At 47.8% G+C, this 71,746-nt stretch overlaps 1 protein-coding gene across 1 annotated transcript; it reads right to left on the reverse strand.

Annotated features, from left to right (window-relative positions):
• Positions 1-4,844: 4,844 nt before the first annotated feature.
• TGM3 (transglutaminase 3) lies at positions 4,845-42,535 on the reverse strand. Its single transcript, XM_028144673.2, has 13 exons — positions 42,409-42,535; positions 33,242-33,415; positions 32,637-32,879; positions 31,623-31,741; positions 30,814-30,942; positions 28,021-28,198; positions 27,779-27,914; positions 17,565-17,668; positions 15,452-15,697; positions 11,628-11,936; positions 9,219-9,376; positions 5,873-6,006; positions 4,845-5,455 (listed from the first exon to the last, which is right to left on the reverse strand). The coding sequence occupies exons 1-13, from the start codon at positions 42,413-42,415 to the stop codon at positions 5,308-5,310; spliced, it is 2,085 nt and encodes a 694-aa protein (XP_028000474.1). The 5' UTR covers positions 42,416-42,535; the 3' UTR covers positions 4,845-5,307.
• Between the last annotated feature and the right edge of the window lie 29,211 nt (positions 42,536-71,746).

Below are 71,746 nucleotides of genomic sequence, written 5' to 3' on the forward strand. Positions count from 1 at the left end.
GTGGGGGGGAGATATGTGGGGAAAAAGGAGAAACAATTGTAATCTGAACAATAAAGATTCATTAAAAAAAAAAATAAAAAAAAAATAAAAAAAATTAAACCAAAAAAAAAAAAAAAATTAAACATGCTCCCCCTTACCATGTAATCCAGTACTCACCCTCCTTGGTATTTGCTTCCAAAGAAATCACTGGCAAAAGGGGAAAATATTATCAGGATGGGTTTAGACCAGTGATTTCCAACTGGTGTGCCACAAGAATTTTTAAAACGTGCAATACCTGACTATTTAGTCAGGGGCACTGATCTCTTTTTGTTTAAATTGTCAAATAAAATAATAACACTCAACACAACAATCGTTTTCCCATGTGAATGAATCAAAATCGTAACTACTTGTTTTTTTTTTTTTTTTTTTTTTTTTTTGTCAGATCGGCAAAAAACATATATTTTTTTTGGTGTCTCACAGAACTTTAGTCATTAGTTGATGTGTGCCATGAGATGAAAAAGGTTGAAAATTGCTGGTTTAGACCAATTGGTATTGAACAACAGATGAAACCAGGACTCAATTAGCAAGGAAGAAGGAGAAATGGCTGTAGGCCACCAAAAGCATCTGACACATTATCATAGTGGCTTTGGCTCTGAAGGTTTTGAACCTTCAGAGAAGGGTTTGAACCCAAGTTTCTCCACTTCATGGCTCTGTGGTCTTGCACAAATAACATGTCAGAGCCTCAATGGTAACAGGGGTGACATTAATATCTATCCCTTAGGTTTGTTGGGAGGATTAAATCAGGTATTGCATGTAAATGCTTGGTCTAGGGCCTGGCACATAGTAAATATTCTCAAGTGGCAGTGTTTAACTGTATATTGAATTGCATTGTCTCTTCAAATGTGTAAGGGTGGGACCCAACAAGATGGACAGTTAAATAGAAGGGGTTCCCATGAATCACCTTGTCCTTTCAAAGGAGTCATGGATATAAGAGCACGCTTGAACACACACACTCATTCATGCATCAGGCCTTCCGTGTGCACCGGGTAAATACTCTTTTCCTGGTTAAAGAGGGCAGGAATGAAGTGCCTGGCCTCTGTCCTTGAGGAGTTCCCAAACTGCTCAGGATCGCCTTCAGGGTCCATGCGTCAGCGGCGAAGGTGTGCTGCTCGGCGCTGCCTTCAACGAAAGGAACGTGCCGATTAGCGGCACGGAGGGCACCGGCAGCACATCCAAGACCTGACTCAGCTTCCGAGCCGAGGCCATGATGGTCCAGGGCAGCCCCGGCCGTTGCTGCCCAGGGTGACCTGGGTGGGAACCTTTGCACCGCAGGCCCCAGCTTCTCAGAGCGGCCCCTGGGCTCTTCCTCCCAAACCCCCTGCCTTCTGTTTTGCCTCTCCTTCCACAGGTGGCAGACCTGCGTCGTGGTCTGACGGCTTACACACTATTCCTGCTCCCACTTATTTTTTCATAGGCACCCCCCCCCAATAACTCTCTTGTACTTCTAACTCCATCTTGACACTCCCAAGGATCTAACTGATGCATTCTATTTTTTGCCTCATTTGATTCTCATTTTGAGCTCCCGCCAGGCTGGGATCCAGGGAACATCTGCCTGGTTCCAAACACGAGTGCATTTTCCAAGGGCAGACTCCTGCCGAGTGAGGATATTTTCGCAAGAGCACACCTGAGGCTCCGGAGATTGTCCCTGAGGCAGGAGCAGAGTGGGTTAAGGATGCCAAGAGCAGTTCTGGGAAAAGGCTTTTTCCCATTTCTGATTACTACAAGGAACAGTTCCCCACTAGGCATGGCCCCAGCTTCTCTCTGCCCCTACACAGGTGGTGGGGCTTACCTTATGGAATAATTTGGGAAGAATAACTAGGTGTGTGTGTGTGTGTGTGTGTGTGTGTGTGTGACTCAACTTCCCTTTGCTGCTCTTGGCTCAGGGGTCCTCCAAGTTCCTGTTGGTGTGTTTGCCGCCATGCAGGAGAGTGCCGCCCTAGGCCTGCATGGCCCATGTCTTGGTGGGTCAGGGTAATGCAGACTGCTGGTTACCCCGACTCCCAGGTCCCCTGTTTCTATAGTGACCGAAACCCTGACTATTGGCTGGATAAACGTCCTCCGAGCTAATGACCACATTCCCCAACTTCCCCTGCAGGTGTGGCCACGCCACTAAGTTCCAGCCAATGGGATGTGAGCAGAAGTGAAATGTATCATTTCAACTTTCAACTCTCAGACTGTTCCCTTAGTGCAGTGGTTCTCAACTCTTCTAATGCCGCGTCCCTTTAATACAGTTCCTCATGTTGTGGTGACCCCCAACCATAAAATTATTTTCGTTGCTACTTCATAACTGTAATTTTGCTACCGTTAATGAATCGTAATGTAAATATCTGTGCTTTCCGATGGTCTCAGGCTCTACAGCAGCAGTTCTCAACCTGTGGGTCGCGACTCTCCGCCACGGAGGAGTAACCCGGCATTCTCCTCCATGGGTCACCACAACATGAGGAGCTGTATTACAGGGTCGTGGCATTAGAAAGGGTGAGAACCACTGCCTTAGTGGGAAAGAGGGAGCCCATCTATCCTTCTTGCTGGGTTGACTGGGGACATTTTGCCTGAGCTGGAATAGCCGCCTGGAACCACAAGGTGGAAATGACAAGCGGAGGATGACAGACGCTTACGACAAAGCAGCCTGGGTTCCCGAACGGCCTCCTCTGGCTTTTACACAGAAAGAGGCAAGTGCCTACCTTGGTTAGGACCCTGGCGTGTTGGGGTTCCCTGTGATGACATCCCCTAACCCCAGGGTCGGCAAACCGCGGCTCGCGAGCCACATGCGGCTCTTTGGCCCCTTGAGTGTGGCTCTTCCACAAAATACCACGGCCTGGGCGAGTCTCTTTTGAAGAAGTGGCGTTAGAAGAAGGTTAAGTTTAAAAAATTGGGCTCTCAAAAGAAATTTCAATCGTTGTCCTGTTGATAGTTGGCTCTGCTGACTAATGAGTTTGCCGACCACTGCCCTAACCAAAACCTCCTGTTCTGGGGTTCAGCTAGCAGGCCCCCTTGCATCTCACACTACGCTGCAGCCTCCAAGTTCAATTCTACTAGAAATAAATGCAGTGTTGGGCCTCTGTCTGCTGTTTCTTTGTTTTATTGCTGAAATTCTTCAGAACCCAAGCCGGGTGGAAGAGTGCTATTAGATATAAGACACGTGTGCCTGGGGTTGATTAAAAACTCCACATGCATTTTTAATGTCACACCTTAGGAATCGCTCTCGAGAGTAGAAACCCGTAGGCAGGGATCATGCCGTTGCTGATTTCTAATCTCTTTGGAGCCGGTGCCCAGCCCAGAGCCTGGCACTAAGGAAGCATTCGGGAAGTGCTTGCTGACAAGGTGGAGGAAGCCTGAGAGAATGAAGGTCCCGGGCAGGCCTCACAGGGATGGGAGGAAATGGAAACCTCTGGATTTCTTTCTTTCTCTCAGAAACCAGAGCAGAAGTCTGTCTATGTCACCCTCACCCTCCTCACTGGGGACTGGTGCAGGGTGTCTGAGGGAGAGTGGAGCACCCCACCTCCAGGCCAAGTCAAGCAGCAAGGGAGGCCCCACGAACACTGCAGAGAGCGGCGAAGCTTCGAGGTGAGAGACAAGACTGCCACTCGCAGAGACTGGGCGCCCAGCTGCGTGCAGACACCAGAGCTGCTGGGAGAGCCTTGACCTTGGGAGCAGGGCAGGTGATGGGCTCAGGTTCTTGTGCTGGCTGCCCCCAGGGACATCCCGGAGGTGGGAAGCTGGGGCTGGAGCACCTCAAGATGCAGGAGGAGGAGAGGGGGGCCACTGGGGCAGCTGCTCGTCCATTGTTTGGCGAGGCGAGGAGGTATGAGCTCCCATGGGCAGCGGACCCCAGGCAAGGTAAACGGGCTCAAGCATCAGGAAAGCACCGCGACTTCCAGTGCAGTGGGAGGTGATGGGTGAACCTCTGGGGGCCGACACTGAGGGGCATACTGCCCGCATCAGGGAACCTGTGGTGCAGAAAGCCTGCTTTTCCACGCCGGCCACACAGAAGGCATCGCTGGCCATGCTGCATGAGCACCGGTGAAACAGACCTCGGTCGTTTTTCTCCTAATCCCCTCTCTCCCTGCTCTGACTCTGAAGGAGCCGGCGGCACAGGGGAGGAAGGGAAGGAAGCGGAGGAATGGGACAGAGCCTTCTGCAAGCCAGAGTCAGGCCCCAGCTGAGCAGGGGGCAGGAGCTTGGAGCTGGACATGAGGTTGGACTGGCCCCTTAAATTCAGAAAGTGAGGTCTGATTGCCAAAATGGGATCCGTCAGCACCATCTGCAGGAAAGCTATGGGGTCTGCTTGGAGTTATTTCAAGGGGCAAAGACTGAGGAACCATCAGAGCGTGTGTGAAGGCAGGGAATGCTCCGCTGTGTTAGCCATGCTGAGGCCACCCCAAGGGGCACCTTCTCTCCTGGGGGCCAGAGGAGGAGTGTGGCACCGGGAGGAAAGAGCCCACGTGCGCCGAGGCCAGGCCACCACGGGACCTGCTCTGCTAAAGCGTTCCCGTGAAGACAGAAGTCTTCTCACTGCGACACCTGTGCGGGCCCTGGGCTCTGGAAGCCTGCGTGACCAGGAGCCCCCTCCCAAGGCGGCCTACCCTCGTTGTGGACGTCATATTAGAAAGTTTTCCTAAACTGACTTGAAACATCTCCCTAGTTTTGCATCTGGAGCCACACAGAACAAGCCCACGCCCTCTGGACGGTGGGACTTGGAGAGCAAGGCTTCCCAAGGTCATCTCTTCTCAGGAAGGACCCGGCCCCAGCCCCTCTCTCCTTCCCCAACACCGTAGGCGAAGCAGCGGTCTCTGGAGTCGGTGCAGTGCGATCGTGCTCTTTTTAACATTTATTTTGAGTATAAGGGTGTGAGTTGCCGTGACAGATGGCTAACCATCCCCTCCCCTCCACAGTGGCCTGAGGGAGGAGCAGGAATGTCCCAACTGCAGGCTAGGGATCAGCAAACAGTCCAGACCGGCTTCTTCCCTGGATCCATCCAGAGTCGCTGGGCCAGGTGCCACTCATCCGGCGGCACTGAAGGATGAGAGGGCTGAGCAGGACCATGGGGCTCACAAGGCAGGCGGCCCCAGAGAGAGCCAGGGGACGTGCAAAGCGGTCACGTCTCAGGCCGGGTGGAGCCAGCCCAGCCTGGGAGTAAGGGAGGGGGTGTGCTGAGGCTGGAGCTCCCCATCCAGGCAGCCTTGGGGGACAGAGTGGGTTTCCCAGGCTGGACAGGCGAGCCCTGCCTGCTCCATGGTACCCAAGTTTGTATGGGGCCTCGTGGGCCCTTCACTCGGCCACGTCGACAGACAGCATGGCCTTGATCGCAGGGAACTTGTTGCAGGAGAAGTCAGCGACCAGCTGCTTGGTGCCACTCCGGGTGGGCATGATCTCAAATCGTACCCGGGACCGCTCCTTGGGGCGCAGGGTCGGCACGCTGGTGGGAAAGGGCATGGATCAGTGTTGATGGTGACATTCACAGACCGCAAGCTGGACAGGCCTCTGTGGCCTCAAGTCCTGCTCTGGTGGGGGCTGGACAAGGTCACTGCTTCTTTAGCTCCTTCTAGCTGCTGCCTGGGTCCGGGGCCCCTCCAGCCCCGAGACCCATCGGCAGGGGTGGCGGGGGTCCTCTGCTCTCCCAAATATGCTAAGCCCTCAGGACCAGCTCCAAGCTCTGGTGACCTGGACTTTCCAGGAGTTTAGGTTTGGCGAACCCCAAACCAAATGCAAATGTGTGTGCCTACGGGCAGATTCTCCAGTTCTGATGCTAGAGAATCTCTGTGCGCCCTGCCTGGGAGGCCCCCCTCTGGCCCCCTCCCGCCATCCCACATGGGCCCCCAGGCCTGAGACTCACTCGATCTTGAGGCTGCCCAGCAGCAGGCCGCTTCCCTCCACCATCAGCACGCAGTTCTTCACCGGCTCCTCCAGCGGGTTGGAGAAGAGCATCTGCACGTTCACGGGCTTCCGCAGATGGGCCTGGTCCAGCAACTGCAGGGAGAGAGGACGTGGAGTGAGTCACCTGCCACTCACCGAGAGCTGACGGGCTGGGCGGGCGACTTGGTGATGGAGAAGATGTCACTGAGGACGAAGGCACAGAGGACTGTCTGTTTAGTCCTCCTAAGTGCCAGCGACATCCATGCAGGGGTTTCTAGGAGATTGCTAGGACCCCTCCCCCCCCCCACCCCAACCCCCATGCTACAGACAGGACACCCAGGCTTAGGGGAGAAGCGGAGTGCACTTTAACCTCCCTGCCGGGTTCACAGGCCCCATTTTCCAGTTCACCCTGGGAAGAGCAACCACGTCTTCCCAGGACGACAGGCTGGCTCCTCTGTGGGCCGCTCTGAGGGTTGGGAAAGGTTTCATTCTGAACTTAATCATAGTGTTTTTCTTGAACCTCCGCTCACTGGCTCTCTTCCTTCCCTTCCAGCCTGCCTAGGAGGCTGCAGCTGGCTCAGGTCTGCTCCCCTCTCATGGAGGGGCCCCCACCACCTTTCAGGCCATTCTCCCCTGATGACATCCCATCTAGTAACGCCCTTCTAAACGTCCGGGGCCCGGAATTTCCCCATATGTCATGTTGTGGCCTGGACAGGGCTCCAACATTGTACCGTCTTTGGTCAGAGAAGCCTGGGTTTCCAGTCAGAAAAGCAACCTGGACGGTGTGTTTGCTCCCAAAGCTGAGATCTGTGGTTCTGCCAAGGAGCAGACACAACTGGGCCTCAGCTTCCTCATCTGATGAAACTAGTCCTTCCTTCCTGCCTTCCTGTCCGGGCCTGGAGGGACCAGATGAGATCATGGATGGGAAGAAAGCGTTTTGGAAATAGAAGCTAACTGCCAATCAGCATCAGAGAAGACAAGGGGTTTTACCCAAATTATTACCTTTTCGTATAGATCACCCCTCAAGAGTTTAAAAATCTGTGCCCTGCTCTCAGTGAGCTGTGCATTGATTCATTCAACAGAGACAAGAATGTCTTGATTCTCTGGAGGCCAAAGTAGAGGAGAGAATGGACTGAGAGGAAATTCAGACAAAGATGCCCAAAGAAGAAAGAGCAGATGCCTTTTAACAAGATTCAATAAGAAAGCTCTCGATGGCACATTTCCGGCCTGATTTCCTTTCTAAAGATTTTATGGACTCTTTAAAGACTTGATATGGAAATCCCAAAGATATAGCACAAAAGTGTTGAATAAAAGATAACGCTATAAGAAAGGATGAGGATATTGAGTAAGGGAATATAATGGGGGAAACGTAACTTCATTTAAACACTGATCCTGTTAACGCAGAAAGTTTTCATAACTGAACTGGCTGCTCCCCAGCCTCGCCTCCCAGCCTCTGGAGCAGGAACCAGCACTCAGCTGTCCATCACGGGTACAGGGACCGTGCTTCCCTTACAAGTGCCCTGGGAAGTAGGAGGGGCCTTCGCAAGCAGGGGACAAGCCTGGACTGACCACGAAAATTCTGTGGGTGGCGAAGAATGCAAGCCAGGAGCCAAGCGTCCCTGTGTCAGTGGAGAGGGGTGTTTCTGTTTTACAGACGCTGATTATCGGCTAAGATAATGATTATCGGCTAAGATAGCATGCTGGGGGAGAAGATAGTATGCGAGGGGCCCTGAGCAGGGGGAGGGCCTCTTCTCAGGGAGGTGATGTCTGGGAGGAGACTCCCACCAAGCAATTGCACAAATAAAGGGATAACTTCAACTCTGACAAATGCGGTGTAGCAAGAGCTCACAGGCTCTGAGGGAGTTTAACTAGAGGCCTGGCCTAATTTGGGGAGAGGGTGGGATGCCAGGAACGTCTTCCCTGAGGAAAGGATACCCTGCAAGGGAAGTATTGTATTATCCCCATGACACAGTTGGAGCAACTGAGACGCTGGGATGAAGGGACTTCCTCAGGGTCGCTGCTGCTAAGTGGTGAGGCCTGGATGCAAGGTTACAGGCCCTGCTCGGCTTCCCCCACTAGTAACTGGCCACCCAGCCACTGGCTCCTTAGTGCCTGAGGTGGGGGACCGCCCCGCTCATTCTGAAGCACAGCTCAGACAGTGAAAGGGTCCCCTGACCTCTGGCTGAGGTCAGGAACCCCTTCAGCTAGGGTGCAGCTCAGGCAGGGGTGGGACCAGGGCAGCCACAGCTATCCAGCTCTCAGAAATCTGTGGCTTGGGCGGCTGATGGCATTGGGAGAGAACAGGAAAAGGCCTAACTGTCCAGACAGGTGCGGCAGATGGCAGATATCGCAGGCGCCCGATCCATGCGGCTCGCTGGGGGACCTCACAGCAAGACCCCAACCCCTCTGCCTGTCCTGTCCTGCCAGTCCTTACCCCTCAGCTGTCTGGCTATGGTGGCCTCCAGCCTGGGCTGCGGGGTGGATAGGGGCCCGGGGCTGGGGGAGCAGGGAGAGGCTTGGAGTCAGCACAAGTGCTTTAGGGTTTGGTTCTGAGGAAGAGACCGAGTGGTCCCATGCGCCTCCCGCAGACCTGCAAGCCCCACAGCCTGGGCCCCTGGGAGCAGGGCTTGTCACGGAAACAAAGACAGAGGCAGCCTCGTTCTCAACCGCCGCGAAGCTGCTGCTGCGGCTGCCGGCGTGCCGGGGTGCTCTGAAAGGGCCCTGGGCTGGGAGTCCCGGCGCCTGAGGTCTAGCCCTGGGCTGGCAGTAACTGCCTCTTTCCTTCTCCTGCCTGGGCTTTGGTTCACTCTGTGGGAAATGGCAGAGTCTGGGAGCACGAGAATTGGCTGCTAAGCGTCTGCCAGTGGTAACTCCGGGGTCTGGAGAGTGAGTGGAGAGATGCCCGTGAGTTGTGCCCATGTCTGATCTGCTTCACCAACGTGTCTGAGACCGGGCTGGGGGCCCCTCAGGCAGGACCTGCCCCTTGCGCCCTCTGGGTCCTGAGCCTGGCACGGCCCAGGACCCAGCAGGTGCTCAGGGCTGGGTGGGTGTGTGAGTGAGCTGAAGAGTCCCTCCAGCCACTCCTCAGCTGGTACCCCCAGTGGGTCTGGAACGGGAACCAGGAAGCCACGGGGCCATGTGCCTGTTTATCTCACCCCTCAGGGCAAGGATATTGGTCTGAGCGAGATCTCTTGGCTGTTCCATTTGGCAGAGGCTGGACCCCAGTCCTCTGCCCCTTCCCCAGGGAAGGGCCTTCCTTGTGGTCTGGGAGGGCTGTGGCTCATGGGGTTGGCTGGCGGGGGAGGCACCCCTTCCCCACCCCTTACCTCCAGGGTCAGGGTGGGGTTGTCCAGGATGACGTCCCTCTCCACCACCACCTCGGCCTCATCGGAGGCCTGGCACACGGCTGTGGTCCGGATCATGTTGTCCGCCTTCAGGTACTTCTCATACTGAGCGTATGTGATCTTCACAGGATGCTGGACTTCTGGAAGGCGAAGTCAGGGGAGCAGAGTGAGAGGGAGTGGAACCTTCTTCAGAGCTGATGCCAGCCAAGTCAGTGGGAGCGGGCCAGGAATATCTGTAGCCCCGAGCTTGACCGAGCCCTCCCTGGGCCGGGCCCTGGAGGAAACTCCCCACCCTGTCCTGGGCAGGCTCCAGGCAGGGTCCAGGCAGGGCCCAGGGCTCGGGCTGGCAGGGCAGATTCCCAGGAGGATGGGCTCACAGGGACTGAAGCGGCATCCACACCCAGAAAACGTCGTGGGAGCGAGTTTCCTTCCAAGGGGCAGGGGAAGAATAGGAATGTTAACTTACTGTCTAGTGATGATAACAATAATGATGACAACACAGCAATAATGAGGAAGGGAAGCCAGGGATTGACCAACTGAGTGCCTCCAGCCTCCAGCTCCTCTAATAGCCTGGGATTCTATTGCCACAGAACCCGAACCACCGCCCCACCGCCCCACCTCCTCACCTCCCCACCTCCCCACTCTCCTTCACAGGGTCACGCTGGGTGGCCTCCCCCCTTTACCCCTCCCCCTCTCCCCCCCCCCCTTCTAGCAGCCACAGTGTCCTGTACCCTCTGAGGTGAGACTGTGAGGAGGAAGCGGCCTCTGCTTTGGCCCGGGGGAACATGCCCAGTCTGCCCACCCAGTGGGGACACAACAGGCCCTTGCACCACTGGTCCTACCCTCTCAGACAGTGAGTGCTGGGGCTCCCTTCTGAAAAGGGGGCCTAAAAGAGTCACCCAGAAAGCAGTGAAGCGGCAGGCCTCCAAGAGGGCTCCATCTGCCTCCTTCCCTTCCCCATTTCACCGCTGCCTCCTGTGCAGGATTTTCGGCCCTCACAACTAGCTCCCCCCCTGAGCCTGAAAGTGAGCAGCAGCCAGGCGGCTGCTTCTGGTGCGGAGGCTTTCTGCTAAAATTCTGCGGGAAGTCAGCTTGCCGGGAATGGGAAATGCTGCCCTCGGACAGGTGTGGCGCGTCTGGGGTTCTCTGCAGACTGAATTCTTTCACGATGGGCTGTGTCATTAACCAGCCTTTGTTCGTTCCTGCTGTGAAGCAAGTAGCCACCCCACCCTTGTTAATCTGCTTTGTAAGTCCCAAATTTTCATCACAGCTTGAGAGATTCTGCCAATGCGGGCACACCTGCATTCTGAGCCTTCCCGGCACCGGGCTTTCTCCACTCCACCTGCCCCCTTTCTGTCTGTGCTACCCGGGAGCAAGGAGTCACCATTCCTCCCAAATCCTCGGACCTCCCAGAAAACCCACCACGCATCAGGCAATCCACTCACCCCCTGGCAGCTGGGCCAGGGTTCAAGACCACACCGCGTGCTGCCACCTTTCTAGGGTCAAACCTGAAAAGGGGCTCATTGTGGGGCAGGGTGGGGGTGGCATGCGGGTGTGTGTGGCAGCTGTATACACACATCCTAGATGATGAGGGTAGCCCTGGATTTTAGCATCAGGAAACCTAGGACGGAGGCCCTGGAATTGCCACTTACTAGCTATGACACTTCATTTCTTAAGCAAGTCACAATCTCTCTAAGCATCAGTTTTGGCCTCTGTGAAATGGGGGTATTGGAATCTATTATTTTTTAGAAGATCAAGTGAGGCAGTATACAAGGACGTGCTCTGCACACTGTGGGAAGTGGTCTAGACCTAAAGGCAGCAATTTTCAACTCAGGGCACACGTAAACTAATCAGTAAAATTCTGCAGCACACACACACACACACACACACACACACACACACACACACACACAGGTATTTTTTTTGCCAATATGACACACAAAAAAGGTATAATTTTGATTCATCCACACCAGATGGCTAATGTGTGTTGGCTGTTGTCATTTTTAAAAAAAATATTTGACAGTGTAAGGGAAAAGAGGTCAGTGTCCCTGACTAAATAGTCAGGTATTGCATGTTTTAAAAATTCCTGCGGCATACCAGTGTGTCGAGGCACACCAGTTGAAAATCGCTGCTGTAAGGGATAATGCGGTATGTCTGTTATTTCCCCAGCCTCCCTCCTTCCTTCCTCGCCCAGGGCATGAAAGAATTTGGGTTGGCACCACCCTGACTTGCACTGTTCGCCATGACAGCAATTTCCCCAACCTCACAACCCAAGGCTTAACCAGCTCCTTCCTTAGACAACTGAGTCAGTTCCAATTCGAACTCTCCAACCCCAACTGAATGTCAGCGACCTTGGCTACACTGTGCCTCACAACCTGCAGGGTGAGTTACCTTCCTCAGGGTCCAGAGAGATGGTGACCGAGTCCTTCCACACCTCGTGGACAAGGGTGCCATTGTAGACGATGGTCCAGGCCGTCATGTTCACCGTCACTGTCTTCATGTCACTCGTCAGGTTTTTGAGCGTCAGGGCCAGGTTGACTTCTTTGCCCACTGCCAATATGCCCATGACCTTGAACACCCCAGAGATGCTGGGCTCCCGTTCGTCTCTTTCGACCTCTGTTGCAGACGTTGGGCCAAATGTTCTATTGGGTTTAAGTTTCCCCATTGCCTTGTCAAACACTTGCCTTTCCTGGCTGGAACCTGTGTAGGGGGAAAGAGAGAAGCATCTCAGGGATACGGTGGCAACCCGGACAAAGGAGAGCGCCCTGCCTGGGAAGGTGGCCTGGGACTAACACCGGTTCTGCTGCCGCACAAGGATTCTGATCCAAGCAAGTGGCCGACCTCTCCAGGTCTCCGTTCGCCCTCCTTAACGTGAGGCTCACAGGCCAGCGGGTCTGTGGTGCTTTTCCTATCAGCTCTAAGTTTCCGGGGAACTGCAGGGGAAGCTCTATCAGCAACTGTGTAAGATTACTATATGACTTGATATTTTGTGTAGGTCAATTAAGTTAGATTTATTTATTCATACTTTGGATAGAAAGTCCCTTGTAAGACTTAAAGAACAAACAGATAATTTGAAAATAAATAAAAACTGAGCTGAGGCTTGGCCAGTGTGGCTCAGTGGTTGCGCATTGATCTATGAACCAGGAGGTCACGGTTCCATTCCTAGTCTGGGCACATACTCAGGTTATGAGCTTGATCCACAGTGGGAGGTGTGCAGGAGGCCGCCCATCAATGGATTCTCATCACTGATGTTTCTGTTTCTCTCTCCCTCTCCCTTCCTCTCTGAAGTCAATAAAAAAATATTTTTTTAAAAAAACTGAGCTGAAAAGGTTAGAGTGAGTTCATAAGCAGGAAAAAAGGTTATGATTTAGAATTGACTTTCAACCATTAAACCAAGTTGTTCTGCTTTGTTTCTAAGGATGCTTTACGAGTTGAAGAGTGGTTCTTTTGTCCATGACGGTTGACAAGAATTTCCCATGGTTGGTATGGTTCCAAGTTGTGAGTGGTTGTTGAGAGAGTTCAAGTTTCAAAAACACGAAGGACAGGTTTTCTGACTCTACGTCCAATTGTGGGTCCTGCTGAATGTGATGGTATAGGTGGCCCCAGGGCAATGGCCATGGTGTGCAAGAGCTGAGTAACTGGCTCTACGCATCTGAGCCAGTGTTGATCACTCAGCTCACATTAGGCTCCCTGCCTTGATCTGAAGATAGACGCACTACCAATGAGAAGGTGTGGACCTTGCAGGAACACGAAACACGAACAGAGGTCCACAAGGAATTACCATGTTTGTATCTGCAGACCATACTCATGGTCCCAACTTCCCCAACCAACCTGTGAAATGTTTAAGATGCCAAAATGACTTATTATAAGCGTTTTACAACTTAGCAAGGCCTTTCCCATAAGTTACATGTAACTGGCTGGGACCTCAGAGGTCCACTCATTTAAACCCATCACATTAGAATAAAGGCTCTAAGTGGGGAAGCAACTGGCCCAAGAGATAGTCTAATCTGGGGATTAGAGGCAGAGAGAGGGCCAGTCCTCAGGACCCATTGTCCTAGGTTCCTCCCATACACCCTACTGAAAAGGAGGCAGAGAGAGGGCCAGTTCTCAGGACCCATCGTCCCAGGTTCCTCCCATACACCCTACTGAAGAGGAGGCAGGTGCCAGGTTACCCAAGCTGATAGCTCCTGGTGGGCTGGGTTCCTTTTGGTGCTTTCCCATTCTCTAGCCGAGTGGGACATCCACCTCCAGGGCTGATGTCTATGCAGGGAGCTGAGCCATCTGCGTCCAGGACCTCGAAGCAGGCATGTTTGTACAATGAGGCTCAGAGCCTAGATACCTATATAGGTCACCTGCTGGGCTTACTCAAGACTCAGCTTCCTGCTACTGTTTTCGCCCTTGTGTTGCTATTGTGCAAATGCTTAGCAACCCATTTTATGAGCTTTTCCTCCCCGGGGCCCTCAGAGACAAACTGGCATCATTAAGTAAGGAGACCCGGGCAACAACAGGCAGGTGATGAGCCCTGCTGTCACGAAAGGGGCTAGGACCTTGCCAGGAGTCCTGCAAGGATTCCCCCATCCTAGCTACAGCCTGGCCCCGTTCCATTGCTTAGGTTTGACTGAGACAGCCAGAGCTCCCAAGATGTGACAGTAAAATAAGGCACCCCACAGAATCATATATCCAAGTGTAGTGCACTTCAAAAGTCCCCTTGGGAGGTTGTTATTCCAAAGAGGCTGCAGACATTTACGTTGGTAAAAATCACCACTGTTTATTAAGTCCTCACTCTGTGGCAGGCACTGCACTTGGCACTTTATGGGCACACGCTCATTGGTACTGAAGACAGGCATTGCTACTCATTTCACAAGTGAGGGAGGGAGGGATCAGGGGTCCTAAGAACCCTGCACAGTTCTAAGTAGTAGGGCTGGGGTTCAATTCCTGACCCGGGTGATTTGTTCCCTGGCCTCTACACTGGTTTCGACACCATGACATTGCTGAAAACGCTCGCCCTGCACCCGCCTCCTCCTGCCTGTGAAGCTCTACAAGGGCAGGGGCCCCGTGTGAGTGATCTTTGTTGCCTCCCTAGAGCTGACATAGAGCAGGCGCTTGGGGAGGTCTCAGTCCATGTTTATTGACTGAGAGAAGGGCCATCTGACCCCAACAGTGGGAATGGCCAGCAGAGACAGATGGGGCCAAATTGAGGCCACTGATCTCATTGCCCTCGAGTTGTGCCTCAAAATGTCCACAAATACCACTGCCCAGAAGGGTCATCTACTTGACCTTGGAGTCAGACCCCATCTCCTGTGCTCAGCTTTCCTCCTGTGTAAACCGCAGCCGTCACCAACAGTCAGCAGCTGCTCAGAGTTTTCAGGTTTACTTCGGGGTGTATGGTGGGCATCTTTACGACATCACCTTTCTTAATTCTCAGAACCAACTGTGAGGATCCACTGAAGCAACTATTTCACAGCATTTGCTGGTCCCATTGAGGAGGGGCTGTGGCTGCTAGAGCAAGCATTGATTTACTTTAGGCTATTTCTGGACATGAATATCACCTTCAAATGTAGAACTTTTGTCACTATTGAGACTCCTCAAAGAGATAGGCTGTTGACTCCGATAGCAATTTCCAAAATAGAGCAACAAATGTCATTTGAGTTAAGGGTGGCCTCACAACAACTAGTCTTCCTGGTGACTTGGGGGGGGGGGGGGGGGGGCCGTAAGCATGTAAATGCTGATTTCAGGGACCCAGGTGTTCGCCTCACTTCCTCTAGCATCTTGGGAGTTGGAAGTGTATACAGCACAGCCCCATGTCTTTGGGGTCCGGTCTTTGTCCATTTCTTTGTTCAGATCATGCTTCCTGCCTGTTACTTGGAGGCTAGGGGAGTGGGAGGACTGACCAATGTCTCCTAAAGCACTTGGGGGTCCCCCCTGGGGCCAGGTTTCCCCTGTGTGCTCAGTCACAGTGCTGCCACCCCATTTGTGCCATTGGCAATAGGACACAGCTGGAGACGAGCTGGAGTGAGAGCCGCCTGTGCCCCATGGCAAACGTCTGCTGGCGCCAGTCTGGGGAACTGGGTGTTAGGTGCCAGGGAGCAGTCCTACCATTCAGGCAGAACTGGCTGAGAACGAGGGAGGAGCATGTGGATTTTGCCTTCCCCACCCTAAAGCTGTCTTCTACCATCAAACCCCAAGTGGCATAGCCCCACCAGCGTCCCTCCTACCTTCTGGGTACTTGTACTTTTCAGTGACATCCATGCGAGAGTAGCTGCCCACCGCCTTCGTGCTGATGTATCTGCCAATGGTGTTTGTGTCTGAGGAATTCTGCTTCTGGGAGTTGCGGCGGGCATCGTAGATCCAGGTGATGCGGTCGGCATTAACCTCCGCAAAGATGAAGGGCATGTCGAAGTCCAGGTTCACATCGCCCTCTCGGATAGCCGCCACCGAAGCGGGGCCGCACTGGAACACCCCTAGTGGCCAGGGTGCAGAGGTTGGGTGCATGCCAAAGCCAGGCCCATCTGCAACAGCCCACCCAGGACCTGTGCTGCTGGAGACCATCCATAACCACCCAAGTCTCCTGCCTCTACCTGCCAAACTCCTGTAGCCCCAACAGCCCGCCCCCCTCATTGGCACTCAAGACAGACTATCATTATCTTCTGCAATGGCACCCTGGTCAGACGCCACCTCTTTAGGAGACTAGCCCAGTCCTGAATCCTGTGGGTGCTGACCCACTGCCCTGGGTCATACTGTCTTGCGCTCAGGGTGGCCTCTTTTCTTCATCTGCAAATTGTTCTTCCCAAATCATCGCACCTCTATTCCTGGAAGACTTACCCGAACACCCAGCCCACAGGAGTGTCTTGCTCCTCTGAGCTCCCAAGCCCTGACTGTCACCTCCCTTCTCTAGCACTCTGTATAGGTAGCACTGATAGATAGATAGGTAGAAGATAGATAGATAGATAGATAGATAGATAGATAGATAGATAGATAGATAGAGATAGGTAGATGGATAAGTAGGTGGACAAATAGATAATAGATAGATGAATAGATGGATGAATGTAAATTAGATCTAGATATATAGATATAGATATAGGTATATATATAGGTATAGATACAGATATAGTTTCATTCATGAAATACCCAGCTGGAAAAAAAGGTGCAGCAGAATAGAAAGAAGAGTATTTTCCAATTTGCATTTACAAAACAAATGAACAAAAAGGTACACACACACTTTTATGTGCCTAGAACAGTCACTGTCAACTGTTTTTGTTTTTTTAAACCATGACCTCTAGAAATAGATTTTACATCTTGCATATATATGATCCTGAAACAGAAGTTTCACAGGGCAGTGCTTACTCTTACTATGTCCAATGCATCCGGCTATTTTCTTTCCTCCACCCCTCCCCCCCACTTTTGCATGCCATCTTATTTCATTTCTTAAATTGATGGTCACATTATTATTTTTTTGTTAATCCTCACCTGAAGATATTTTTTCCCATTAATTTTTAGAGAGTGGAAGGGAGGAAGGTGGGTGAAGAGAGAGAGAGAGAGAGAGAGAGAGAGAGAGAGAGAGAGAGAGACATTGATGTGAGAAAGACACATCGGTTGGTTGCCTGACTGGGGCTGGGGATCAAACCCGCTGCAATCCAGGCACATGCCTTTGATCAGGAATTGAAACCAAAACCCTTCAGTGCTTGGGCCGATGCTCTAACCACTTAGCACACTGACCAGGGCCCACTAACTTGATTTTATAATCACTAATGGGTTGCAGTGAAAAGTTTGAAAAACAGAGGTCCAAAACATATCTGGAGGGTTACTATCCTATCCCTAACCTCCCTCCGCAAATCTGGTCACATTTGTTGCTTCTGATAGAGAGGCTGCATTGGGGGACTTAATGTTCATCGCATGGTTTGAAAAAAAATTTAGGCATGCGCACATATTACTTGTATAATTAACTTTTTTTAAGTTTGAAAGAAATAACAAAAAATGAAGGTAAGAGACAATCCTGTGCTAGGAGGAGCAGGCTACTAGAGGAAAATCACTGTTGACAGAGGACGGCTTCTTTTCCTTGTTGCCTGGCACATGCCAGGGCCTCCGCAGCAGCGATGGCAGCCATATAGGCACAGGGAAGGTACTCAGTTAAATAGCAGCTGGAGCCAAGCAAAATTAGTAGGAAATGTACTTTGGAAATACATTGTTTTAATCCCTCTGTGACTTCCAGAGATGGAAAGGACTCAGGTGACTTTCCTGTGCCACTGTCCACTACTGTAAAGAACTGAGAGGCTGTGACTTAGAACCAAACCCAGATCAGGGGCCATCAGTGGGCCAGCAGGGGGTTACCTTGACTCCTCTCCTGGGGGGTAGCATCCAGAACCTGCCATCCATTGTATGAGGGGCCCAGGTCATTCCGCACAAACCAGGCTTCATTCCAGACGTGGAAATTCCTGCAGATAGAAACAGAGACTGAAGAGCTTGCCCAAGGCCACACAGCTGGTGAATGGCAAGACCATATCTCTGATCTGACAGTGCAGGGCTCTGATAATGGTCAAATGAGTTTACTCCATGTCAGCTATTGTGCTAAACATTGGCGAGCATTGTCTCACTCAAATTCTCACAGCACTACCTGAAGACATGTTTATTGATGAGAGAGAGAGAGAGAGAGAGAGAGAGAGAGAGAGAGAAGAGAGAGAGAGAGAGAGAGAGAGAGAGAGAGAGAGAGAGAGAGAGAGAGAAGAGAGAGAGAGAGAGAGAGAGAGAGAGAGACAGAGAGAGAGACATTGATGTGATAGAGAAACATTAATTGGTTGGCTTCTGACTAGGGATTGAACCCACAACCTAGGTATGTGCCCTGACTGGGAATCAAACTTACAACCTTTTGGTCTAAGGATGATGGTCCAGCCAACTGAGCCACCTGGCCAGGGCTGAAATGGGTACTATTTCTATGCCCAACTCATAAAAGGGAAAACTGGGCTCAGAGAAGTTAGCAGCTAACAATGACAGAATCAGTGTGGACCCAAGTATGCCTAACTCCAAAATCTAGGTCCTTGACCACCATGTTCTACTGCCCTTCTGAGGAGCAGAACAGAACCAGGTTAGAGCCCGTGAACCAGCTGGTAAACCCATACAGTTTACTCTTGTGTGCCCTATACTTACATTTTGTGTGGGCTGAAAGTGAACAGGACTGCAGTGAGAATGCTAGGAGCCACAAAGCCTTTGGGCTGAGATCTGGATTGAAGAATGACCAGTCCTAAAATGTCCTTTATCAGTGACATTCCCTTGCCTCCCAATTGCTATGTCTCAGTCACCAGTCCCCCTCCCTCACCAGGTACTGCCAATTAGCCAAAGTCTTATTCATTCTTGATTCTGCACTCTTCTTTCCTCTCCAATCCTACAACAATGACTTAACATTGGCTTGGCTCTCTGAGGTTCAACTAGAAGAAAATATAAGTCTGACATAAATCCAACTTGAAAAAACAATTAAAAAAAAAAACTCACAAGGTGGGGAAGATAGTTTTAGGCAGAGACTCAACTTCAGAAGTCATAAAGAAAAAGACTGATACATTTGACTATTTCAAAATATTAATCTTGCATATACCAACCAACCAAACAAACATACAAACTGTGATTCTGTTTCCAACCTAGAGTAACAAGTTCATAGTGGATAGTTCCCTCTGCAGATAACAATAAACTGGGGGAAAAAGACAAAAAAAAAGACAACACTCTGGGAGTGAACAAAGTTGGAAGGGAGTCAAAACCTGGAGGAAGGGGATAGCATGGATTGAGTTTCACTTTTGATGACTTTGCCCTGGAATAGGCCACAGTTGGGATAAAATGCAGGGCAGTAGAAACTCCAACAGACAGAGGAGGTAAAAAACAGAGCCTGGTTCAACCAAGGACACTAGGGGGAAGTCTTAGAAAGTGAAGAATCAGAGAAAGACAAGCCCTAATTTTATATAAACTCTGCCCAAGCTTCTCAGTGACCTCTTAACCATGCATATATGAGGCCCACTACAAGCAGTCCAGCTAAAGACAAACATACACTGAGACCTGAGCTTCTGCTCACCACAGGTGAGAAAGAGTTTGCAGTCTGAGTCTATCCCAAGTAGACTGCTAGGACAAAACACAAAATATCAGAATGCAGACATACCCAATGTCTACGTTAGAATTCCAAATCACTCAACATATAAAAACAACAGAAGCCCTTGCCAGTTTGGCTCAGTGGATAGATCCTCCACCTGTGGACTGAAGGGTTCGATTCTGGTCAAGGGCACATGCCCAGCTGTGTGGACTGTAAATGAATAGGACTGCAGTGAGAGTGATACATCTGGCTAGGACTCACAAAGCCTTGATCCGATTCCCAGTAGAGGGGCCTGCAGGAGACAGCAAATCAATGATTCTCTCTCATCATTGATGTTTCTAGCTCTCTCTCCCTCTCCCTTCCTCTCTGAAATCAATAAAAATATTTTTTAAAAATAAAAAATAAAAACAACGGGAAAACATAACATATCCTCAAGGGAAAAGACAATCAAAAGTGACTCATCTACACTAATAAAAGAGAAAGATGCAAATTGACCGTACCTCTGTGATGCCCACCAACCAATCAGGAGTGAGTATGCAAATTAACCCAACAAAGTGGTGGGTTAATTTGCATATGCAGACATGGAGCAAAGACTGAAGACTGAAGGCTCCTCTGTGGCTGGAGCCAAGCCTGAAGGCTGAAAGCTTGGCTCTGCTGTGGCCCGGGTCCCAGGTGCCAGAGGAAAACTGGTGCTGGCAGCCAGGGGAAGAAAGGCCTATTGCATGAATCTTCATGCAATGAGCCCCTAGTCCGTAGATAATCTAGATGCTGGAATTATTGGACAAGGACTTTAAAGCAGCTATTGTAACTATGCTCAATGAAATAAAGAAAAGTACGCTCATAACAGATAAAAAGAGGCATTCTTAGCAGAAAAATAGAAACAATAACAAAAAGGAGCCTAATGGAAAATTTCAATTGGAAAAAAGACCAATATCTGAAATTAAATAAATCCATGGATGGGCCTATTAGCAGAATAGAAGTGACAGCAGGAAGAGTCAGTAAACCTGAAGATAGGTCAGTAGAAATTACTCAAACTAAAGAAGAATGAGAAAACGATGGGAAAAAAAATCTACAAAGTGGGGAAAATACATGCAACATATATGGTAGACAGAAATTTACTATAATTAATATTATAAAGTACCTACAAATCAATAAGAAAAATACACAAAGTAAAAAGTCAAACACGCCAATAATGGCCAATGAGCAGGCAATTTTCACAAGAAAGACCCATGATCACTCAACACGTGAAAATAGTTTTAACCTCACTACCATTAAAAGAAAATTAAAATGACAAAGAGATACCATTACACTTGTTAAACTAACAAAAATGAAAACATAGGATGCTGGGCATCGTTCTGTGATACTCATTCCAGGTGTGGGAGCGCCAGCACTGCCATGCACCATGGGAGTTTAAACTGGCTGACATTTGTGAAGGGCAAGTTGGCAATGAGGATCAAAAACCTTTAAAAATATGCAGATGCAATGAGCCAGTAATTCCACTTCCAATAATTTCTCTTATTAAAAAACTCCCATGAGTGCACCTAGATGCATATGGAAAGATGTTCACTGAAGCATTGTTTGTAATAGCAAAATTAATGGAGGAAAAGTTCATCAGTAAGGGAATGCTCAGGTAAATTGTGGCACAGCCGTGCAACCAGATATCACAGAGCTGTCCAGAAGAATGAGCAAAATCAATCTAGCACGTACAGGAAAAGATGTCTAAAATATATCCTCAAGTAAGAAAAGCAAGTTACAAAATATGTAGGTGACAATGTATAAGTTTATAAAAATACATACAAATACCATGAACATTTTTGGATTTAGAAAATTATACATTTAAAAAAATCAGTTTTAACCTCACTACCATTAATTCTATTATTTTAGATAACCACAGTTTAGATAACAGTTTGGTGTGTATATATTGTGCCTATGAACAGATTTGGGTGCACATTGAACTAAGTTTTCCATTATTTATTTTTTGTAATGTTTTCAGTTTCTATTACTTCTGTAATACTATAATTACAAAATAAGTGAATATTTTAAAATGTGTATATTATATAAACACTAATAGCTAATATATTACCTGTCAACCTAGAAAGTTACATGTGTTTTAACTTCCCTATATGCTAACTCATTTAATCTTCACAACGTTCTTGTAAGGTAGGAATTATTATCTCTGTTCCGCAATTCTGAAAACCAAGGCACAGAGTAGTTAAGTGACTTGTTTAAGGTCTCCCAGCGCGTAAAGAGGGAGAGTGGGATTTAAATCCAGGCAGAAGGGCTGCAATGCCTTTGCTTTTAACTACCTCTAAGTTTTTATTTATTCCTTTTTATTGAATTTATTGGGGTGACACTGGTTAACAAAATGATACAGGTTTCAGTTGCACAATTCCACAACCCATCATCTGTAAAATGTATTGTGTGTTTCACCACCCCAAGTCAAGTCTCTGTCCATCACCGTTTATCCCCCCATACACTCTTCTACCTCTCCCCCTTGCAAACACCACACTATTGTCTGTGTCCATGAGTTTTTCTCTTTTTTTTCCCCCTTTTTTGCTCAATCCCTCCACTCCCAGCACCTCAACCCCCTCTAAATTTTAATTTATTAACATAGAAAAATCTAAAAAACGATAAAACAGACCACTCAACTTGATCCTACTTGGGTCATTAAAACTCAACACACATACTAGTACATCTAATGTGTGTGAATCTAAACAGAATGAAATGTCTAAAGGATCTATCTCTAATGTCATTAGTACTTTTCTTTGGGTAGTTATATTACTAATGGCTCTTCCTACTTATTTTTTAAATTATTTTATTATCAGGGGAAAATTGTTTTCATTTTGGGTGTTGTGAGAGGCTTCCCGTGGGGACCAGAGGGATGCAGTACCCGAGGGCGCTCTGCCCTGCAAGCTGTCAGAGGAGGCAGAAGGCTCCGTAAGCACTTCTCAGGAGCAGCCAGGGAACAGGGAACTAAAGAGTCGGCGCCAAAACAAGGCAGAGAGGGAGAAGGCCACCAGAGGGGAGCCAACAGCTCAGTACAGATATTACCAACCACTGATATGATGGGAGGAAGGAACACCCTTATTCACTACAGGAATGAAGCAGACGTTATTACTATCCTTTTGGGAGGCAACAGCCACAGAGGTCAGAAGCCTTTAAAATGTTTATCTCCTTTAACCCAGGATATACCATTTCTAGAAATCGTCCTATGAGACTAAAAACAGACACGCTCAAGATTGACATATAAGAATGCTCACGATGCTGTTATATACAAGAGGAAGCAAAGGGAATTGGACAGGTAACATAGAGAATGGGAAACAGGTAACAGTACGGAAAGAGAGATGGCTCAACCACTCAGTGGAATATGATACATTTAAATCTTATTTTTGAAGATTATTTAATGACAGAGGGAGCATGCTGATAATGTTCAGTAAAAAAGAAAAAAATGATTTAAAACTTTGTGACATGGATGATTTCCATGAGTGGGAAAAAGGAGGATGTATGTGTCATATGCTCTGTCTTGTACCCATGCCGTGTAAAATGTGCAATCCCAATTCTATAAACAACAAATAGAGAAAATATTGGGTAAGAAATGATCAAATATTAAAAGTATGTTAAAAATCAGATTACAGATGATATATTCTGCAATTTCTATAATTATAAAAAAAAAAGCCATCATAAAAATGATCTCTTGGAAGACCCACAAGATGTCTTTTTGATCCGTTAGAATTTACCCAGGAGAAAGCAGGAGTGTGGGAAGATGATCCTAGATGGATAAAAGAGGCAAGGGAGGGATGAAAAAGCAGTAACAGCACCAAGTTTCATATTTGTTTTCTTCCCGGTACAGAACCCTAAGGGAAGGGCGGGTTGGTTAAAAAAAAAAAAAATGGTAAGTAGCTGTTTTAATACTTATTTGCAAGGCGGGAATTTGATAAAGAGCAGATAATAAACAATTCCTGGTTCCTCCCTCATTCAGAAGCCAGCACTTTACTCACATTTCTTTGGGTTTCAAACCCCCAAGGGCGCCACCATGGAAATTCTGTTTTGTTTCTGTGTGTGCCACACTCCCAGCCTCTGTTCCTGTCTTGAGGGTTTAGCAGTAGGAGCTCAGGAAAAGAACAGGCTGTAGGCACATACTGAAAAACACATTCCTGCCCCTCCTGTCTCCCTCCACCGAGTCAGTTCTAATGAAATCTTTGAAGTTTATAAACCAGTGCCCTAGAGACAGCAACTCAGTTATGCTTATCTTTGAATTTATGGGGTTAGTAGACCCGGTCTAGAAAGTGACCCCAATCCCTTAGTAAGCTCCAGTTTGTCCTTCCAAAAGTAGTTAAGATTCTACTTTCTCCAAAAACTTTTCCTGACATGCCTAGAGAGTGCCAACCATCACTTGTGCTATCTCTGAATCTTGCACATTTGACTTCTTTTACTCCATAATTGCCTCTCTTCTCATGCAGCCATGAACTTCTCCAATGTTGTTCCTGCGTCTCACTGCTGTTGGTGTCCAGGTGCTCAGTGCAGGGTCTGGCATACAGTACGCACTTATCATGCTTTCTGAATTGAATTGCTCTGGGGCCTTGGTTTCCTTACCAGGAATCTGAGCAAGATGCTGTAGGAACATTGGGGGCTGGCTAAATAGTAGTGGAGACGAATAGCCATGGGGAGATTGCATTGGGAGCCAAGGACTCTGCAGATGGGTGGGGTGCCAACACCTTTTCTCCAGAACTGGCTGACTCCACCTCCCTGGTGACAGGGCAGGGCAGTCCCACGTGCCTTCCACCTCGTGCCTCTATAAAGTCTACAAGTAGAGTCAGGTCTGTGACTCCAGAAATTGAGGAATCAAGTAAGATACATTAAGAAAACAAGTCTGAAATGTCAAGATAAAGATAAGTTTGGCCAAACTGCTCCAGATCATTTGGTTACGGAGCAGGCCCCAGAGACCTCCTGTACAGGGGTCCAGAAGGGGGCCCGAAAAAAGAAGCATCCCAGACATAACTCCATACAAAGCGTCCTTACTCTTAAGACATGATCACTCCAGAACCTTGTACCTCTTAAGCCAAACCGTTGTTAGGCGCGGAATGGCTTAGAAGAATGTGATTTAAAGGACGATCTGGAAGAAATTGCTGAGGTCCCCTTTCATTTTACCGATGGGAGATGAAGGTGCAGAAAGGTTAAGGTAAGTGGGTCATACACTTATTTAGAGTGTCTACATGTCTCCAGCTGTTTAGCCTTCCTTCTCTCGAGGCCTTTGTTTTCTCATTTATGAAATGAGCAGGTCCCTCCCTCAGGCCCCTTTCAGCCCTAACGTCCTTTGGCTTGGGAGAGTACTGTTGTAAGAGCTTGGACACTAATTCACAGTTTGATTTTGGGCAAGTCACTTCCCTTCACTGAGCCCCCGACACAGGGTTTTTAGTCTTACAGAGAAGTGGCATTTGCTGACTAAGTGTGAACCCAAGAACCCAGCGTCTCCATCGGAATGGGTTGGATAGCACCTACTCAGAACCCTGGTTGGTGTCCAGCCAACCCCTCAGAAAAATCTCAATTAAGCTGTCAGATTTCTCAAACATCAGTCAGGAGTCATCATAAAAATATTCTCTGGCATCTCTCTGGTGCTAAAGAGTTTACAAAGTCGCCTTGGTTCGAAGCCCAGAGTCACCATTTCCTAGTCCCATGCTCTTGGGTAAATGACCGATGTCTTGGATTCCTCAACTATAAATTGGGGATGGCAGTGCCTACCTCATCATTTCTGAAGAGTAAAGGTAAGCACTTAGAAAAGTCCCTGGCACACAACAGTTGCTCAACGAACTATTAGCTGTTGCTGCTATTATTATGAAGTAATTTCAGATGCTTAACCTCACTTGATTCTTACCTTCTAATACTTGAGGAAAATCTGGACAACTTCTAAAAGCTTTCAACATTTGCAACATAGAAGATTCAGATAAAAGGTTTTCTGTCCAAACCCAAACTGTCCTTGTAATAATAGGTTAGTAATTTCACTTCAGGCAGAAAAGGACAGGTGGTTTAACTCCCCGACCCTGGGTGGGAACCATGTAGAGGGGAGGGGAAAGCTCCCTGGGGTGGGGTAACTCTCATAAAAAAAGTGGTGTGAGCTGAAGTGGCAGAGAATCAAAAGGTTAAAGCTGGTAGGAAACTTAAGTCAACATTTAGTTTGAGGCCAACCCTTGTAGCTCGCTGATGAAGAAACTTGGGACCAGAAAGATGAGCTGGCTTACGTAAGTCCTAGAGCAGGATGGTGGTGGGGTTGAAACTAGGACCCAGGACTCCCTGTCCTCAGACCGTCCAGTGCTGGCTCCCCACCCACAGCCAGCAGAGAAAGGGGCGGGGGGAAGGTCAGCACCCACTGTTTTCTGAGGGTTCAGAAAAGGATGGTGGGTCTTGGGAAGGTGAGGGGTGATGACACTCCCAGCAAAAGTCAGAGCTTTGGGGCCTGACACCTTCCAATGAAGCCCCCCAAAATGACATGGATACACCCTGGAATGTCTCCATGGGCCCATACTTGCCCCATTGTGATTCTATTTGGAATGAATTATGACACTAATATTTACCAGTCACCAAGAGATCTGGGTTCTAATTCCAAGTTCAGCTTAGAAGCCCCACCTTCCTGCTCCCGGGAAGCCTTTTTTGACGACTCCCTCCCTGAGTCACTCAGCTGGTGCTCCACACACCATCCCAATTCCTTAATCAGCCTCTGCTGATGGCTCCCCCACGCCCTGTTCCCTAACAGCACCAGAGATGCTTCCAGCAGAGGGCCTTCTGGCCGCTGCAGTTTCTAGTGTGCAGGGTCGTCATGGAGGGTTATGCCCAAAGGGACCCCGCCACCCCGCCCCGAATCAGTCATCTCCTTTAGTGAAGAATGGCATTGTCCGAAAACCAGAACAGGGCGCCATGGGATTTTGGACAAAAACAACAAAAGGAAAAAACCAGCGAGAAGAAAAGATACTAATTAAGAGAAGCTGGAAAACAAAACCTGGCCAAAAGTAGCCATGTCATTGGAGAGAAAGTTGTGTACGTGCAGATCATGAAAGAACATCCTAGAACAGTGATGGCGAACCTATGACACGCGTGTCAGCACTGACACGCGTAGCCATTTCTGATGACACGCGGCCGCATGCCGAGGATGAAACATTTGCTGCTCCTGTGGATGAAACATTTGCAACTAGAGTCTTGGAGTTAGTTTTTTCCTCAAAGTGACACACTACCTGAGTTATGCTCAGTTTTTTGGCGAAGTTTGACACACCAAGCTCAAAAGGTTGCCCATCACTGCCCTAGAAGAAGCTGTCTCTCCCTCATGAACACGTGACCCTGAGTGACGTGCGTGAGCCTTGCTCTCCTTCAGTGGGAGCGGTTGCTTATATTACGCACTTCCGTTGCTGGCACAGGGTCGTGGTTTGTTCTAACAGCTTTCTCTATGAATTTTTATTTTCCTTTATTCCATTCGTTACAGCAAGCATGTTTCAGTAAAGAGGGACCTACTTATTCTGGGAATAATAAGTGTTAAAGAATGTTTTATAGACTATCTCAAAGATGAACATCTGGAAATAAGATGGCATCTGCTATCAGGTTATCTACCATATCTGTATGTGAGTGATTGTGTGTTTGTGTGTGTGTGTGAGTGTGTGTGTGTGTCCTTTGAAATGGATTACTGACATATGTGAGTACTTTATTTGTAGATACATAAATATCTAGTTGAATATACAGATACAGACATAATTATTTTCAGTTGCCATCTGGTAATAATTTGGCATGTGTCATAACCTTGAATAGCTGTAACAATATCTATTTCATGTATACATACTTCTGTATGAAATTATAGATATATGTATATAAGTTTTATATAACTTCCTTTCAGTTTACATGTATTATACATGACATATGTGTACAGATACACGTGCACATGGCCTATTTATAGATAGAAATATACATGCCCACATACATATAAAACTACTTACTTGCGGTTGGAATCCAGAATAAACTGATTTTTATTCTATCAAGCAAGGTACATAAAAAGTATATATGAGTAAGAGAAAATGGATTGCTTTTTAAAAAGAAAGCCTATAAATTATGAGTTGCCTGAAATGAGATAAATTTATATTTATTACTGGAAAATCAATAGCTCCAATGTTTATCTTCTAATTTATAGGGTCTTGTGGATGCTATAAATTAGGGCAGTTTCTCAGAGCCCCTGAGCCACACCTGGCATCACATGGGGTATGAACTGGTGTCAGACTGTTCCTCCGGCTGTAAGACAGAGCAAACCACCAGAGTTTGCGGAACCCCGAGAAGAGCTGTTTTGGGTCTTGCTAGATGTGTAACCAGCACTTTGGGAATTCTATTCTAAACCAGGTGTTGGCATGTTACTTGCCTCCCAACTCCTGTTTGGAGCCAGGTCCCAGAGCCTGGGGAGAGCAGGAAGCTGCTCAGATTGGATGCTCAGCACGGGTCAGACACTCACCAAACACTATCACTGCCTTTGTCCAGGGGGTTCCCCATGGGGTCGTAGTACACATCCACGCTGAGGTTTCTGTCTGTGTCATGAGCCGAGTTGAAGTTGGTGATCACCCGGGCGGGAATCCCCAAACACCGCAGCACTACAAGTCAAGGGGAGGTGTGAGACTGCGGGCGGCAGGGGGGCCGACCTTGGAGCACCCCACTGCTGCCCGCTGACCCAGCAAAGTCACGTCACATGCAGGGTACCTGTGTTGAGGGTCCCAGCAAAGACCCAGCACTGGCCGAACCGGACTGGCCTGAAGCCAGATTTCTTCCACTCCTTGAGAATCTCCACACTGCCGTTCCAGTTCCTGGGGTCCCGGCCACCGGTGTAGCTGCCACTCCAGTTCCCAGCTATCACACCGTTGTCATCATTGCTATTGATCTGGGCAGGAGAAAAATCCTCAAAGGAGTCAGCGGAGAGTGACAGGCGGAGTTCAGGAGACAAGGTGGGGAGATGAGGAAGGAACCAGGGAGCCATCCAGTGGATTTCCTGTGTCTTCCTAGGTGATTTGGGGATGATAATTGTATAATATTCTCTTAGCAGTTTTATGAGTTTAAAAGTGCTTTGCTTAACGGGCCGTGTTTGATTGCCCCTGGCCCATGTGTCAGTTAGGAGCGGCTGACTCACATGGAAATGGGGGCTCCATGCCTCGTCAGTGGCAAAGCGGGGTCAGCAACCAGCCTGCAGAGGTTTCTTGCCTCCACGCACGGCTATCGCTGATACCTGGCTTGGGGGTCCAAGGTTTGAAACTCTCTTTTGTTGTATTGGTCTTCTAAAAGATCACCTTAGAACTTTAGAAACTAACTTCTTGGAAAGAATAAAGATGGAATATTCTTTTTCATTCATTCACTCACTCATTCATTCATTCATTCATTCATTCAATTTAAGGCATGATCCTCGTACAATTAACACAACCACGATGCAGTGTGAAAAGAGCACTGGACTAGAAATTGAAAGACACGCGTTCCATTGTCTTTTAGAGACACATTGAAACATCTATGGATGAAATGATGCAATATCTGGGATTTATAAATTAGTCTGTGGAAGAGGGGGTCAGAGATGAAACAAGACTGGTCAGAAGTGGGTAACTGCTGAGCTGGTCATGAGTACGTAGGAGTTCATGTTACTTCTCTCTCTACTTTTGTGAAAGTCTGAACTTTGTATTATTGAATGTCCAAAACACAAAGCTAAAAGAGAGAAAAAGAAAGCGAGACCTGGGTAACAAGCCCAGCCTTGGCACTGTCAGCTCGGTGATTGTGGGTAAGTTAACGCACCCATCTGGACCTTAGCTCCTCACCTTCCAGCACAGGGAAAGGTAGACACAAACAAGCTTCAGAGTTTATGACTCTCTCACCAGCATTTATCCAAACCTACAGCGAGGGTTGGGTCTCTCAGCCTGCAAGTCCTGCTCCCTCTCTTTGTGGAGTCTGCAAGTGGCAAGGCCTGATGGGAACAGAAGGTCGGGAGCAGAGGATCCTTGCCCAGGACGGGCTGGCCCAGTTTCCCACCGCCCCTCCGTGCGGTGGGCGAGGTCCGCCTCCCTTCCAGGAGGGCCTGGACAGTGATGCCAGGATCAAGCAAGATGGGCCTCCTCCAGGAGGGAAGGTTGGGCAGCCCCGTTCCCATTTCCTGAGTCACAGAGCTCCAGCCACCAAAGTGGTAATCAGCAGGGTCATCTCTGGCTAACGCTGAGCATTTCAAAGCCCTGCGCAGGTCATAATTAGCTCAGGCCAGCCCAACCAGGAGGTCTGGAGAGAGCAGCAGGGAGGTGTAGTGAGGAAATTGGCATTGATGTAAAGCGGTTTGTCCCCAGGGTGAGAGTGAGTCAGCGGCTGCTGGAGCTCTGGAGCCGGCTGGCCTCACCCATCCTCTCCTGGGTCAAGGCGACTCAGCTTCATAAGTCACCTGACGGCAGCTTTCCTTAACCATGGCTTTGGCTACTTGGTGTTTAAGGTTCAGCCCACATCCCACTTTCTCTCTGCATCTTTCCCAGCCGCCCTGGTTCCCACCCATCTCCTCAGTGCCTCCACGTCCCCCCGGCCTCCTCACTCCTTTCAGGGAGCCCTCTCTGATCACCCCCAGATATGTATCATCCAGCCAGAAGGCTGTTCAAATTTCTAACCACGTAATTAGTTTGTTAGCTTGGATATGCTCCAACTCCAATGGAAAGAGGCTTGGGCCATGCCTAGTCCATTAAAAAAGACGTTAAAGACATCTGTGGGGTAATTATTTAGTTTCAGAGGATTAAAGATCAAGAACTCTCTGACTTTTAGCTTTTTAATTTGTAACTCTCGAGCAGCTTAATCCCATAGTTAGACCCTTTTTGATGGAGACGTTCTCTACACACGGAGTGCAGAGTGAGAGATTTTCCCAGGATCCGGCGTGTGCGTGTGTAAGGGGGTGCAGGTCTCTCAAATGGAGAGACTGGGAGAATGGAAAAGCCCTGGGTGGGCAATTCGAGGCCTTGCTCTGGTCTGACTCACAAGCTGTGAGCACCTCACTCAGCTCCGGGGGGCTTCAGTCCCCCATGTGGACGATGAGCGGGCTGGCCTTCTGCCTCTCTAGTCTGACAAGCGCCCGCTCGGTGCTGAGGAGGGGATGGATCAAAACAAAGGGGCGTCACACTCCAGGCTCACTCTGGAACATTCCTCCTTTCCACGCGGGCCCAGGGTGGAGCCAAGTCTCAGCTTGGCATCCTCCCAGCTCTGACGGACACAAAGGGGGCAAGTCCTCTTGTCATCCGAGGGCGGGTCTCCTGATTCCGTGGAAAGGGCTTTGGAGTCAGGCAGACCCGGCTCCAGTCCAGCTTCTGCCGCTCCCTCACTGTGCGCAAGGCCAGTCCTTTCCTCGGAGGAGTCTCATGCTCCACGTGTGCAAAATGGGGATGGGAATAGCCCAACTGCATTTTGTGAGGCTACAACGAGGTCACATGTGTAAGAGCACATGTGCCTAACCCACAGTTGGGTTTGATATGGTAACAACTAGTTATCACTCACCATTGCACTCAGCACCCGGCCAATATATTTGGGGTCACCTCTGCGGGCTGCGTCAGTAGCAGGGTCACGGCGGAAATTCAGACTTTTATCCAGGATCGAGAGGCAAATGTTCAGAATGTCTCCTTCAAACTGTTCGAAATGGAACCATATATTATGATGAAAGAAATGGCAAGTAGTGTTCGCTCATTAAGGGGCCGGGGGCTATGCTGGCGAGAACCACGATAAGTGCCTGGGTCCTTTCACTCTGTGGCCTCCAGAACTGAGAGCTACTGAGGAACAACCACCTCCCCCAGCCTTCAATCCTGCAAACTCGTCCAGAGCTCTCTCAATACAGGAGGGTGAGCAAACCTGGGGTGAACAAACCTTTCCGATGGGGGAGGGTGATAGTAATGAAGGACCCTTGAAAGGTTAAATGCACACAGCAAGGAAGTTTCATCCCATTCTCACAGGAATAAATGAACAGAAACTGTATTTTTGTCCCAAGTATCTCTACTGGGCCTTATCCTCATTTGTGTATTGTAGCACCAATGCCACGTCATTGCATCGATTTAGTTACTGGTATATGTCTGTTTTGCCCACTAGATTGTGACCCTCTCAAAGATAAGAAATTTGTCATATTCATCTTCTGTATCCTTTCTGTGCAACCAGGGCCTGGTACATAGTAGATGCTCAGTAAATGTTTTCTGAATGAATGAATAGAAGGGCAGGCAAACAGATAGATTTGGGGACTTCCACCTATCTGTGGGGCCAGCTTCTGAGCTTCTTGCATAATAGGGATATTACCCACAGCGTCCCTAGGGCCTTTTTACCTGTCCGAAGTTCCAGCCAACCATGCTAATTCGATTTGTGCTTCCCACAAATATGGAGCCAGAATCTTCCAGAACGTACTCCCCTCTCTCAGCTTGGTTATTCATAAAGACACTATCCGCTGTTTGATGCAAAAATCAGATATCAGGTATTAGAATCCTACAGGGAGCTATAGAGAAGTCCTCCTCCCACTCCTGAATACTGGCCTGAGAGTTGGAGCAAGTCATACCTGCAACCTTCCCCCAATCTCCACCAAGGAAGGAAGCCTTGGGCTATTATGCTTCCGACTGGTATTGTGGGAACTATGAGTTTGAAAGAGAAGCTGGGATATCTGAGAGTCTGAAAATGAGACTCCAGGAATCATACACTTGCTCCTTTAGGAAAAGAGCTATCTTTATGTTACAGAATTGTACTGTGGTCATTGTCCCTTATAATTACACTAGAGGCCCAGTGCACAAAATTCGTGCACGGATAGGGTCCCAGGCCTGGCCATCGATCAGGGCTGATCAGATTCCCCACCTCCCCACCTCCCCACCTCCTCCTTCCCTTGCTCCCTCAGTGCCTCCCCCACCACCACCGATGGTCACCGCCAGGTTCTGTGCTGCCCCCTGGTGGTAAGTGCACATCATAGCGAGCGATCGAACTCCTGGTCTCCTGGTCGAACTCTCAAGGGGACACTTTGCATATTAGCCTTTTATATATCTAGATCATGCTATGCAGTTTGTACAAGATCATGAGATTCCTGCAATACCCACAAAGGAAATAGCAGGATGTCCATTTAATGGTGAATAATTTGAGGCTCAGAAAGATTAGAGGGACTGTCCAGACTCACACAGCTGGATAAGTGGGAGAGCTGGGACTCAGCCCTATGGCTTCTGACTTAGAGTTTCTATGCTTTTTCCATATTGAACAAACTTTTCCTAATCAAACCTGAGTCCATGAAAACCACCCCACTCATCTCCTTTCCATGGGCACTGCTTATCTGATGCTGGGAGTGTGGGGGGTTAGGTGCCTACCTTGCGACCAGGGGTTAAAGAGCAGTATTAACATCCCAAGCTTCTGAGTAAAGTCGTTGCCCTGGGAGGAGACCTGAAGGTTCAGCGTGTACCATCCTATGGGCGCATTGGCAGGACTGGAGATGGAGATGTTCAGAGTACTCTCCCTCTGGGACAGGAGCTGTGCATACCAGCTGCCACCACTCGTCCCGTTGGAGAGTGAAAACACAGCCTTCGTTTTGGCTGATTCTGAGGGGGAGGGCCCTGTAAAAGAAGAAGGGGTCAGTGAAACCCAAGGAGTACTGGCTGGACTGTGGGGCGAGATCAGGTTCCAACACAACCACAGGGGCCCTTCCAGGGGCTCATCCAAGGAAGCACCGCATTATGGCGCTGGAAGCAACTAGAGAGACAGACCACGTAGGCCAAATTCCTCTTGACTTGAAGACCAGGATTCTTGTGCTCAAAGACAGGCAGAAACTTTCCCAAGGTCACACAGAGTCAATGGCAGAGCTGGGCTAGAGCCCAGAGCCCAGTGGCCCCAGTGTCACCATCATCACCTCTTGGATGCACAGTCCCACGGGCGACTCAGGTGTATGTGGGGGAGGGGAGGAGCAGTGAGCAGGTACCTGTGGAGGCTATGAATCCCAGACTTTCTCCAGATCTAAGAGCTCTGTTGAGGGTCAGTGAGAAAGTGAACGGTTGACCTCGCCGCAAGATGAGCTCCTGGCTGTTGTAATTGTCTGTGTAGTGCGCTTGCCGATTGGCAGTCGTCCGCCAGTTGATATTCTGGGGTTTTAAATCTGTGAGACAGAAAAGAGAAGACCTTAGGCCCTGAGAGGCAAGGAATAGTGGCATGGGGAAAAGGTACGAATTGCCAAAGGGATAGCTTTTAGGCAGGACTAGTCAGGGAGGAGCCAAACTTCTAGGAAAAAAATCACATGAAAATACAAAGAACTTGACTGAACATACTGAGAACTTCACCAACGGTTGGTTCCCTTCAGCTGAACCTGAACCTCTGCATACACTATTCGGGCCCAGCTGCCTAGGCAGCTGTCACTCAGCCCTCAAGGAACTGGCCAGGTGCTCCGTGTAGCTTTGCCCAACCAGCCAGGAGAGCTGTGTAACCAGAGCGCCCACATTCTGCCCACGTTTAGCACCATTCCTTGGTGGATGGGGGCTCACGTAGAATGGAGAGGAGGCTATTTTTCTCAACGCCACCACCCTGGTTTGGCTTGTTTGCTTTTCCCTTTGCATCTGCTAGACACCCAGTGCCTTTTCCCACTCCAACATCCAGCAAATGTTTGTGTATTTTATGCTTTATACGCGCAACACCTTGGTGTTGGCCTGGGCCTCTGATGCTGGGGAGAATAGCATGACTCTGGGCAGGATTTGTAGGCCTAGAGGTTGGACTTTCAGACACACACTGGCAAGAGCAGTGTAAAGGAGCAGGTCAAAGGCCATGAGATCTCTGGATGACACCCAAATGCAAACACCTCGACATCCACGGCCCCTCCCCGCTTCCTCTCACTTGATTGTAGAGGTGATGGGGCTAAACTGAGAAGAGTTTATGAGCGGTACCATGAGGTCTGAGGAGGTTAGTCTACATAAACCTTTAAAGAGTTTTATTCCTCTGAGTTATGTTTGAGACGTTTCATCATCCGTGCCTTTGCAAACCAAACTGACTTTTCTGTCTTTATGATGAGACCACAGCTATGCGAGTGTGGAGGCACATCCCAGCACCAGACACAACTTCTCTTTACATGTGTCTGTCTCTCTTCACCAGAATGCGCCTTCTTGATTTTTGTATTCTGAAGCCCAGCACATTGTTGACTACATTAGGACAACTTGGTAAACAAAGGAATGAAGGAGTTAAATGAACAAACAAACAAAAACTAACATCATACAATGACCATCACGACTACACCTCAAGATTTAGTCCATAAGAAAAGGTGAATATCGGGGATTTATTCAATAAATACAGAGAGAGTACCTATTATTCACAGGACACTGGGTTAGGCACAATGTTGGCAGTGTAAAAAGTATGAAAATAAGTTTTAACCCTCTAAGAGCTTCAGCAGTGAGTAAGACACTGAATGATGGAACAGGGTAAATCCGACCTCCCCAGTAAAAGGTGTCTAGGAGATGCAGGCGGGAAAGATCACTTTCAGTCGCAGGAATTAGAAAAAGCTTCATGAAGATGCCGGGCCTTGGAGGAAGAGGGAATTTTGTCAGGTGCAATGGAGCGGCCTGCATCCCAGACAACAGGAAGAGAGGCCAAGGCACAGGAGAGCCGGTGTGTCATTTGGCTAGAGCAAAGGCTCTGACCATAAGAGAAAGGTGAGGCGAAGATAGTGTGGCTCCCGGGCAGGCCTGGGCTGGGGGCTCCCCTCCCAGCAGCATTGGAGATGGGCAGAGGAGTCATCATAGATACTCTTTCAAGTGAAATCCAGCCCCTCTGGGGTGGTGAGCCGAACAAAGCTACAGGAGAGGAGAGGGGTGCTCAGAAGGTGGTCTTGCTACCAGCTCATGGAACTAAAGATTCATTCATTCACACATCCTCTCATTCATTCATTCAACAAGTAATTATTGAAAGAATACATTAAGTTTTTGCACAAAATCAAAGAAACAAAAGCATTCATGCAATTGACAAGTATCGATTGAATTCAGGGAAGGACACACGGATGAATGAAGGGACAGAGGGAGGGAGGGGAGAAGATGAACGTTCCTGGACATAAATAGTGAATGGAGACAGCCCAGATCTTAGGCACTCTCCAGCAACCCCTATATGTGTAGATACTAGTTCTCTCTAGGGCAGTGGTTGGCAAACCGCGGCTCGTGAGCCACATGCGGCTCTTTGGCCCCTTGAGTGTGGCTCTTCCACAAAATACCACGTGCGGGCACGCATGTACAGTGCGATGGAAACTTCGTGGCCCATGCGCAGAAGTCGGTTTTCGGCCTGGGCGAGTCTATTTTGAAGAAGTGGTTCTAACGCCGAGCCACACTCAAGGGGCCAAAGAGCCACATGCGGCTTGCGAGCCGCGGTTTGCCGCTCTGTTGACTAATGAGTTTGCCGACCACTGCTAGACTAAATGTTACCGTGTAGTTGGAAGCTGTGAGGATTAGGCAATTGTGGCATATTGTGGGCAAAGAGGTAAAGGGCAGTATATGACAGTGGTCGGCAAACTCATTAGTCAACAGAGCGGCAAACTGCGGCTCGCAAGCTGCATGTGGCTCGAGAGCCGCAGTTTGCCGACCACTGCTCTAGGGCAATGGTCCCACCTTTCAAACGCCTGCCTCCTCCCCAGCCTTGCTCACGACCTGCTGTGCATCCCTGCAAGTTGACCTTTGGTGGAACTGTATTCCTTGTCTTATTTGAAAAAAAAAAAGAAGAGCCTCAAGGACCATGTGGGTTCAGATAACATGAACGCTCTAGAGCAAGCAGGTCAAACTCAAAGGCTAAGACGGGCCAAATAAATGAGGCATGCGGCCCGTGGGCCGCGAGTTTGACCTGCTTGCTCTAGAGATTCTTCACCCCCCTCTCAAACGCAAAAGGATGCGTGTCTTCTTCCAGGTGAAGCTCACTATTCCAGACACGAGCTCTGAGAGCAGAAAGAATGTCCCCAGACAGCCTCTGCCAAACACAGGGGTAAGGAAAGAGGGGTGCAGGGATTCCACATCTATAGTGGCATCTGCCTGCCCTTCAACAGGTGCACATCCTTCTTTGCTCTGTCCAGGGTTATGCACTCTCTGCTGTAGCTGAGCCAATGGCAGAGGCTTCGCCCTTTCCTCCCAGAGCCCAGTGGCTCTTAGGAACGTTTATATGCAAGTATTTGTTTGAATACCTGTTCTCAATTCTTTTGAAGAAACTTCCTTTTCAAAATCGTTGGCAAATACCCTGAGCCTGCTTACCCCCCTCTTCGTCCATCCCGCCGCCTGGACTGTGGGAGGGATATGGACAGAGCTCTCGTGGTCATCCTGGACCAGGCATGCCCTGGGGACGGCACGAGCCCGGGCCCCTGGGGCATGTGCAGCTGCCTTTTCTGCCCAGGACTACCTACATCCACACCTGTTACGTAAGGAAAAAGGAAACTTCTATTTCGTTTATTTCTCTAAGCCATTGCTATTTGGAGATTCACTGTCATTCACATATACCTGATGATGTAACCCCCCAACTTGTTCTGGGGTCCACCTCTGGCGGGGGTAACACGAGAAGCACAGAACAGAGTCCAGACTGTGAAAGGGGGTAACTAGTCGGCTGTCTCAATCCTTATTGGCTTGACTCTGTAATTGAATCACCTACAGCAGACAGGTAAGTGGGGCTGGGCTGTGGGTGAGTGACTGGGGTTTTCACCTGCCCTTCCTGGGAGGACCACAGCATAGAGTTGCTGGCAGATGGCCCAACATGACATAACTGATACTCCAGTGCCTGCGTCTCCCCCACCTGCCCAGACCTTATTCCCTGTGTCTCTTCTCTAGGCAAAGACATATTTGTATCTTACAGATTTCTAGAGTTGATTAGGGCTGATAAATACACTAAAAGTCCAGCCGAGTGTCTTTAGCATTTTTAGAGACCACGTTAAGAAGTACATTTTACACAGTGTTTCTAATACAGGGGTCTATACCTGACATGAAGTTTCACAGAACAGCACTAACTCCTACTGACATTTTTCTCTTCCACTTCATTTTAATTGCTGGTCATAAGCCACTAACCTGATTTTACAACCTACTAATGGGTGACACATGGCAGCTTGAAAAACAGTGATGTAATCCGATATCCCCATATTACAGGTAATAAAACTGAGACCCCGAAAGGGGAAACCATCTGCTGAGGTTACATGGGAGTTTAGCAGCAGAGCTTGGCTCAGAATCTGGGTCTTAGGTCCTGGTAACTGAGGGTCTATGAGTCATTCTCAATGCCCCCCGAGCCCGTGGAACATCTCCAACTCCTGGCTGGCCCCACCACCAGCCCCAAGAACCAGGTGCTTTCCTCTCTGCTCCCTCCCACTTCCTTCTCTCTTGGGCCTGTGCCATTCCCTGTGTCTTTTCCCCACATTCAGACATTTGCAATCTCTGTGCAGCACAAGTGGTAGGATTGCTTGGTACCCAGTTGGAGAGAAGCTGGGGGGTTCAGGTAGTGGCTGAGTGAGGGGCCGGTAAGGCTCCCTGGGATGGAGTGAAGGAGCCCTGGACTGGTTGTCTGGAGGGCTGAGGCCTTAGGCAGGGTCTCAGTGTTTCCGGAATATACTTCCCCCATCTGTAGAAGGAGAGAGTGAAGCCTGCACATCCTTGTGGGGTTATTATCCAGATCCAACATGTACTCATCACTAGCACCTGGACCTCCAGAAGTTGGGGGTGCAAGTCCCCTGGGATCCCACACGTAACAACAAAAGCCACACAGCAGGGTTTGAGGTTTTTTTTTTTGGGCTGCCATTGAGGACATCTGCTGTGCCAGGTACTGTGCTGAGCATTTTACTTGCATTATGTCCAAAACCCTATGAGATATTATTCCCATTTCACAGATGAGGGATTTGAAAGTCCAGTCAGGTGACATCACTTGCCAAATATCGCACACTCAGGCAGAGCCTGGACCCAAGCCCAGACTGGAAGCCAGTTTTGTCTGACCACATATGACTCCAAGCTGCCACCCTGCAGCCAACCGAGGTGGCTGGGGTGGCAATCACTTGGGATGGCTCCAGGAAGCTGCCGGAAAGGGCCACCCCTCGTCCACTGCCTGTCTCAACATAACATGGTCAGGGGGAGAGCAGAGGGAGGAAGAAGGACTCCTGGACAAGTCCCCACCCTCGCTGCACCTGAGCGGCACCTGGGGAGTTTGGATGGGCCTGAGCCCCACCCGGGACCAGTTAAATGAGAATTTCTGGCTTCGGGACAGCATCGGTATTTTTATTTTGAACTTTCCTGGTGTTTCTAATAAGCACCCAGGACAGAGAATGACTACCTTAGGTTGATATATCATTTTACACTTTTCAAAGCTTTTTCACATTGATTATCTCACCTGAGCCACATAGCAATCTGGGAGGAGGTGGTGTGTGTGTGTGTGTGTGTGTGTTGTGGGGGGGAGGGGGGGAACCGGGGAATCACTGCCTCCTTTTCACACAGGAGGAACGTAAGGAGAATGTCGACTCTTTGTGAGCCCATCTCTCAGCCCCTACCCCAGACCTTGGGGCCTCGTTTCCTCCATCCTGAGCGACGGCGAAAATACTTTCCTCCCTTCAGCTCACACCCCAGGCCGGCATGTGGGCCCCGGGGAGGAGAGTGATGCCCGGTCCCTGGAGCACGGCCCAGCGGGGTGGAGGCAGAATGGAGGAGAAGTGATCCGAGGTGAACAAAAACAGCTCACCGGGGACCTGGAAATGTGTGGGGGCTGGCAAAGGGGCAGGGGAGCTCTTACTGGGAGAGGTCCCCCCGAGAATCGCCCTCGATTAGAAAATGGACTTCATCTCATAGGGTTTTCCTTCAGGCTTATGAAAAGTTCCCCCAAATTAATGAGTTGTGGGGACTGAGCACCTGTGAGGTGGGCTCCACAATAACCCCATTTTAGAGATGAGGAAACGGAGACACTTCGGTTAAGTAACCTGTCCAAGATCACTCAGCTAGTGGGGGGCCGAGCTCATCCCTGGACGTGCGCTTGTAACCTTGGGCTCACCCCCGTCTGTCCTAATCCCAGGTAACAGGCGGGAGCATGGGCAGCCCTCACTCCAGGTGCATGCAGCTGCTGGCAGGTCTGTGTCCGCTGACCTGGCAGCAGCTGCTGCCCCGGAGGAAAGAAAGCGGGTGGGACTGGGGTGGGGCGGGGGGAGGAAAGGCAGCGTGTCCCATCACAAACGCTGAGCGCCTGAAGCCACGAGCCTCCGAGCCCAGGGCGCTCTCTGCTTTCAGAGCGACCACAGATCTTGCTGGGTGGGGTCCAGGCCGCTGAACCAAGAAGCTGTAGCCCAGTGCGAGGAGAACCGGGGCCCCTCCTAGGTTCCAGGCAGGAGGAGGCAGGACCCCGAGAGAAAGAACCGCTGTGTCCCAGCTACAAAGGAATGACGTTTTGTGGCAGACCCACGGCCTAGAATGGGGCGGGTCCTCGCAGATTGAGGAACGAGGCCCGAGAAGGTTAAGTCTCTGCAGTCAGGCCAGCACTCTGCCCAGGAAAATAGTAGGCAGAGAGCCGCCTGCCCCAGCGGCCAGTGTTAGTCCGGCAGGGAGGTCCTGGCCTCCCGCAGGCAGGGTCTGAGGTTCATGTTTGAACCCCGAGAACTCTGCCGCCGACCTGGGGCCTCCGAGTGGATGAGTGGATGTGGGGATGGAGAGCGAGGCCTCCACTCCACAGTGAGCACAGAGTCTGTGCATTCCCGTCCACCCTGGGGCGCCGACTCAGTGGGCAGCAGACAGAGGGTGCCACATTGCAGGGCTGGGGGAAGGGTGCCGGCTGCCCTCACAGTTGAAAACCCACATGTACCTTTGCACACAGGGATTCCCAGCTGAGGAGCTGACCCTGAACAACTCAGGGGTGAACTGTGCAGGTCTATTAAGAAAATGTGCTTATCAGTGGACCCCGTTCAGACGCGTGGTGTTCAAGGTCAACTGAACTCCATGCAGAACACTGTCAGGCCCTCCTGCACCCCCACGGCCCCACCCATAGCCCAGCTGCCCTCTCCACCAGGAGGCACAGTCACTGAACCCCCACTGATTCCAGCAAGAAGCTTAAATTGGGAACTGGACACAGTTCTCTCCAACCTACACACATTGACCCTTTAGTCCTCTGGATCACACCAGCTGACCCACCCACCTCCCGTCCCCACTGCCCAGAACACTCCTCATGCCACAAACTACTCCTGACCAAGCACGCCAGGCAGAGACCCAGCTCCTTCAGCTCTGCCTTCCACTGCGCCCACGGGGCCCCTCTCCCTGGGTGTCCAATGAATACATTCATTCACTCCAGAGACACTGATTGAGCACTTGCTGGCTGAGCGACTAGGAGCTGAGCTAGGAACTGCATGTTGGCAAATGGAAGGGAATGAAGATTCTCTGGTCTGTTCCCCGCCTTCCTAAAAACTTATTTCCTCCCAACCAGCCATTGTCTATGTTGGGTTGTGACCTCAGAAGGTCTCTGGCTGGCTTAGATGTTGAGCTCTAAGAGGTTAAGACCTCCTGACTCACAGGCACTGGCACACAAGCAGGGCTCACGGCAGGCAGCGCAGCGGCAGGCACGGGGTGATCCACCCATCCACGGCCCATGCCCTGCACAGGCCCCAGGGGGTGAGCCCTGCTGGGGCCCATCGCTCTCTGACCCTGGCTTCTTCTCAAGGTGAGCGTCGCCAGCACTGGAGGGAACCTGACAGTCCATCTATTTCAGGCCCCTTCATCTTACAACCGGAGCCCGGGGCTCGGCGCTGGCAGGGAAGGCAGAGACCGCCGGTAGAGCTCAAACGAGGAACCAGGTGCAGCGTTGCTTTGCTGTGTCCTGGATGAACCCAGCTCTGCTAACAGGACACAGTGGCCAGGGGGCTGCTGGGACCGAGTCTGGGCTCTGCTACCCACTTTCAGAGTGATCTGGTAAGTCTCTAGACCAGTGGTCGGCAAACTCATTGGTCAACAGAGCCAAGTATCAACAGTACAACGACTGAAATTTCTTTTGAGAGCCAAATTTTTTAAACTTAAACTTCTTCTAACGCCACTTCTTCAAAATAGACTCGCCCGTGGTATTTTGTGGAAGAGCCACACTCAAGGGGCCCAAGAGCTGCATGTGGCTCACGAGCGGCTCTAGACCTTCCTGGAATGCCTCCTCCCCCTGTGGGGAGGGAGATGGCCTAGGTGACAGCTGACATCTCCTTCTGCTAAAGTCTACAGGATCCAAAGCTCCTCTCCTTAGCAACCTAGCGTGTTGCCGCATGTTCACTGGAGGAAATGTGTGTGTGTGGGGGGGGGGGGGCAGGGGGAAGGAGGGAGGAGGTGTCCATTTTGCTGCCCTGTCCTGATCTTGGTGATTCCTGAAGGAAACTGCATTCACCTTTTGTACTATGCTCAGTGATTTCGTTGGCAAACCTTCCTGAGGCCCTAACCACCATTCGCGATGTTTTACAGGTTTGGTTCATGCCTTTTTTGGGGGGTTTGGCGATGCACTAGGCCCAGGACGGCAATAGTTAGCATGCCGCCCAGCAGGGGGCTGTCTAATCAGAGCCCGAATCCTCTGTAGTGACCGCAGAGCTAAAGGACCTGCGCTCCTTGCTGTTCTTACCCACCCGCCTTCCCTGGCGCTGCTCGTAGGGAGTCTGGCACACCTGCCTCTTCTGCTGCTGGGAGGTTTCAGCTCATCAAGTCACGTTCAAAGAGGCTGCCGCTGCTTCCGAATGTGTAGTTTACTTAGAAGCATTCCCGCGCTGCTGCTGGCTTCTTTTAAATCAATTTACAGGCTGTCACGCTCTCACTTCCTTGTAGCTCTGAGATGTGCTTTTCTTTACCCGTGTTACTGACAGCTGGTAAAAGTGCATTGAGAAACACGGGACGCAGGTACCAGCTGGCTTGACACAGCAAAGCTTATCCATCTGTCTAAAGGATGTTGACTATCTGTCCATTACTCAGGACTACATCCCACACCTGTTCTACCCCTGGAACCACTCTAGAGGGGCTAGGCAGCCACGGAGAAAGAACAGAATCCTAACATACGAAGATCCAGCCTCCGGAGCCCCCAGGGCAGCTGTCCTGGGCTGGCCACTGGCCTCTCCGCTGGCCCAGGAGGAGCCGGGCTTCCCGCTAGGACCAGGTAGAGAAGATGTCATGCACTCACCAGCCATGCTTCGCCTTCTGCTGCCTCTTCCTCTTCTTGGCGTTTCACTGGCAGTGGCAGGGAGCAGTGGGGAGATGAGCTGCCTGCCCAGGATCGCCTTACCATTTATAGGAGCCTCTCCTACACACCCCAATTAGAATTGTAATGAGGTGGGCGAGGCACCAGGTCATTCCTGTAGTGCCTGTAAGCGTTTCCCTTACGACATCCCCGACATCCTCGTCACCCAATGGCAGGGCAGCCTGCTTACGCAAGACCAAGCTGGGGAGCAGAGGGGAGATAAGAAAGAAAGTTCACTTTTGTGAGTTTTTCCCAAAGGCGAACACCTCTCTGGATTGTAGAGTTTGGGAAATTTTGTCGTGTTTTTTTTTTTTTCCAGTATCTTGTGCAGAGCTGGAGCTGCGAAGTCTCCAAGAAATGTCTCTGCAAAACCCAGAAACAGAACATTGCTCAGTCTTTCCTCACTCGCCACACATATGGGTGGTTTCCACCTGTACCCGGACGTGAGACGCGCAGCACAGCCCGCCTGCTCAGGGTAGCCAGAAGGAGCATTGGGGTTGGAGTTAGAAACACTCCGTTGCAGTGCTGGGGGGCCAGCACTGAACCTCGAAGCCTGGGAAGGCCTAGTCTGTGATGGGGGTGATCGCACCCACTCTTCTTGATCACTAAGTAGGGGGAAGAAGCAAATGAGGTGATACAAGTCAAAAGTGCATGGATATTGTCCTGGCTGGGTAGCTCAGGAGGCTGGAGCATTGTCCCATACACCAAAAAGTGGCAGGTTCGATTCCCAGTCAGAGCACATACCTAGGTTGTGAGTTCCATCCCTGGTCAGGGTGCATAGGGGAGGCGAGCAATCGATGCTTCTCCCTCACATCAATGTTTCTCTCTGTCTCTGTCTCTCATTCTCTCACCGTCCCCTCTCTAAAATCAATTTAAAAAATACACCCAACAGCACATCCTCAGGTGAGGATTAAAAAGAAAAGTGCATAGATGTGACCCATAATGGGTTAAATCCAGACACTATCTGGATTCAAATGTCAGTTTGATTCCAGGTTGGGGGAAACAAGTGTTGTTGTTTTTTTTTGTTTTTTTTAACTTTATTAGTATTTTTAAAAATATATTTTATTGATTTCAGAGAGGAAGAGAGAGGAAGAGAGAGATAGAAACATCATTGATGAGAGAGAATCACTGATCAGCTGCCTCCTACACACCCCCTACTGGGGATTAAGCCCACAACCCCAGCATGTGCCCTTGACTGGAATCGAAGCTGGGACCCTTCAGTCCACAGGCTGACGACGCTCTATCCACTGAGCCAAACCAGCCAGGGCACAAACTTTATTTTTGTTGTTGATACTATTATAGATGTCACCATATTCCCCTCTTCTGCCCACCTCCACCTAGCCTTGCCCCACTTCCCTCTGGCCATCACCACACTGTATTCTATGTTCATGGGTTATGTGTATATGGTTTTTGGCTAATCTCTTCACCTTACGTCCATTCCCTTTTCCCCACCCCTCTGACAGCTGTCAGTCTGTTCCATGTATCCATGCCTCTGTTTTTATTTTGTTCATCAGTTTATTTTGTTCATTAGATTCTATGTATAAATAAGGTCATATGGTATTGTCTTTCTCTGCCTGGCTTATTTCACGTAGCATAATACTCTCCAGCTCCATCCATTCTGTCGCAAAAGGTAAGATTTCCTTCTTTATGGCTGTGAAGTATTCCATTGTGTAAATGTACCACAGCTCTCTTATCCACTCATCTACTGAAGGGCACTTGGGCCGTTTCCAGATCTTTTTAAAGAGGCAGCAGGGAGAGCCACTGATCTGGCAGTGGTGACATGGTTTGAACACATGCTCTCTGTAAGACTGGAAGGTAAGTCACCAACCCTCTCTGGGCCCAGGTTCTGTATTGGTGAAAAAAAGGAGGGGGAAGAGGGATCTGTTTTCTTTATATTTTTTTGTTTGCTTGTGTGTTCTTTTAAGGGAATATATTTTTCAAAAGATCCTATTGTGAAGATTTACCAGTACCAACACTTTCTGTGATAGACAAGGGAGTTTAAAAAACTGATAATGCTTTGAGGATTCGTGATAGAGCAGAAATTTCTCACGCCTTCCCCCAGAGTTGGAGTGAAAATGAAGACCCAGCTCCATGATGACAAGATAAGATCTTTAGAAAAATGTGGGAGTGCTGGATCTTGAGAAAGGTGAGGCTGAACAGACGGGTGGTTTGGAGAAAGAGGAATCTACGTCTCCTCTCTCCGCACAGCATTGTATACACCGTAGGCCCTCTGTTCCCATCTGCATCTGTTTATGATCTGTTTCTGTCTGCCCCCATCCCTAGACTGAGCTCTTTGAAGGCACAGGCTGAATATTACTCACATCTCAGAACCTAGCATGGGCTGGCCACACGGTAGGAGTGCACATATTTTTGAATTAATCACTCATCATAAAGATGGAAATAACTACCATCAATTTAGTGCTCACTGTAGGCAGGCACTGGCTAAACACTTCACATGTATGACCCTTTTCCATCTCCATATCAATCCTATGGCACAGGTACTGTTATTACTGATATTTTTTCAGGGGGAAGAAACCGCTTAATATGAATCTGTGCAACCAGGAGACGCCCATCCGCATGTGAGCGACTCCAGAGCCTGTTCACTTAACCTGGAGGTCAGCTGCCTAAGAGAGGCGGGGCCGCAGCCAATCCCAGGCTTCCGGTGGCTTTCCCAGAGAGGTGGCTCTGCACCTGGCCGGGCAGAATGACCGCTGTTGGCTCTGGCCGGTGACCCGGAAGAGAGAGAGGGTAGAGAGGTATGTGGCAAGGAGTGCTGGACCCTGGAGAGAAGGCTCAAGTGTGGGTCTTGGCGCCTGCCATGGCACAAGCTGGGATGTGGACACGGCCTTCCTATGGCCAGTCAGTCCCGCCAGAAACCCCAAGACCTGTGGGGGTCAAATGTGATGAATGGATGTGAAAGTGCCCCGCACACTCTCAAGTGTGTTATAAAGAAACAGAGGGGTTTGCTTATTATTATTATTATTACTGTTGTCATTTATGGCCGGGGAGCCAAGAAGAATTGGACCCTGGACGTTCCTTCAATGGCTTGGCAAAGACACCCGCGGAGGCGACAGGGAGGCAGTGTGCTGTCCTTCGAGAAGACCCCTGAGATTATACAGACATAGGTTTCCAGTTCCGGTTCTGCCAGTCACCTCCACTCTCAGGGTCTCTGCTTCCTCATCTGTAAAGCGGAGGAAGAATTACTGTGGGGCTAAAGGAGACGCTGACTTATAAAATGCTTAGCACAGCGGCTGGCACGGCCCAGGGTCACGTTAGTGTTGACATTATTAGTATTCCTATTACCCCTCAGGAATTCCACAGTCCTGAGCGTTGCAGATTTTGCAATGGAACCCACACGTGTGGGCAGTGGTGCCTGACCACTGACCGTGTGGTCTTCCTTGGGAAGGTGTGTAGCTGATCAGACTTGACCCCAGGGGCGGTGGTAGAAAGATGCCCACTCTGGATTCAGGAGACCCCCCCCTAAAAGCTGGGCTCTCTGACTTGCCCACTGTGACCCTGGCAGAATCCTTTTACATCTCAAAGCCTCAGTTTCCTCATCAGCCTACCCACACACCTTCCAGGGCTGGAGTCAGGCTCAAAGCCGTGAAATCGTGGCTGTGACACTCCTCTGTAGACAGAGGGGTGTTGGGCCAACCTCAGGAGCCCAGCTTCCGGCCTCTCTCCCCTGCCGCCCCACCCGCTCCCCTGGAGCCTGCTAACTCCAGCGGGGCCCTGCCCTGGCCGCCCGCCCAGCGTGTCGTCTTCATGTTAGCAGCTGGGGGGTTGCGCCAGGACCGTAGCTGCGCACGGCCGCAGCCCCAGTGGCAGCAGGACCATAATTCGCACAGGATGTCACAATTTCAGCTAAATGATTTTCAGTTCATAGGTGGAGTCACCCAGCTCCGAGCAGGGTGAAATTCCTGCCTGGCCACACGCCTGCACCTCGAACCCCAGGTAAGATGGAGCATGCAAGTATGGGCTTTTTGAGAAAGAAGACGCTAATTGATCTTTGCCTTTTTATCTCCTTCTAATTAAAGGATTTAGGGTTGCTGGAGATTTTGCAACACCCGGAGAAGCACAGAAGCTCATGAGAAGTTACTGACCCCGCCTTTCTCGGAGCACAGGAGTCCCCTTGCCAGACACATTTCTCTTGAAAACTCCAGCGACAGCGCCGAAACCGGTTTGGCTCAGTGGATAGAGCGTCGGCCTGCAGACTCAGGGGTCCCAGGTTCGATTCCGGTCAAGGGCATGTACCTTGGTTGCCGGCACATCCCCGGTGGGGGGTGTGCAAGAGGCAGCTGATCGACGTTTCTAACTCTGTCCCTCTCTCTTCCTCTCTGTAAAAAAATCAATAAAATATATATGTTGTGAAAACTCCAGTGACAGGGAACTTACACCTGTCAAAGCAGCCTATACTTGCCCTAGACAGTTTGGGCTGAAACATTCATTTCTGGGGTGATTCTCTTTAAGGTACATCTTCCCCAATTTCGTAGGAGCTCCGTGAGGGCAGGAACTTTGTCCTGGTCCATCACTGTTCCATCCCAGTGCCTCCCAGGGCCCAGAACGTCGCTAAAGAGCAGTGAAAAAACCAGAAGGTTCTTTCTCATGTGAACTGAGAATTTGTCTCCTTGAGCTTCTACCCACGGGCCCTCACTGCTTCCCCACCAATCCTCCGTGGAGCCCACATGGAACAAGGCTGTTTCTTCCTTCCCCTAACAATGAGCATGTCCTTCCCCAAGTCTGGCAAACACCCCAAGAAGTCTTCTCTTTTCTAGGCTAAGCATCAGTGTCTTCAACCTTTCCTGATGAGTCACGACTTGGAGGCCTCTCCTCTGCACCTTCAATGGCTCCCCAAGGCCAATTACAGCTTCAGTTCCTTAGGCTGGCGTTTAAGGTCCTCCAGTGTATGCTCAACCTTAACTCCATTATTTTCTACCACTCTTCCATGAGCTCTGTCTGCAGCAAAACATGTCCAATCATTTCCCCTAAAACCCAACCTGATTGTTCCTGCCTCTACCCCGATTTATAAAATGCCCTGCCTGGAACATTTCCCTATTTCATCTGTATCCAGGTCTCGTCATTACTAAGGTTGAAAGCAAGTCTCACCCCTCCACCTGATCATTTCAGTGTGTTGTGGAAAGAGGGTTTGCAATGAACCGAGCGAACCCAGGTTCAAGTCTCAGAGACACATTCTAACTACCAGGAACACCTATTTTTATAACCAAACGGACTATGGGCACATGGTTTAACTTCTCTGTGCCTAAGGTTTCTCCTCTGAATAATGGGTATAATGATACCCGCACTGCTCACCCTCCAGAGCATTCTGGGGAAGCATGAGATGACACACACAAAAGCCCATTGAAAAGGACAAGATGCACTGACTTCCCTACTCCCGGGCATCTTGAATATGCCCCGACTTAGATCAAACAATACACAATCTAAATCGGTTAGATGATTACTAGAATTAGTGGAGTGATCCCCACGTAAGGGATACAAATGTTGAATCACAGTATTGTACACCTGAAATTAATATAACTAATATGAAAGAGGTGCATACCTAAATAAAAATAAAAATGTTAAAGTCTGTTAGGATGGAAGGGGGCTAAGATATGGTGACAGGAAGATGGTTTGACTTTGGGTGGCGGGCACACAGAGCAGTATGCAGATCTTGTATCATAGAAATGTACACTTGAAACCTATATGATCTTATTAACCAATATCACCCCAATAAATGTAATTTAAAAAATAAGTAAGTAAAAGCCTGGCAGTGATAAGGTTCTTCAGGAGGGGAGCACATGAGTCTGCGTGGCCACCGTTTCCTGACAGCAGGCTCTGTGTGAAGAGTTTCACCTCAGTTAACTTTTAAGCCTTGTGCTAACCCTATGAGAAAGACATTGCCATTCCATCCTATCTAATAAAAGGGTAATATGCAAATTAACCATCACTCCACCACAAAGATGGTGGCGCCCAGTCCCCTCAGCCCTGCCCCTGGAGTGGCGGCTTCCTTTGCACTGTGGCAGCGGTGAAGCCCCCAGGTTGGGCTGGCAGCAGTCAGCAGGGCATGGCGGCTTCCTTCCTGTGGTGGCAGCAGTGAAGCCCCCAGGCCAGCAGACAGAGAGCGGACAGCAGGGCGTGGCAGCTCCGTTCGCATGGTGGAGGTGGTGATGAAGCTCCCAGGCCCCGCAGAGAGCAGAGAACCAAGGGGAGTGGGCCTAAGGCATCAGTAGGACATCCCCTGATGGCTCCTGGATTGGAGAGGGTTCAGGTTGGGCTGAGGGGACCCCCGCCCCCGCCCCCCACCTGCCATGCACGGATTTCGGCCTCTAGTATTATAGAAAAGAACCCAGAGGTTTAGAGACGCTACATAAAATGGCAAGTAACTAAGCAACAAATAGCAACGTCAGGATCTGAAGCCAGGTCATCCTGGGCGGAAATCCCATTTGTGACTCCTGGTCTCTGTCGAATCATCCAGTTCAGTGAAACCTGGGTCTTTCATTCAGGAGACTATTATTAAGTATTGATACTGTGATGATGGCATTAGTAACTCTCTGCTGGGATGAATGCCGAAGGCTCGACTTTAACGTGCGAGGCCTTGGCGGAAGAGTAGATGTGCCAAAGTCCCTTACAACTCATGACAGTGCTCATCTCATCGAATGCTTGCTCGTATGACGTGGGGCACCCAGCCCTGGAGAAGACAGTCAGGGAGCAATGGAATATTTTTGTTTTTGTTTTTAAAGACAGAAACTGATAAGAACTAAAAAATAGAGGTACATACCTCCCATAGAAAGAATTCAGAAGGAGTGGTGATTACTGATTATGGAGATAAAGTAGAGTGGTTTTGTTGGAGGAGGCATTCCCTGAAGGAAAATACCACAGACAGAGGCATCCCTGGCAGGAGGAGAAAGAGTGGAGGAGGGCGGGCAGCTGACCCCGGAAGAGACTGCATATGAGTTCATTTGGAGCACATGGCATCTGGGGACGTGGGAAAGGGCCAGCAAGGCCCCGGCTCCACCCGGAAACAGAGCAAGGATGCTTAATCCCGGGGCATGGGGAAGGTAAATCAGTGGGCAGCCCTGGCTCACCCTGTCAGAGGGTTGGTTTTCTCTGCTAAGCTGGCACCTGGCTATTTGTGAGCATGCAGCGGAAAAACCAAACAGAGAGAAGAGAAGAAACCACAGCCCGCCACCTGTGGACTCCGAGGCCACGCCTGGAAGGCACGCTGGCACCCAGAGCATGTTAGGGAACAGGGAGGACAGAGGGCAGGTCACCGGGTTGTGCAAATTCTCAGGAGGGAAACAGATCAGAGAGATCATCCAGCCCAACCCTTTTGTTTTACAAAGGAGAAGCCAAGGCCTTCGGAGAAATGATTTGCCTCAGTTCACGGAATAGCATCTCAGAGCCGGAAGAGCGTTTAGGGGCCATTTTGTCCAATTTCCTCCTTTTACCCATGAGAATACTGAGGCCCAAATCACCCTGAGATGCAGGCTTTTCTGCCCTCTGCACTCTGCCCTCTGCTCTTCTGCTATATCATTTTAGTCCCTTCCATTCTGTCAAAAAATCCATTTTAGAAAAAGGCCTAAGAAGTTGGGCATGCAAGAATCGGGAAATGCTTTTCAATGTTATCAATAGTAGCAAATGTTATTAACATCATTGAGCATTTACACAATCATCACAAAATTTGCTTCTGTGTTCATGGCCTCACCTGATCTTCACCCAGCTCCTCGGAAGCAGGTTTTTGTACAACTGCCCTGTCACAGGGGAGGAAAGGATGCCCACATAGTTGTGTCTCAGCAGAAGTTAGGCTCAAATCTGAAACTTTGGATTCCAAGTCCTATGCTCCTTCTTCTCCATTTCATGTTAGGCACTAATTATAAATGAGTATAAGGAAAAAGTATGTTCAAAATCACACGTGTGCCGGAGGCTTTATAGTAACTTGTGTGTTCGGTGCTTTGCTGTATTTTCGCCATCCGACATAGCCTAATCCGCTTGAATATCAATGAGGTTCATGAAGAAACCTGAAGGGTTGGGAAGGGGGTGAAGAGCTGTCCACGAGAGTGTGGTGGTGGAGAAATCTATATACCAGAATGTAAACAGTGGCGTATTAAAAGAGAATCCTGATTCTTTATGCAATTCTATATTTTCTCATTTTTTTTACAATTATAATATACTAGAGGCTGGGTGCACGATTTCGTGCACAGGTGGGGTCCCTTGGGGTGGCCTGTGGAGATCGGGCCCCAGCTCCCGCCCCCAGCCTCGCAGTCCTGCCTGGTACCTTGCCTTGACTTGGTGCCACCAGCTCACCTGCTCCACCATCCCACCACAGTCCTGCTCTTGTCAGGGCCCATCAGGGACAGCAGCTGCATTACCAACGCCCGCCATGTTCCGTGCCAACCCCTGGTGGTCAGCTCACGTCATAGTGAGCGGTCGAACTCCTGGTCAAATGACTGCCCAAGGGGACAATTTGCATATTAGGTTTTATTATATAGGATTTTTGATAATCAGAAAACATATGTCCATTTTTTTTTAAAAAAATGACCATATTATCACAGAAATATGTCAATGATGTATGGTAACATGCAAGTAGATTTTAAGACTTTATGTATAGGATGATCCAATGTTGACATATCTTTATGGCAAGTATAGGAATTTTAAAAGCTTAGAATGTGGTACAACAAAATCCAAATGGTTAATATTCCCTGATTTTGTTTTGCTCTATTGTTTTGTGTCTAAAATGAATATGCCTCAATATGCATAAGTTATGTAACAAGAAAGAAGGAAAGGTAGGAGAGCAGCATATTGAAGAGGGTTGAACTGCCTGCCATCCCCACCTAACTGTCAAGCTTAGTCATCAAACTCATCCATATCTTTCAAACTAGGCAGCTGTGAATGAGGGCAAAGGGTGCATTTTCGTCCCTGTTTATTCTAGTTTCATGTCAAATGAACTAAGTAAAAATGGATTCAGCCCTAGATGACTTATTAGTGAATTATTTTACAGTTTGAGTATTGGCTTTTAGCTGGATCGATCGGCAATTTTGGTCTTCACCAAATTTATATGATACTTAACTTCGTTAATTCTCAAGAACAAGTAGGAATTTTCCATGTAACAGATTTACATCTCAGTTTTATGCATCCAGGAAGTTAGTAACTTTAAACTGGAAGAGTGACTTGCCAACGATGCTGGAACCCTTTCTCTCGGAATCGAGTCAGGACAACAGAAAGGGGGAAGACCTGAGAATGGCTCTGATCACCTCTCTGGAACGTAAAGTCTGGAAAGTCCAAATCAGGCTGCTCTTAGAGATGTGGCGATATTCTTAGGACTTGTGCACAGGGAACAGAAGAAGGAAATGGAAATTTAAGTCAATTACAACACAGGACCAAATAAAGAATTTCTCAGCCACGATCGGTTTCCAACAGGCTTCTCTTCACCTTCTGTGCCGCAGCAAAGCTATGAGGAAGACTCCCCCAGGCTCAGTCTCTGGCTATGATGGTTGCACGTGGGTGAAGTTGGAGAACTAAATTAGGTACCTGGAGACTTAGGTTCTAGTTCTGGCTCTGTTCTAGCTCACTTGGAGACCTTGGGAAATGAATAATTTGGTCTAAATCAGTAGGTCCTAACTTTTTCTTCGGTCCCACCATTACATGTTCTACACACAAACACATCTCATTGACCACGTGATTATCAACTAGGGTGGACACCTCCACCCAGTCTGACTTTCCCTGAGAACCTCTGAACCAAATGATCTTCATCTGATTCACAGCCCCCAATCTCCACTCCTAAATTTTAGGATTCTAAATTTAAATTACCTTCAAAAGAGCCTTAAAAAAATAGACACGTATATACTTGTATGTTCTTACACAATATCTGGAAAGATGTAAAAGAAGTTGCTAACAGTGCCTTTTCTCTGGGGGAGGGAACCTATGAGCCTGGTGGTTAAGGAAACAATGAGCCTGACTTTTCATTGTGCACTCATTGAATTTTTTTATTGAATGCACATTGTTAGAAATTTCAATAGATTGCATTAGGGTTCACTCTTGATGTTGTACATTCTATGAGTTTGAACAAGAGTATAATAACAGGTATTCACTATTTAGTATCATACTGAGTATCTTCACTGTCCTAAAAATCCTCTATGCTCTGCTTATTCATCCTTCCTCTCCCCAGTTTCTGGCAACCACTGATCTTTTTACTGTCTTCCTAGTTTTGCCTTTTCCAGAATGTCATATATTTGGAACCATACTATATGTATCCCTTCCCCTCCTGTGTTCTGTTTCTGGTTAAATAAAAAGGAGTCTGATTGCTGGATTGTATGGTATGAGTATGCTTAATTTTTGTAAGAAACTGCCAAATTACCTTCCAAAGTGGCTGCACCATTTTGCATTCCTACCAGCAATGAATGATAGTTCCTGTTGCTCCACATCCTTGCCAGCATTTGGTGTTGTCAGTGTTCCGGATTTTGGTCCTTGTAGTAGGTGTGTAGTGGTGACATATGTAACCAAAAGCCTTAAAATAAGGGGAGAAGATAGGCACCATGTTAGGAGGTATCCATGTGAATGGGGGTGTGGGGAACTCAACGGACTCCCCCAACAAAGGAAAGCTCTACTCTAGGGAGCCATTCTTCCTCCAGTGCCTGCTCATCGGTGTCAGGTAAGGGCTGGGCCCTGACCTCAGACAGTCTGGATTTTAGGATATTTAGTCCCAAGAATTTTGTTTTGTTTTGATTTTAACAGCAGAGCCTATTTTTAAAGAGAACCACTTTGATTCTTTTAGGACTATAAATCCCAGATTCCTTATCCTATCTAATAAAAGAGTAATATGCAAATTGACCATCACTCCAACACACAAGATGGCTGCCCCCATGTAGTCAAAGATCCTGCCCCCATGTGGACACAAGATGGCTGCCACAAGATGGCCAGCAGGGGAGGACAGTTGGGAGGGACCAGGTCTGCAAGCGAGGGCAGTTGTGGGTGATCAGGCCAGCAGGGGAGGGCAGTTGGGAGGGACCAGGCCTGCAAGGGAGGGCAATTGGGGGCAATCAAGCCTGCAGGGGAGGGCAGTTAAGGGTGACCAGGCCAGCAGAGGAGGGAAGTTGGGGGCGACCAGGCCTGCAGGGAAGGATAGTTGGGGGGGACCCAGGCCTGCAAGGGAGGGCAGTTAGGGGTGACCAGGCCTTCAGGGAGGGCAGTTGGGGCAAACAGACTGGCAGGGGAGCAGTTAGGCATCAATCATGCTGGCAGGGGAGTAGTTAGGGGGTGATCAAGCTGGCAGACAGAAGCAGTTAGGGGCAATCAGGAAGGCAGGCAGGTGAGCAGTTGGGAGCCAGCAGTCCTGGATTGTGAGAGGGATGTCCGACTGCCCTAAACAGGCAGTCAGACATCCCTCGAGGGGTCCCAGATTGGAGAGGGTGCAGGCTGGGCTGAGGCACACACACCCCTGTGCATGAATTTTGTGCACTAGGCCTCTAGTTATGACAGAAAGCAAGAAATATGACCAAGAATTAAGACAACCAGTTTTGGGTACTTATTGTTTTCTCGGGCAAGTCACTTCCCCTTTTTAGTTTTCCACTTTATCTAGGGGAAAAAAAAGAAAAGAAAAAAAAAAAAGCCCATTTAGGAAACAGGACTGTCCCAAAGATTCAAGAGTCATGCTCCAGTTCTACTGTCCCACAGCCTTCCCCTCCTGTGTTCTATTTTCTCTCTTCACATAGTAACTCTCATACTCTCTGTGTCTTTCTGTCTTTTGTGAAAAATATATATTTTTATTGATTTCAGAGAGAGAGAAGGGAGAGGAAGAGAGAGAAACAGCAATGATGAGAGAGAAAGATGAGATCAGTTCACAATAGACTAACTCCTGAATGCCCAGCAAAGGGGATTGAGCCTCCAACCCAGGCATGTGCACTGATGGGGAATAGAACCCTGACCTCCTGGTTCATAAGCCGATGCTCAACCACTGAGCAACACTGGCCAGGCTATCTCTCTGTCTTTGTCTCTCTGCCTCGGTCCCTCTTTCTCTGTCTCTCTGTCTCTTTCTCATGTCCATTAAAATGTTTACCTCCTGAAAAGCTCTGGAAGATGTATTAAAGTATGTCGGAGATGAGGATTAGGAATAGGTGTTTAGAGCTTCTGATGCCTGAATGTATCAGAAGATTTAGGCAAAAAGAATGTGTTAATGGAGGAGCTAAGAGCTTTATTTAGGAAGAAATAAAAGTAAAGGGGGGGCAATTCATTTGTAAAGGGAAACTCAGGCAAGCAGAGTAGGGCTGAAGTAGACTTACAAGATAAGTAGGTAGAAAAGTAAGTAGGTTTGCTTCCTCCCTCATGCCTCCCTTTCTTTCCTGTTCTCCTTCCTTTCCACTCCCAAAAAAGGAAGAAGAAATCACCTTCAGTACCTGCCATGTGCCAGACACCATATTTGGTTCTGTAGTCACTCAGAGTTTCCCATTCTTCTGTCACTCACATAGCTTATTTATGTGTTTTGACATACCATATTTTCCGGCATATAAGACGACTGGGCGTATAAGACGACCCCCAACTTTTCCAGTTAAAATATAGAGTTTGGGATATACCCACCCTATAAGATGACCCCCGACTTTTGAGAAGATTTTCCTGGGTTAAAAAGTCGTCTTATACGCTGGAAAATACGGTATCCACACACCAGCCATACCATTATTGACTTAGTAATTTTTCTTTAAATCAACTGTCTTTCCCTCCCCCCCCCCTCTTTAACTTATACACATATTTTGTCCTTGTACCAATCAATAACATCCATAACAGAGTTTGGTATGTTGCCTAGCTGGTGTGGCTTAGTGGTTGAGTGTCAATCCATGAACCAGGAGGTGACAGTTTGATTCCTGGTCAGGGCACATGCCTGATTTTGAGCTCGATCTCCAGTAGGGAGTGTGCAGGAGGCAGCCAATCAATGATTCTCTCTCGTCATTTGATGTTTCTATCTCTCTCTCCCTTCCTCTCTTGGAAATTAATAAACACATATCTTAAAAAGACCGGTATGTTAATTGCTTTTTAACGTAACTTTGAGAATTTAAAAATGTGAGAGTCATGTGTCATACTTTAGGATACATATAGATTAGCTCATTCGGTCTTCCCGGCTACTCTATGAAGTAGGGATGATTGTTCTTATCCTACACAGGAGGAAATGCTCAGAGGGGTTATGTATCTTGCCCAAGGTCATGAAACTAGCACTTGAAGGCACTATGTCTCTAAGGCTCTTTCTCCTAACAGTGCTCTATAGTGGGAAGGGAAGAAGAAAAGAGTAGTACAAAGATGAGGTCAGTTCACAAAGATTTTGATGCATCCGATCCAACCAGGTAGTTCATTCTCTACAGGAAGCCAAGCCCCATTGCTCATTCTTGCCTCTCGGAGAACTCTTAGTTTCTTCCACCCCATGATCAAGCCCTGTGTCTGGCACAGACCTGGTGCCTCATTTGTGCTTGTCAGTGGGTGGCTTTGCTCCAAGGGCAGATCCTGCAATGGCTGTCCTGGAGCCAAAGCTCCTAGAAGCCACCCTGAACCCTGCTCTTTTTGCTTGCCATCACGCAGATCAGCACCTTTGTTTCAGCCTCTTGCCCAGGCAAACAGGCCAAAGCTTTGCCTTCATGTTGGGACTTGGGAAGGGTTTGCTATTTTAGGTAGTGGCCTTCTGACAGTGGCAATTCATTCAGGAACAGTTTGAAAAATTATTTAATCTTCTCTTTTCAGCCTAGGATAAAAGACATACTTACTTGGCAAAAAGGGCGGGGACCTCTGGTACCACCCCTTTGGCCCCTTCACCTTGGTCCTGCTGGGGTGTGGTCCTTCCATTAAACCGGGAGAACGTGGTAAGGTCATGCGAGGACTTGGACTCAGCCTACCCTTCTGCTACATTCTCTGCCCTGCCAATGACTGGCTCTGGGCTTGGGAGTATGGGGGTGAGAAGTGGAAGAAGGTGTCAGGAGTAATAGGGCAAAGGAGCTAATATTTATTATGGGTTTACTATGTGTCAAACATTGTATTAGATCAGTGATGGGCAACCTTTTGAGCTTGGTGTGTCAAACTTTGCCAAAAAACTGAGCATAACTCAGGTAGTGTGTCACTTTGAGGAAAAAACATTATTTCATGATATTTATAGTTTAAATAACATAAATGTATAATTGTTATATATAATTGTATTTAATAAACCAAAAACTAAATATTTAACTTACCTGCTTAGTGACTTATTTGTTCATCTGTCAGTTGGTTTCTTTTGTTGGTCTTGATATTATTTGGCTTGTGTGGGGTGCCGTGAACTAAGATAAGTGAGGGGGAGGGGAATTCTTTAACTAACCTGTCTATTAGTGACTTTTTTGTTGCTGAATTTCATTGACTAAATCTTCAATTGAAGGTTGGTATTTTGTACACTTCAGGCCCAAGCAAGCGCTACTAACTTCATCTGTCAATCTGTTTCTTTTGTTGGTTTTGATATTATTTAATGCTGAGAATAAGGCCTCACAAAAGTATGTAGAGGGAAAATTGTGAGTAAAGCCATTGCTATATTTTTCAGGGTGCTAAAAGTGTCTGGTAGTCAGTTCCAGGCACTCCAAATTTCCTGTTCGTAGTGGCACTCCTCTTAATTCTCCAAGCAGCACCTTTCCAGATTCTCAAGCTTTGACCTCAAGTCGACGAACACCTGAGCCCAGATACTGTCTTGAAATTCTCCAAGTTGCATCTCCAAATCATCAATTTGCATCCATTGGAAACCATTTAATTCCAAACTACTGTAGACTACTACATCAGGATACTTAATTATTTTCATGGTCTGTTCTAGACTTCTAAATTGACTAAATCTATCACTAAACTGGTCAAGTAACGAGTCTAAAACATGCTGGTACTTCATATGCAAGAGTTCCATTTCATTTTGTACAGCTGCCCTGGCCTTCTCAAAATACTTTGTTACTCGAGAAAAATACTTATAAGTTTTAGTTTCTACATCTCGCTTGAAAATTTTAACTTTACTTTCAAAAGCTTTTATGTATCCAAACATAACGTCAATACTTTTGACAAAATCTTGTAACTTTAAGTTCAGTTCATTAATATGAACAGAGAGATCTTTAAAAAACATCAGGGTGTTGACCCACTTATCATCATTAAGCTGAGGAAAGTTTCCCAGATCCTTATCATCAAGAAATACTTTAATTTCTTCAAAGCACTCCACAAAGCGCTCAAGAACTTTGCCTCGGCTCAGCCATCTTACATTATTGTACATTAGCAGTCCACTGTAGGTGGAATCAACCTCCAGTAAAAGTGCCGAAAATTCTCGCTTGTGAAGGGGGCGAGCAGCTATTAAATTAACTATTTTTGTAACAACTGACATTAAGTCGTTTAAGTCGGTGAATCCTGCCTTGGCACATAAAGCCTCCTGATGGATAATACAATGAAAAGGCACAATCGGATGTCCAATAGCTTCTGTAAACAATTTGACAAATCCGACTTTTTCCCCCACCATATTTGGTGCCCCATCTGTCGTCACTGACACAACTTTAGAGATATCAATGCTTAGGTCACGAAATGTTTGTATAACAACCTTACATATTTTGCTTCCTGATTTACTTTTTGACACTGATACTAACTTTATCAACTCTTCTCTCATTGTGAGATCATCAGAATATCGACCAATAATGGCCAACTGAGCATGTGATGTGACATCAGTAGTTTCATCAAGAGAGATTGAAAAATATTTACACTTCCTTATGTCTCTCTTTAATTGATGTTGTATGTTTGTGTTCAGTCTCATTATTCGGTCTTTTATGATATTTCTACTGAGTGGTAACTCAGATATTCTCTTAATAATTGCATCTTTATTCTGCATATCATGAAATAGAACTGGTGCACATCTTAGGAGAGTTTCTTTAATAAATTCTCCCTCACTGAGCACTTTTCCATGCTGAGCTATAGAGTGAGCAATGCTCAAACTTGCAGATGTTAAATTTGTAGAGCCTTTCATAAATTTAAGGATGGAATTAGATTGGCTCTTATAAAGGTGTAGCTGCCTGGAAATGTATTCCTTCCTTTCATCCTCACTTTTTTCCAAGAGCTGGGAATGATTAGTTTCAAAATGTCTATTTATATTCCACGTTCTGCTTACTACCGTTTCAGTACATAGAACGCAAAATGATCTTCCATTTTTTTCTATAAAGCCATACATCTTGGTCCATGTCTCTTGAAAGGGTCGACCACTGCTACTACCACTTCCTTACTTAACCTTAGTTTTTTATTTTTTGGGTTCTCCATCAGGGGGGCAGTGACAGAAGATAGAATTATAGATAGCTTGTTAGGCCTGCAGGCAATTAGGGGTTAACTAGCCTAACTAACCACAAAATGGTGCATATAACTGTCTTTTAGGAAAGGGCAGGGTTAATAAGCAGAAATAGGGGTTAACAAGGATGCACAACAGTAATAGTGGTGAAATGGAGTCTGCACTATGGAGCAAGATGGTGTTCCTTATGTGAATTAAAATGGCTGCCGCTATTTCTAATGGCGGGGAAACGGCACCCATAGCATGCCACAAACCCTTGCCTCTCCCAGCCTCCCCCTCACTTATCTCAGTAATGATGGATTAGAAATCCATGACACCCCAGAACAGTAGATAATGGTTGCTGTGGTTAACTGTTATTTGGTTACTGGTAATGGCAGGGCCCCCAGAGATGCGTCCCCCGCTGCGTTCCGCTGCTCCCTGCTCTGCCGGTGGAAGTGAGGGCAAAGATCCCGGCTTAACCAGAAGTCCCAGAACTAGATGCTCTGTGCCGGACTTCTGTTGTTTTGGCCTACAGACCTCTGGCACAGAGTGTCTAATAGGGGAGGATGAAACATTTGCGACTAGAGTCTTGTTCTAACTCCAAGACTCTAGTCGCAAATGTTTCATCCTCAGGAGCAGCAAATGTTTCATCCTCGGCATGTGGCCGCCTCAGCGGCTGCGTGTCATCAGAAATGGCTACGTGTGTCAGTGCTGACACGCGTGTCATAGGTTCGCCAGATACTTGATATCTGTTACCTCATTTCACACTTTTGACAACTTCACAAACACGGGTTATCATGCTCATTTTATGGATGAGGAAATCCAACTCTGGGAAATTAAGTGTCTTGTTTAAGATGACACAGCTAGTAAAAGGCACAGGCAAGATTTAAACCCAGGTCTGTCTGACTCCAAAGCCCCTGGTCTTTTCACTATACTGGGCGACTTCATCTCTTGATGAGACGTAATTACAAGGGCACTTGGATATCATCTATTTCAGGACTTCCTAGGCTGTATGCTTCACAACACCAGCACTTCAGAGAGGAAGAAGAGGCCAGAAGCTTTTGGAGAAAGTTGGTTTAAACTAAGTTAAAAAGATGTCTTTACTGTAGGACTTCTCAGAGTCTTTAATATACTAATACCTGCCTCCGCGCCACACACACAGTGTCAAGTCCTGCCCACCCGCGCGTGCTAGCTCCTGGTGATGGATTGTTATGGCGTGACGGTGTGAGGGCATCACAGCGTGAGGGTGTGATGACCACATAGGCTTTTGTTAGTATAGATGTACACGAATCTCCAATAAGGATCTGTTGCATGACCCATCATCCAGGTAACCCAGGGAGACTGCTTCTTTTTCTACAAAATACCCAAGAAACCAGTGTGTTACAGAACAGTTTGGAAACCATTCATCTAACCCAACTCTCTTATTTTATAAAAACGGAGGCAGGAGACTTGCCTAAGTAATATGACAAGCTGAAGCAGAGTAATTCCAAATGCCCCGCAACCTTACTCCTGTCCTTCCTGTCTCAGTAGAGAGAGAGGCTCTACCCATTTCACCTGTCATTAGGAGTGAGGTAAATACCCATCTTGTGCCAGGCACTGGGCTAAACAAGCCACAATGGAGGAGCAGCCACATACAGTGTGGTAATGGCATTGATGAAGCTGTGGCAGCACATGTGACTGCCCTTGAACCAGGACTGGGCGCTGGGGAAGGCTTCCCTGGAGACTGAGCAGGTCAGAGGCCTTTGCCCCTGCTATGCACCAGCACACCTCCTGAGAACCTGGAGCAGCATTCCCCTGACCCACAGGCTCTACCTCAAGTTGCATCCTCAAAACTCTTCCTTCTCTCCTGATAGTAAAAGAAGCAATTGGCAGAGATATAGATTCCTTATTAGTTCTGCTAACAGTGGTTGAAATCTCTCTATAACATAAGCTAAACAAATTCCTGGCGTGCTTGACCACAGAACAATCTCAGGAAGTCACACCTGGAAGGAATCTTGGTGATTGGCTAATCCAAACATAAATATAAATGGGGGAAATATGAATGGTGAAAGTGGAGCCTGGAGCCAAGATCTCAAAGTCACTGAGACCCAGCATGGTACACACACTCTATTTGTTAGCCCGCAATTTAGGATCAATGTGATACCTAACCTATTTGGAAATTAAAATATAGTGTTTCTGAGCCTACATCCCACCTGTATGAAATGGGTGAAGGGAGAGAAATGCCATTCCAAGTGCTCTCCTGCAATGGAGACTTCATGGTAGATCCTAGAAAAACAGGTTCCAGGAGATGGGTCCTTCTCAGCCTCTGCCTCTGCACCACTGTGTGCCCTTGATGGGGGTCACGTACCCTCTCTGGGTTTGTTCCCTCATTCTTAACAGGATGAAGTTGGGTTTGAGATATTTCTTTTAGCTTTAAAGTTCTGCGGATGCTCCATGGGAGGGAGCTTCATTGTCAAAGGTTGAAGCACGGCTGACCCCTGGTTGACCTCAGTTCCCCTGCTCTCTGATTTCACTTTTTAAATTCCTGGTCATTTTCTGGGTTCATTTTCTCTCTTGAGGTTGCAGAACTTGTGTTGGAGAGACTCAAGGCCCAGGATGGGCAGACCGTGCTCCTGTCAGAATATAAGTTACGACTAACTTGTTCGGACAAGAGTGGGCCTGACTGGGCTGCTGCCTGAGCTGAGGGAGAGTCAGTCTGTCCCTGAGGGATCCTCTGGAGAATGTGGTCCCTCACCCTCTGCTGGGCCCACAGCCACAAGCTTGGGCCAAGGCCAGGCCCTAATCCCTATGCTGTTGAGGTATTGAAATGGTGCTGCCTGTTGCCTTGACAACACAGAACAGTTCCAGGCTGTGGACCCTGCCAGTGCTAAAGCCTCCAGCCCTGAGATCAGAAAGCATGCTTCCATCCTGTGCTTCCTCTCTACTTAGTAGGCCTTTTTCTGAGATTGGGATAGGTGTTAAGTAACCATCCCAGAGGAAGGGCCCTCTGCAGTTCAGACTATTTCTGGAGTCTGGCTTTCAATCCTGAAATTTGTCCAGGAGGATGGCTGTGATGATAATGGGTCTGGAAACCCAATTCTCCTTGGAATGTTTTAAGGAGCTCCCACCCCCCCACCCACCACTGGCTGGAGATATTTAGCTCAGAGACGGTTAGCTGCATGGGGCAGAAGCATCATGATCACGGTCTTCAGTGGTTGATGGGCTGTCACACGGAAGAGGGATTCCCTTTGTTTAGAAAGGGCTGCAACATAGAAGGGATCTGGGTGGCAGTTTGGGGCTCAACATAAGGACAACACTTTATAGAACTCAGATACAGAGAAACAGTACTTCAAGGGATGTTGGATTTGCCCACCACTCAAGGACAAATGGAGGCTCAATGTCAGAGACGGTTGGCCAACCAGCCAGGGCCAAGGGGATTATACCAGATGGTCAATCTAAGGTCCCTTTCAATTCGGAGACATGAATTACGGAAAATTCCTGATAAGATATTGCTCTTCTTGGCAGAGGTTGTCCAGTAGTGCCTGAATGCTTCCTGAAAGAAAACAATTTGTACATTTCTCCAAGCACCTCTGGATCTACACAAACCACACCCTTCCCCTCACCACCAACTGTAATTCCTCCTTTTAGGCTTAGTAATCACCTGTGTTTCTAATTTTCTTCTAAGATTTCTCTCTTCAATATTAAAATTCCCGGAGAATAAACAAGCACTCTCTTATCTGTTGGGGCATCTGTGCTATAAACTGGGATCAGTACCAGATGCTTAGAATTTTTTAAAAAAGTGCGTGTTTCACTTTCTTTGCCAAGCTGGCGTTAATTTATTGATGGCTCATAAATTAATCCTTCTGCTTCAGGGTCTTGATGAGATGATTAGAAGTTTGACTACTGTTCATTGCCATCTTCACTCTGCCTTGGGCTGTTTGGGAAGCAGAATGCCAATTTGTTCTTTTTACTGCTCTTCCAGAGAGAGTGAGTAATGACTTGATTTATAGAAATGTAAGTGATTAGAAATACTTGGAGAGACCCCAGATCCCCCAAATCTTTGCTTCATGGAAAATATGACAATTTCTCCTGGTGCTATTCCATGGGTGTATGTTCAGAAACCAGATCTCAAGGGATAATTCATGTAGGAACATGATCAGACTTGAACTCAGAAAATACGAGTTTCTGTCATGTTTCCCTCTTTGGGACAAACCACTCAACCTCTTTGGACCTCAGTTTTCTCATCTGCAAAGTGGAATCATTCATTCATTCACCCAACAAAGCACTGTATACAAGAAGCAGTAACTGTTCACTACTTGTGGAATTGCTCCACATCTGAATTAAGTCTGAAAAAGTTTAATAAATTATAAAGTGCATTGTGAACAGAAGGGGTTATCATATATAAGGAGGGATATATAATATTTTTTTCTTTCTAATAAAGCTCAGGATGTTCATTCTGGGGAAGTGTTTCTTAGCAACAATTCCACTTCTTTTGTGGTTGATACCACTAGAAATATAGTGAATGAGAGCAGCACTTTTCCTTTCCTTCCATCCTGTCAAAAGTGAAGTCTATGCATTTATGAGAGAACGAAGGCCAACCTCCTTCTATGCTTGAGTTCTCTTCAGTTAGCTGAAAGTCAGCTTAGCTGCTAGGACCTCTCTAGACACACACTCTTCTAAGGAGCTCTGTACATGCCCTAAACTGTATCAGGCATCAGTGCCAGGCTTCTGTTCTGGAAAAGCTTAGGAAGGCAACAAGATGTAGTGATGATAAACAAAACCAAAACAAACAAACAAACAAAAAAAAACCATAGCTCTTACGATATCTTTGCCATTCACTACTAGCCTCTGTCTCCTTATGTGTGAAGTAAGGGTTACAACACACAGCCTACTTCCCACGCAGAGCTGCTCCAATGAAAGGATGTTATGAAAGCACTTTGCAGAGTTAAAAGGCCATGTACCAATGTCAGGGATTAGTTTTTGGTGCTTACCACCCGGACTTGCATTAGCAATTGCAAGTTCTGCCTGTGCCTGTATTTCCCCATTACCCGGGCTGGCTTGGGCTGCCACCACCAGTGATGGTATCTGGTTTTCTGATCATTATCTACTTAATAAGTTTCCAACACTTGTATTTTCTAAGAGCCATTTTCTCTCTTTCTAAATACCTGTGTAGAATCGTTCTCCCAACACAGAAGTTGACAACTGATTTCACCTGACAGCCCCAGCTGAGTGGCTAATGCCACGCTGCTCCCGGGAAGCGTAACTCTATTTCCTTGTCCTGCTTAAGCTGCAGTCATGCCTAAGTCATGGCCACCTACATGTTAATGAATGAGACTTTATTTCTGAGCTTTAGTGTCCATGTTAAGACAGTTCCAGCACCACTCCTTGCAATACCTCCTAGACACCTTCCCACAGTCAAACCTACTGGTAGACAGGAATGATTACTTAGCTTTATAAAACACTGCGTGTCACAAAGGAATTTATGACTTGTTTTATGGTTCTCCCTTACAACTTCCCTAAAAGGATGGTCAATAAAACACTGGTGAAGAAATTGGGGTCCTGGGCAACACCATCAGCATGACAAATCGCCGTTTCCATGGAAAAGACTTGTGTGATTAATTCCCCCAGTAAAATCCTATGGGGTTGATTGAGTTTTCACATTAATAATAAAGGGATTGTGAGAGCTCCATCAACACAATCAATGAAAGTGATTGGTATTGATGACCTTTCAAAACTCCACCAGTAAGCTAATGATTTCCAGATGTATTTTCCTCCAGCTGGTCCAAACAGTTCTCTCCTTTTCATATGGCATCTTAATTTTCCCAAAGGCGGAACAGGGAGCTTGAGGCCTGAGAAGAGAAGTGGCTTGTCCAGAGTCATCGACTAAGTTGGCTGCAGACCTGAGACCACAGCACTTGGCACAGAGTAGGTACTCAGTACATGATAACGGATGACTAAATGAACCCGAGTCTGGAAAACGTTTTTCACCCCCGCCGCCACACTCTACAACAAACTCTTCAGATCTCTGCCATGTTTTCTACTCTTCAGAAATGAAGTAACTTTAAACCTAGCTAGTCCTGCGCTAAGATGACAGCCACAAGCCACCGAGTGCTTGAGATGCGACAGGTCCAAAATGAAATGAGTTATGAGTGAATGTCAAATTTTGAAGGATTAGTGTGAAAAAGTGTTGTAAAATATCTCATTAATTTTTATTTTGACTACATGTTAAAATAATAATAGTTTTAGATATACCAGGCTAAATAAAATATTATTAAAATATATGTTTTTCTTGATTTTAGAGAAAGAGGAAGGGAGAAGGATAGAGATATAGAAACATCAATGAGCTGCCTCCTGTATGCTCTCTACTACGGATCGAGCCCACAAGACTGGGTATGTGCCCTGACTGGGAATCGAACTAGTGGCCTCTTGGTTCATGGGTCAATGCTCAACCACTGAGCCACACCAGCCAGGCTAAATTATTTTTAAATAATTCACACTTGTCTCTTTTTTTTATGTGGTTACTAGAAAATTTCAAAAATTCTGTTTACGGCTGTTTATCACTTGCATTTGTGGCTTGCATAGCTCTATTGGATAGCACTGTAACCCATAGAAATTTTAGAAAAAGAATGATATATAAATTGTTAAACTTTCAATAAAAATTTTCTTCAGGCTATCCAAGAACCTAGGAAACAAAGGTAAGAGTAATTAACTTTCTTTGCAACAAAAAAGAAAGATCCTCTCTTTTCTCTACCTTAATCCTTGCCCTAAAGTTCCACTGTGCTCTCCTAACTACGTAACTGAAAAGCTGGGAAATTCGCTAAGGTATTGATAGGTGGTCGGGTGGCTGGCTAGTCAGCCCAGGAGCAATGCATTTAATCAGAAGAGCCACTGTCCCATTCCCAACTGCCACAGGCATAGAAGCCATACTGTGCACCTGAGGATGTATTTTTGGAGTATACTCTTAGCAAACAAGTTTTAATAAAAATAATTATCACAATAATCGACATTTTTATAGCACTTTGCAATTTATAAAGTACTTTCACATATATCATCTCATTTGATTCTCCTAATCTACACTAATAAAAGAGTAAGATGCAAATTGACCGTGCCTTCATGACACCCACCAGCCAATCAGGAGTGAGTATGCAAATTAACCCAACAAAGATGGCAGGTTAATTTGCATATGCAGGTGCTGAGTGGCCGGGGGCAGGGTGGGACACTTGTGTCATCGCCATGGCGACCACACAGGTGTTCTGCACCGCCCCAGCTGCTCCGGGCCTCTGGGCAGTGTGGGAAGGTGGAAAGGCGGCTCCAGCTGGAGCGAAGGCGGTGCCAGCAACCAGGGGAAGGAAGGCCCATTCTTGCATGAATCTTCGTGCATTGGGCCTCTAGTCTATAATAATAAGAGCGTTATATGCTAATTAGACTGGACATCCTTCTGGACGTTCTTCTGGACCAAGCCTCAGCTGCAGGCGCCTCGGCTGCAAGGGAGGGATCGAGGCATCCACTGTAGCTGCCAAGGCCTACTCTTGCACGAATTTCATGCATTGGGCCTCTAGTAGCTTTATAAATGAACATTATTGTGATCCCGTTTGACAGATAAAGACAAAATTCCAAGAGGCTTGTTCATGGTCACACAGCTAGAAAGTGGTTTTACATCCTGGTCTGATAATTCGGGGCATCAGCTCTCATCTCAGGGCACTTCAACATCCAGCATGTGAGCTCCGACTGGCCTGGCCTAGGGCTCTGTGGCTCCATGTTTCCCTGCCTGCTGTGCCTCTCTAGCACAGATCAACAGTGGAGGAGGAAAGGAGAGGTGTAAGAAGCAGTAGAGAAGAAAGAAATCCAGGTAAGGAAATACATATGTAACATCTTGAATAGAAACTTCCCCATGGCACACCATTATCCCCACTGTAATTATCTCTCATGCTAATGCAAAGGAGAAAGGAAGTGCTATCACCCGTCAAATCCTTCTTGGCGAAAGCCCTCCCTGCTGCCGAGAAGAGTTGGGTGTTATTATCTCCATCTGAGCAATGAGGAAACTGAGACTCAAAGGTATCAAGTTCATGTTCATTCCACCACCCTAAGTTGATTTCTGCCTCAGTACACAAATCATATGTATTGTTATTATAACCATTTTTCATGTTTATTAATTAATTACTCAATAATTATTTCGGTTATTTATAGCCTCATTTCTTTGGGTTTGCTTTGATTTCTTTCTCTGACTTTAAGATAAAACACTTTAGGTTCTTTTAAAAATCTGTGTTTTCTAATAAATGCATTTAAGGTTGTGAACTTTTACTTCTGTTACATTCATGCATTTTGATGACTTCCCTTGTGTATGATAGTATCAAAACCCATTTCATTAATGCTATTTTATTAATATTTTCATTATTTTTCAGTTCTAAATATTTTATAATGTTCCCTGGGTTTCCTCTTTAATGCATGGATTATTTGGAAGTATGATTTTACTTTCTAAAAATAGTATCTATTTTTTGAATAGATAATATATATATATACATGGTACAAAATCAAAGAGGCACCAAAAAGTATACATCAAAAAGTCTTTCAAAAGCTACATCTGTGACATAACAGGAAAGGCAAAACTATAGGGGGAGAGAACAGGTCTGTTGTCATGGGCTGAGGGTGGTTGGAGGGGTTCGCTCTAAAGTGAAAAGAGGAAATAATTTGGGGGATGATGGAGCTCTTTCATACCTGTATGGTGGTGGTAGTTACCTGGCTATATGCATTTGTCAAAACTTGGAGAAATGTGTACTAAAAAGGGGTGAATGTCATTGTATGTGAATTACACCTTAAATTAAAAAAATTTTTTTGGTGTTTTTTTTTTTTCTTTTCTTTATTTATTTTAATATATTTTGTTGATTTTTTACAGAGAGGAAGGGAGATGGATAGAGAGTCAGAAACATCAATGAGAGAGACACATCGATCAGCTGCCTCCTGCACACCTCCTACTGGGGATGTGCCCGCAACCAAGGTACATGCCCTTGACCGGAATCGAACCTGGGACCTTTCAGTCTGCAGGCCGACACTCTATCCACTGAGCCAAACCAGTTATGGCATACACCTTAATTTTTTAAAAATTCAATCTCTCGCCCTTGTCTAGGACTCTAATGGCAGTTTTCCCATTCATCATGGTTTTCCCCCTCATACTGGAACAGCCTCTATTTTAGTTATAGGGAAACTTATAGAACTATCTGATTTTTCAAAAAGCCAATTCACAGAACAATATTCTGAACGAGGACATATCCTTCATAAGTCTCCACATCCTCCTGTGATTCGCTGGGAATAAACGACCTTGAGCACACACATCTGCATGCGTGGGGCTCCTGCAGCTGTTAGCATCTGCTAGCACTACCTGGAAGCTTAGAGACTCCAGCAAAGTTCAGTACCCACCTCTCCGGCTCCCTGCTTGCAATCCAGCTGAGATCAAGTTGGCATTACACATAAACCCTGGACGTCGTCAGCTCTGCTGTGGCATCTCCTAAGTTAGAATGAAGGGGTCATAGGAGAAGCTTGCTAAAATGGCATGATTATAATTGTCCACAGCCAAACCAAAGCAATCTCTTTGTCATGAATGTTCCTGGCTCATGATAGCCAAACAATCAGGATTAAACAGAGAATGGGTGAGACACATAATAATAATAATAATAATAATAATAATAATCCCTCCTTAAGTCCGTACATAGCAGCAGATGTGGTAAAAGAAAGCTTTACTATAGCAGCACTAATTATTAATCTGGTCTTCACCCTAATCCAGAAAGTACTTAAAGATGTTGAGTCCTTGCTTAGCCATTAAGTTGACGAGGAGGTGAATCTCTCTAAGCCTTGGCCTCCTCATCTATAAAAAAGGAGGGAATTCCAATCCATTTCACAGTTACCAGAGAGACTGAGGGAGAAAGTGAATAGAGATACAAGCCACAGAGGCAGTTCCTTCAATAACCATTGTGTTTGTCAAATGAGAGCCTCTGATTCTCCTTCTGTGATGAAGAGAATAGCTTTACGTCCTAGCCCCTCCAGGCTCTGGAGGACAAAAGGAAAATATCAATCTGTGAGTTTCCCAACCAGCATCATATCGATGTCAAATAAAATAATGGATGATGGATAAGGGCTTTGAACCTTATAAAACACTGTGATGGCAAGTCTACCTCCCTTACATATCCACACACACCTTCCTACCTGGATAATTCAAACCTGTCCTTCAAAACTCGGCTCAAGCACCAACTCCTCCAGGAAGCCCTCCTGGACTGCCTGACATGAGTTCAGTGGCCTTCCTCTGGCCTCCCAGAACCTCTCACACCACGCGATGATTGCCTGCTGGCTTGTCTGTCATCTCCTCTGGTCTGGAGGGTAAAGGTCAAAGTCTGCATCTTTCCTATTTGCTTCTCATGGGAGGTATGGTGCCTGGCACAGTGTGGGCATGCCTAGGTGTTTATCTACAGATTCTGATTGATGAAATTTAAGGTGTTATTAAGGCTTATCTCACAGCTTTCACAAAGTCTTCCCTCATCTCTTGTCCTGACATAACCTTGCTTATTCAGAACAACCCAGAGTATTTTGTCTTCTGTCTTCCTCTCTCATGATACTGGTAGCAAGTCACCTCCCTTTCTGGGCCTGACACAGCAACAATGCCCAGCACGGGCTGAAGCTATGAGGAGATGAGAAGGGACTGAGAGAAAGGAGCTACCAGGGGAAATGGCTCTAACTCTTGCTTCATTTTCCCTACCTATGCTTTTTCTGTGGAACCAGGAATCCATATTAAATATGTCGTATGTGTGTTTTATTGATTTTAGAGAGAGAGGGAAGGAGAGGGAGAGAGAGAGAGAAACATCAATGAGAAAGATACATTTATCGGCTGCCTCCTGCACGCCCCCTAGTGGGGATCAAGCCTGCAACCCCAGGCATGTGCCCTAATCAGGAATTGAACTGGCGACCTCTTGGTGCATGGGATGACACTCAACAAACTGAGCCACACTCCTGGCTAGGCCAGGAACCTATTTTAGAGAGGAGTCTGAGCCATGGGATTAACTCTCAGCCATGTGTTCCCTTCCCTCCCTGCTCTGGAATGACTCTCTGAAGGGTTGAATTCTCTTCTGTAGAAGCTAGCCGATCCTTCCCACTGGCTTCCCATGGGTGACACACACATTGGCGATTTCTCAGCATCTTCTAAGACAATGGTTCCCAAGCCTCATTCCACTCTGGCATCACTAGAGAACATTCAAAGATACTTCTCGGCAGCTTCGTTCCACAGATTCTGATTTGATCACTGTCCAGGGGATCTGTGGGAACTCTGATTTGCATAGGTCACAGGTGGGACCCCTTTGGAGAATAACTTATCATTTAGAAACACAAACTAGATGGTCCCCAGAAAGCCTTTAGCCTATAACTCTATGTGTTAAGCACATTCTTAGCTCCCGGGCGTGTAGAATCTTATAAGTCGATGCTGAAATGGCTGTTAGAGGTCAACTGGCCCAACCCCCTAATTCTCAGATTGAGCCCCAGAGAAGATATGGGATGTGGCAGGACCAGGGCTTGAACCTGGGTCTCCTAACACAGGTTAGTGCTTCTTCCATTAAGCCAGGTGCCTTTTGGGATAGTGCGCAGCTCTCTGCACCTGGGGATTGGGTGGGGAGGTTCTTGACATCACTTTCAGATGAACTCTAAGGCTCAGCATGAGTCTTCTCTGACCACTGCAGAAGCCTACGCCTCCTGGGGGCTTTGGCCAAAGGTGTTCATGGCTGTTGTTCAGACAGTCATGAAGAGGAAAGTCTGAAACCATTGGAATTAGGAAGGTATCAGACAGGAATGGATTGGAGCCCCAGCTCTACCATTCATGACCTGATTGACCTTGGATAAGTCACTTCTACCAGTATGAGCTTCAGGTCTCTCACACGAGTGGATGATGCCACAGTGATGACAGTATTGCCTGGGATAAAACATGAGAGCCAGGCTAGCTTCCTCTGACTCCCCGCCCCTCACAGCCCATCAGTGATCAAGTCCTGGTGATCCATAAATCCATTTCTCTCATTCACCCTTTTCTCCCCATCCCCCAGACACTATTCGAGTTCAGACTACTATTCTTGCTGCAGTGGACGACTGCCATGGTCCCCTAGCTGTTACCCCTCCTGTCTCACCTCCTCACCAAAGCCGAGCTCCCTTCATTTTTTATTTTTTGTTAATCCTCACCCAAGGATATTTTTGCCATTGCTTTTCAGAGAGAGTCAATGCTGAAGGGAGGGAGGGAGAAAGGCGGGGGTGGGGGAGGAGAGAAACATCAATGTGAGAGAGACCCACATGTGTCAGACTGAGGGCAGGGAGCAAACCGGCAGCCCAGGTACATGCCCTTGACTAAGAATGGAAACCTGGACCCTTCAGTGCTCAGACTGATGCTCTAACCACCAAGTAATACCAGCCAGGGCCCAAGTCTTCTTTAGAACAGGGACATGTGATACTGAGAAGGAAAACCCCTATTTTGTAAAACTACTGTTTGGAATTCTCTGCTGTTGTTTTAGACAGACTCTTATTCTAAAAAAATAATAACTTTGCTTTAGCCTGCTTGAATAATGAGAAAGATAAACTTATCTGCCTGACCTTGTAGGCCAGACACTAGATATGCCCATACTCTCAATGCCATGCCAGGTGTACTTTTAATTGGATAGAACTGTGTTGTTTTCAAGGCCAGCAGCGAGATAACCACTAAGTGCACACAGGGCTGGCTCTTTAATAAAAAGGAAAGTTCTGCTTGTAGCTTTGCTTAGAATTTGAATTCATTTTCTCTAAGCCCACCGTGGTGAATAAAGTAAGTCTCTCCAAACTCGCCTCCTGCATTGTTTGATTGATCCGAATCTCTGAAACAATACTGTCATCCAATCATTTAAAACCTTTCCACCCATCTTGGGATAAATCCAAACTTCTTACCTTGCCCTCCAAGGTCTGGTGTCTGCCTATGTTTTTGGTCTTATTTCTCACCTAACCAACTTGACCACCACCATCCTTACATCCCATGCCCGGTCACCCCAG

Source organism: Eptesicus fuscus, chromosome 12, assembly GCF_027574615.1.
Source record: "Eptesicus fuscus isolate TK198812 chromosome 12, DD_ASM_mEF_20220401, whole genome shotgun sequence".
In the NCBI taxonomy this organism is placed as follows: Eukaryota; Metazoa; Chordata; class Mammalia; order Chiroptera; family Vespertilionidae; genus Eptesicus; species Eptesicus fuscus.

Excerpts from the sequence above, each read along its gene's own strand:
- TGM3 (XM_028144673.2), bottom strand. Across the intron at positions 17,669-27,778 it reads AAAGGCAGTGATAGTGTTTG|GAATTTCCACGTCTGGAATG; the intron begins GTGAGTGTCTGA and ends TTCTATCTGCAG. Across the intron at positions 6,007-9,218 it reads ACCCCACCCTGACCCTGGAG|TTGCTGGACCAGGCCCATCT; the intron begins GTAAGGGGTGGG and ends CTCTCCCTGCAG.